The 64,762-nt window shown below is 34.4% G+C and overlaps 3 protein-coding genes and 1 pseudogene across 9 annotated transcripts; all 4 read left to right on the forward strand.

The window, feature by feature from the left end:
• The first annotated feature begins 13,867 nt into the window (after positions 1 to 13,867).
• Positions 13,868 to 18,744, forward strand: LOC121263452 (nicotinamide adenine dinucleotide transporter 1, chloroplastic-like). Of its 2 annotated transcripts, XM_041166352.1 has the most exons (9): positions 13,868 to 14,367; positions 14,601 to 14,696; positions 14,871 to 14,977; positions 15,919 to 15,967; positions 16,129 to 16,238; positions 17,108 to 17,202; positions 17,295 to 17,383; positions 17,507 to 17,601; positions 18,248 to 18,744. In XM_041166352.1, exons 1-9 carry the CDS (start codon positions 14,187 to 14,189, stop codon positions 18,482 to 18,484), a joined length of 1,059 nt encoding a protein of 352 aa, XP_041022286.1. In that variant the 5' UTR covers positions 13,868 to 14,186; the 3' UTR covers positions 18,485 to 18,744. The 2 variants fall into 2 exon arrangements, with proteins under 2 accessions (XP_041022286.1, XP_041022285.1); XM_041166351.1 differs by lacking the exon at positions 14,601 to 14,696 and having other exon boundaries at positions 13,900 to 14,367.
• A 14,228-nt stretch (positions 18,745 to 32,972) lies between these two features.
• LOC121262514 (kinesin-like protein KIN-14I) lies at positions 32,973 to 39,405 on the forward strand. Of its 6 annotated transcripts, none has more exons than XM_041165011.1 (20): positions 32,973 to 33,382; positions 33,555 to 33,559; positions 33,693 to 33,738; positions 33,807 to 33,967; positions 34,276 to 34,512; positions 34,614 to 34,685; positions 35,058 to 35,126; positions 35,345 to 35,416; positions 35,560 to 35,691; positions 35,783 to 35,864; positions 35,967 to 36,062; positions 36,175 to 36,345; positions 36,430 to 36,536; positions 36,643 to 36,821; positions 36,988 to 37,149; positions 37,251 to 37,504; positions 37,707 to 37,870; positions 37,973 to 38,170; positions 38,438 to 38,925; positions 39,030 to 39,405. In XM_041165011.1, the coding sequence occupies exons 1-20, from the start codon at positions 33,250 to 33,252 to the stop codon at positions 39,160 to 39,162; spliced, it is 2,961 nt and encodes a 986-aa protein (XP_041020945.1). In that variant the 5' UTR covers positions 32,973 to 33,249; the 3' UTR covers positions 39,163 to 39,405. The 6 variants fall into 6 exon arrangements, with proteins under 6 accessions (XP_041020945.1, XP_041020947.1, XP_041020944.1 ...); XM_041165013.1 differs by having other exon boundaries at positions 33,693 to 33,736; positions 33,820 to 33,967; XM_041165014.1 differs by having other exon boundaries at positions 33,251 to 33,382; positions 33,532 to 33,559; positions 33,693 to 33,721; positions 33,824 to 33,967.
• Positions 39,406 to 43,896: 4,491 nt separating this feature from the next.
• Positions 43,897 to 49,936, forward strand: LOC121262516 (annotated as a pseudogene).
• Positions 49,937 to 52,946: 3,010 nt separating this feature from the next.
• Positions 52,947 to 54,969, forward strand: LOC121262515 (60S ribosomal protein L19-2). Its single transcript, XM_041165017.1, has 5 exons — positions 52,947 to 53,108; positions 53,603 to 53,725; positions 54,151 to 54,464; positions 54,613 to 54,668; positions 54,757 to 54,969. The coding sequence occupies exons 1-5, from the start codon at positions 52,997 to 52,999 to the stop codon at positions 54,779 to 54,781; spliced, it is 630 nt and encodes a 209-aa protein (XP_041020951.1). The 5' UTR covers positions 52,947 to 52,996; the 3' UTR covers positions 54,782 to 54,969.
• Positions 54,970 to 64,762: the final 9,793 nt, after the last annotated feature.

The following is a 64,762-nucleotide window of genomic DNA, read 5'->3' on the forward strand; positions in this document are numbered from 1 at the left end:
AAACTAAATGAAAATTTTTTTCATTTCAACGTAGCCTCGAGTTTGTGATTTTCTTTAATCTATTGTGGCCTATTTGCATTAACAATTATTTTTATTTTTGAAATTTAGAGTTTATTATTAAAACATTGATACAAAGCTTCTATCAATATCACATATCCACTTCACAATTCCAGTATGCTATTGTTTGAGATTTCTTATACATGGCAGTTTGTTTTATTCTTAAAATGATCTCATATAATATCAACTATCAGTCATGTGTCTTGTTGATATCTGGCATGCATATGCGAATGGTTTATAACACGATTTGGGTATTGAGAATTTTTATTTATGTATGTTGATTTTTTATGCATCATGGTTCTTTACAAATTCTTCTAATGCAAAAATATATTTTTTCATGATTTTTTTATCATTATAGAAGTTGGAAGGTTTTGAAAAATTTGTTGAAAATTTTTCTCAATTCACATATCAATAGATCTCGATGCATTTGGATAATTTTCTTGGCAAGCATGCATCAATATTTGTGAGCAAAATCCTTCAGACTAAATGAAAGATTTTTCATTTCAATGTGGCCTTGGATTTGTGATTTTCTTTCATCTCTTGTGGCCTATTCACAAAACCAATCATCATTTTTTTGAAATTTAGAGTTTATTGTTAAAACACTGATAGATGGGTTCTATCAATTTTATAAATGTATTTCACAATTACAGTATGCTATTGTTGGAGGTTTCTTAAACATAGCAGTTTTGTTTCTTCTTAAAACAGTCTCACATAATATCAATTATCAAGCATGTGTCTTGTTTATAACACAATTTGTGTATGGAGGAATTTTATTTATGTATGTTGATTTTTTATGCAGTACGATTATTTTCTAATGTAAAAAGATACTTTTTCATGGTTGTTTTGATCATTATAGACATTGGAAGGTTTTGAAAAATCTCTTGAAAAATATTTTTCATACATACATCAATATATCTCTATGCATTTGGATAACTTTCTTGGCAAGTATGTATTAATATTTATGAGCTAAATCATTAAGACTAAATGAGAAATTTTTTATTTCAATGTGACATCGGATTTATGATTTTTTTTTTCACCTTTTGTGGCTTATTCACAATACCAATTATTGTTTATTTTTAAAATTTTGGATTTATTGTAAAAACATCGATATTTATATCAATTTTACAAATCCATTCCAAAATTCCAGCATATTATTGTTGGACGTATCTTAAACATAATAGTTTTGTTTCTTCTTAAAACAGTCTCATGTAAAATTAACTATCAAGCATATGTCTTGTTGATATCTGGCTTGCATATGCCAATGGTTTATAACATGATCTGTGTACTGTGAATTTTTGTTTATGTATGTTGATTTTTTATGCAACATAGTTGTTTTCTAACGCAAAAAGATACTTTTTTATAGTTCTTTCGATCAGTGTAGAAGCTGGAAGATTTTAAAAATCTCTTGAAAACTATTTTTCATACACACATCAACAAATCTCTATGCATTTAGATAACTTTCTTGACAAGCATGCATCAATATTTGTGAGCTAAATCCTTAAAACTAAATGAAAAATTTTTCATTTCAATGTGCCGTCGAGTTTGTGATTTCCTTTCATCTCTTGTGACTTATTCATAATATCAATTATTTCTTTTTTAAAATTTATGGTTTATTGTTAAGACATTGATAGAGGGGGTTCTATCAATTTCTCAAATCCGTTTCACAATTTCAGCATGCTATCGTTCGACGTTTTTTAAACATAGCAGTTTTGTTTCTTTTTAAAACAGTCTCATACAATATCAACTATCAAGTATGAGTCTTATTGATATCTGGCCTGCATATGCCAATGGTTTATCACACGATCTGTGTACTGAGAATTTTTATTTATATATGTTGATTTTTTATGCAGCATGGTTTTTTGCAAATTCTTCTAATGCAAAAATATACTTTTTGATGGTTCTTTTGATTATTATAAAAGTAGGAAGGTTTTGAAAATTTTGTTGAAAAACTTTCTTCATACACAAATCAGTAGATCTCTATATATTTGGATAACATTTTTGGCAAACATGCATCAATATTTATGTATTTGTGATCTAAATCTTTAAGGATAAATGAATTTTTTTTTTAATTTCATTGTGGCATCGGATTTATGATTTTCTTTCATCTTTTGTAACCTATTTACAATACTAGTTATTATTATTTTTTTGAAATTTAGGATTTATTGTTAAAACATTGATAGAGATGTTATATTAGCTTCACAAATCTATTTCACAATTCCAGCATTGTAACATCCCCTTCTCTAGAGTTAGGAATGTCATGTACATACGTAATTAAAGTCAGGTAAGAGACTTGCATAATTTTTTTTAAAAAAATAAAATTATTCATTCCAAAAGAAAACTTAAGTTAAACTATTTAAAAAAAACATAGTCATGTCCAAATTTCCAAACCAACTAAATTAAAAGAAATTATAAATATAGTCTAAGGTTCATAGTCCGCTCCTTCTAAACTTGACCCGCCTGCTCATAGTCCTCATTTTCCTCACCTGGTGGTAAAAAAAAATGATATAAAATTAAAATGAATCGAAGACTCAGTAAGAACTCACCACAGCGTAAACATAATAGTTCAAAGACTTTAATAAAATTTTCATGTCATATTATGCTGATGCTCATGCTCATGCTATGCATGACTGCCTTGACTTATCTGAATTACTGACTAATCTGGCTGGCCCACACACTTAACCATGTGTGCAATTTTGTGCACCAGCCACACATCCCGCTGTAGGAAAGGGAGCCGCTGAGTAGTATTCTAACATACTACGGTGGACCACGCTTGAATCCGTGACTTGCACATTCACCCTGAATACTGAGCTGAAAGGTCATTTATTTAACTGATTTTATATTATCTTACTCTTGAATTTAAGATAACTTACATGTCTTATGCAATGTGAGATGCATGACATTCGTATTAATATAAATAACTGCAAAATATTGAACCTCAACGTGATGCGAAAGATTAATATAATCATATGCTATGATGACTGATATGCTTCTACAGAGTGTAACATGCATGGTACATAAAAAGAATGGCTATCAAGAGCTGGCTCTAATAGTAATAGTCTATCTATATGCTAGTCCTAATTTGTGATCAAATTACTTACCTCGAAATAATGATGCCGTATAATCTTCTCATATTCCATTGCCTATAAAAATACTATATGTCTCTAAGAATTCTAAGAATTGTATTTTGACGCTCCATTTAATAATTGAACTCAAACTATAGTAAATAACAACTTTAATATCTATTTTGTTACGTCCAAAACAAATATTATTATTATTTTAAATTCAAATAATTATCTAATCTTTTAAATCATAAACCCGTAGCAATTTATATTAAAATCTATCAAAATAAATAGTGAAGAAAAATCATAAACTTAAACAATTTAAAATGTTTTGTTAAGCTTTAACCTATTATTATCTTATATTGAAATTAATAATAAAATACTTAAGTTTAAATTAAATCCAATAGAAAGCCCAAACTCACGTAAATAGAACAAGTTAAACTCGATTGTTATATACCCTCAAAAGTCGAAAACATAAAAGAATTCTGTAGACCAGCACGTTTTGTTAGCCTAGGCTTCTAGAGACATCTAATATTAATTAAAAAATGTATTGTTTAAAGGGTAAATTTGTAAAATCAGTTTAAAATCATCTACCACTGCGTACATATGAATGGACACCTTTACATACACCTCTTATCTAACGATAGAAAAGAAAAAGCAACTATGAAAGAATAAGTTATACATAAATTGACTTTCTCCAAATAAAAAAACTGCGTATAACTTTAACTACAAGAGATAAGTCCAAAAGAAAGGCAAGGATGTGATAGAATATTATGGAAAAAGGAACAAGGATAAGCCTTCCACTAAAGACACTAACGTAAACTTAGCCATAAGAATAGTATTTTGCACTTATAACTATGAGTTTCATTCAAACAGATTTTTTTTTTTTTTTTCTAAAAGAAAACCAAGACCAGGAAAAGTTTAAAGGCTCACCGTGTATAAAGCGACTTCGTGCGAGAGGAAGGCAGGCGATGAACCGACGGTTGGACAGAGATCTACCCCTTCCAAAGGCACGATGGAGCAAAAACTAAGGTGAGCAAAATACTTATTTGTTAGACTGACGAAAAACAATAGAAGAAAGAAAGAGAAAAGAGCAAACTAAAGAGGCTTACCACCAAAGGAAAAAAAAGCTGAACAAGGACAAAAGATATTACTATTTTTTTATCTGAAGCATGATGAATGAGATCAAGAGAAATTTTGCTTGATGCAAAAGGATGGAAACAGAGGATGAAGGAGGTAGGGTATTTATTGCACTGTTGAAATTACAGAGAATATGGAATATAAATTGAATAATTCAGTTCTTACTATGTAATGTCTGAAAATAGAAGAGATCGCATGAGGAATGGAAACGAAAATAACGGCTGAAAAATCTGAAGATTTTTAAGGAAATAAATTAAGAACTAAAATTAGTAATAATAATGGTATTAATAATATAAACATAAAAAAATAAAATAATTTAAAATCCTTAACTTAAAAATCGTGGCTATTACAAGTATGTTATTATTGGACGTTTCTTAAACATAACAGTTTGTTTCTTCTTAAATCAGTCTCACATAATATTAACTATCAAGCATATGTCTTGTTGATATCTACCCTACATATGCCAGTGGTTTATAACACAATCTGTGTACTGAAAATTTTTATTTATGTATGTTGATTTTTTATGTAACATGGTTCTTTTCTAATGCAAAAAGATGATTTTTATGGTTGTTTTGATCATTATAAAAGCTTGAAGGTTTTGAAAAATCTATTGAAAAATATTTTTCATACACATATTAACAGATCTCTATGCATTTGGATATCTTTCTAGGCAAGCATGCATAAATATTTGTGAGCTAATTAATCCTTAAAACTAAATGAAAAATTTCTCATTTCAATGTGACCTTGAGTTTGTGATTTTCTTTCATTTCTTGTGTCTTATTCACAATATCAATTATTTATTTTTTTTAAGAATTTAGGGTTTACTGTTAAAACATTTATAAAGGGGTTCTATCAATTTCACAAATCTATTTTACAATTCCTGCATGCTATTGTTGGATGTTTCTTAAACGTATCGATTTTGTTTCTTCTTAAAAGAGTTTCATATAACATCAACTATCAAACATGTGTCTTATTAATATTTGGCCTACAAATACCAGTGGTTTATAACATGATTTGTGTATTGATGATTTTTATTTACGTATGTTGATTTTTTATGCAGCATGGTTCTTTGCAAATTCTTTTAATGCAAAAAGATAATTTTCATGATTCTTTTGATCATTATAAAAGTCAGAAAGTTTTGAAAAATTTCTTAAAAACTTTCTTCATACACAAATCAATAAATTTCTATATATTTGAATAACTTTTTTGGCAAACATGCATCAATATTTGTGAGATAAATCTTTAAGGCTAAATGAAAATTTTTTTATTTCAATGTGACATTGGTTTTGTGATTTTCTTTCATCTCTTGTGACCTATTCACAATACCAATTATTGTTTTGTTTTTTCTTGGAATTTAGGACTTATTGTTAAAATATTAATAGAGAGGTTCTATCAATTTCATAAATCCATTTCATAGTTCCAGCATATTATTGTTGGATGTTTCTTAAACATAGCGGTTTTTTTTCTTCTTAAAACAGTCTCATGTAATATTAACTATCAAGCATATGTCTTGTTGATATTTAGTCTGCATATACTAGTGGTTTATAACACGATCTGTGTACTGAGAATTTTTATTTATTTATGTTGATTTTTAATGCAGTATGGTTCTTTGCATATTCTTTTAATGCAAAATGATATTTTTTTTTCATGGTTCTTTTGATTATTATAGAAGCCGGAAGATTTTGAAAATTTTTTAGAAAAAACTTCTTCATACACACATCAATAAATCTCTATGTATTTGGATAACTTTCTTGACAAGCATGCATCAATATTTGTGAGTTAAATCTCTAAAACTAAATAAATAAAAAAATCATTTCAATGTGGTCTCGAGTTTGTGATTTTCTTTAATCTCTTGTGCCCTATTCATAATACCAATTATTATTAGTTTTGAAATTTAGGATTTATTGTTAAAACATTGATAGAGGGAGTCTATCAATTTCACAAATCCATTCCACAATTTCAGCATGCTATTATTGGACGTTTATTAGACATAGCAGTTTTGTTTTTTCTTAAAACAATCTCATATAGCATCAACTATTAAGCATATGTCTTGTTGATATCTAGTCTGCATATGAACAACACAACTTGTGTACTGATGATTTTCATTTATGTATATTGATTTTTGATGCAACATGGTTCTTTGCATATTCTTCTAATGCAAAAATATATTTTTTCTAAGGTTCTTTTTATTATTATAGAAGTTGGAAGGTTTTGAAAAATTTTCTTCCAACACACATCAATTGATCTCTATGCATTTGGATGATTTTTTTAGCAAGCATTCATCAATATTTGTGAGCTAAATTTTTAAGAATAAATGAAAAAAAAATCATTTCAATATAGCCTCAAGTTTGTGATTTTCTTTCATCTCTTGTCGCCTATTCACAATACCAATTATTATTTTTTTGGAATTTAGGGTTTATTATTAAAACATTGATAGAGGGGTTGTATCAATTTCACAAATTCATTTCACAATTCCAGCATTCTATTGTTGGACGTTTCTTAAACATAATAGTTTTGTTTCTTCTTAAAATAGTCTCATATAATATCAACTATCAAGCTTGTGTCTTCTTGATATCTGGCCTGCATATGCTAGTGGTTTATAACACGATTTGTGTATTGAATATTTTATTTATGTATGTTGATTTTTTATGCAACATGCTTCTTTGCAGATTCTTCTAAAGTAAAAATATATTTTTTCATGGTTCTTTTGATCATTATAGAAGGTGAAAGGTTTTGAAGAATTTCTTAAAAATCTTTCTTCGTACTCACATCTACAGATCTCTGTGCATTTGGATAACGTTCTTGGCAAGCATGCATCAATATTTATAAGCTAAATCTTTAAGACTAAATGAAAGATTTTTCATTTTAATGTGGCCTCAAGTTTGTAATTTTCTTTTGTCTCTTGTGGCCCATTCACAATACTATTTTTTTTTTTTTTTTTTTGGGAATTTAGGGTTCTTTTCTAAAACATTGATGGAGGGGTTTTAGCAATTTCACAAATTTATTTCACAATTCCATCATGATATTATTGGACGTTTCATAAACATAGCAGTTTGTTTCTTTTTAAAACAATCTCATATGATATCAATTATCAAGCATGTGTCTTGTTGATATATGTTCTGCATATGCCAGTGGTTTATAACATGATATGTGTACTAAAGATTTTTATTTATGTATGTCATTTTTTTACGCAGCATGGTTCTTTACAAATTCTTCTAATGCAAAAAGATAAGTTTGTATGATTCTTTTGATCATTATAGTAGCTAGAAGGTTTTGAAAAATTTCTTGAAAAACTTTCGTCCTACACACATCAATTGATCTTTATTCATTTGGATAACTTTCTTCGCAAGCATACATCAATATTTGTGAGCTAAATCTTTAACACTAAATGAAAAAAATTTCATTTCAATGTGGTCTCGAGTTTGTGATTTTCTTTCATCTCTTATGGCCTATTCATAATATCAATTATTTTTTTAAAATTTAAGATTTATTGTTAAAACATTGATAGAGGGTTCTATCAATTTCACAAATCAATTTTACAATTCCAACGTACTATTGTTGGACGTTTCTTAGACATAATAGTTTTGTTTCTTCTTAAAACAGTCTCATATAATATCAACTATGTAGCACGTGTCTTGTTGATATCTGGTTTGCATATGCCAGTGGTTTATAACATGATCTGTGTACTGAGGATTTATATTTGAGTCGTGCTATACAGAAGGCTCACACTCTTCACACCACTTAAAAAATATGTAAGTTTACTTTTTAATTCTCATATTTCATTAAATATGATGGTAAAAGGATAAAATCACATGTTTTTAAGTGGTTTGCAAGAGTGTGAGGCTTATATTTAGAATTTTTCTTTGTATTTATTTTTGTTGATTTTTTATGCAGCGTGATTTTTTTCTATTGCGAAAAGACACTTGTTCATGGTTTTTTTTATCATTATAGAAGCTAGAAGGTTTTGAAAATTTTCTTGAAAAACTTTTTTCATACACACATCAATAGATCTCTATGCATTTGGATAACTTTCTTGGCAAGCATGCATCAATCTTTGTGAGCTAAATCTTTAAAATTAAATGAAATATTTTTCATTTCAATGTGGTCTCGAGTTTTTTATCTTCTTTCATCTCTTGTGGCCTATTCACAAAAGCAATTATTATTATTTTGGAATTTAGGGTTTTTTTGTTAAACATTGATAGATTGGTTCTATCAATTTCACAAACCCATTTCACAATTCATGCGTGCTATTGTTAAACATTTCTTAAACATAGTAGTTTTGTTTTTTCTTAAAACAGTCTCATATAATACCAACTATCAAGTATGTGTCTTGTTGATATCTGGTCTGTATATGCCTGTGATTTATAACACGATTTGGACGTTCATTCGTATTCTACATGATTTATATTGCCTTCATACACAAGATCCCAGTGTCCATATTTTCATCTTTTTTTTCGTTGTTTTGGGTTAGGATTGAAACTATACTTAATTTTATAAATCGTAAAATAAAAACAAGAACTCGCTAGGACGCAATTGGAGTATGATAACAGCTAAAACTGGCAACTATAGGAGCAGCTAGGAAAGATGCACAACTTGTCAACTACTGAATAATTCAATAACCCAGATAAATTTCATCATATTCATTTAGGAGAAAGCATGCTGGTATGGGTGTATGCATGATGAAGGGTACTAATTTTCAAAACTTTTATCAATATTGCCAAAAGTTGGTCCAAAACTCAGTGATGGGACAAGCGAATCCCCAATATAAGAATATCAAATAGTTGTGTGCTCCAATTCTCTCTCCTTCCATGAACAGAAGAAAACAAGTTAGGCAAAGTGATTCCAATGTTGTTTGCATCCCAGTTCTTCATGCCCTCTCACAAATTCAATAGAACAGTTGTCTAACCAGCCCCTTTGTGCTCTTATGGACTAGAAGGAAATCTAGTTGCATAACCATCTTCCTTTTGCTTTCTGCGCACGACTCAAGTGACAAGTATATTTTTTGAGTAATGCTAGATGTAATCATGAGTTGTGCAAGCGTTGCGCACTCATTTAGAAAAAATGTAGGGTCTACTATTAAAAAAATAATTTTTTCATGTGGATCTCATATTTACTTACTTTTTTCAAAAGGAGTGGGTGGCGCTTGCGCACTTTATGACTGCAAATGTCATTTCTCATTTTATTTATTTTTCCTCTTCCAACGTGCTATGTACTATTATGCTCTTGACTCCTGACTCCTGAAGAGTAACTTATCTTGTTTTAGGGATGACAACACTGAAAACAAGTTGGTACTTGTGAGGACTTTTAAGTCAAGGCATTCATAATTTATCATATCTCATTCCAGCAATGACAACTTTAATTATATGCCCGCATGGAAGACATTTAAACTCAAGCCCCTATCATCATTGTTGTGAATTGTAGGAAGCGAAGAACCAAAAATCAAGAAGATTAACTTGCAATTGCTGGAGCCAAATCTCAGTAGCCCCCAATAGAAAGTTTACTTGCTGACATTCTTTGGCCCCATTAGGCTTCAAAATAGAACCTCTTAATTTATAGGTAGCAAGGCCGGAAGCAGGCAGAGAAATCGTTGAAGATGCCTCAATCCCAAAGACATTCCTGCCATTTGAAGCATGAAATTTCCATTGATTTTTGCTTGCACCAGTTAGATAAGAAGAACTTAATACAATCATGAACTGACTAATGAAAATGACAAATGACTGATGTGTGTATATGTGAGAGAGAGAGTACTTATAAAGTGTGTCGATAAGGAATGGAAGGTTAGAAAATATGCATCTTGACTTTGCAGTGTTGGACCTACATGTATTCTATATATTGGGTATCTGAAACAGGTTTCAATTCATTAAGTAGGCATACTAGACAACTCAATATTAGGTAATTAAGTGAAAGGGAAAAAAATAATATACCAAGCAACAGACACCCAACTTGAAGGTAGAAGATCACAACTCCTATACAACCACAAATCTGGAAATTGAGATGCAAGATTTGAAACCTGTTGGTCGGAGTGAGGACAGGAGCAAACTAAGATCCCACAAGCTCCTACCCAAGAAAAATAAAATGGATGAATACAAAGACCAATACATGAATCTCAAATAAAATGGACTTGCCTCATCGTATAAAAGTGGGAGATCATATGGTTTTTCTTGTTCAAAATATTCAAATACTAGCAGCTCTCTCGAGTTGCAATCCTCAATTACATTGAATGAACAAATAGGAGGTTGATCTCCCAATGTTAGCCTCCTTAATCTCTGGAAGAAGTTTAAGTTTATGCGATTACGTTGAACCCAAGCTCCATCAACAATATTTTTGGCTAGTCTTTCTGCCTCACAGTCACTGCTGCCAGCACCTCTTGTATCCCTTGAAAACTCAGCATTACCGTCCTCGGCAGGCCTCCTGGTAAAGAATCAAAATTAGCATCTAGAAGATACAACGTCCCACATCTTACAACTCTTGGTTATTTATATAAATACTATTTACTTCCAGATGAAACACAGGAAATGACAGACTAAGTAGCCCTTTAAGTTGGTCTGGAAGGAAGAAATAACTTTGCCCCAAATGCAAAAGTGCTTTAAGAAATGACATCCATGATGCCCCTTTTTCTAACTTATTTTCTCTATATAAATAAACAACACACTGGTCACTCCACCTTTTCTCTTAAGTGAGTGTCTCTGAACAAGAGATTTGTTTAAAATACTAGTTGCAACTTGCAAACTTTCACATCTTGCAATCAATGTTCCAATTAAGTTCGGTGGTTTGGTATAAATTTATTAACATCGGTTTACAATTTCCCCCAATTCCAATCAAGATACTGTTATGGTCCTAATCAAAAGACAAATTGAACCCTTTTAAAGGATGAACAAGGTGCCGGGAAAAAAAAGGGATGAATGGGGCAACTGTAGGAAGAGCAACTGTGTGCATAAAGGGTGGGGTGAGAGAGAGAGAGAAGGAATTTAATCATAGGCTCATTTAAAAAAAAAAACATAGTATAGGCAAAGTCAATGAATAAAAGCTAACATCAGCTTATGTGGATCAATGTACAATTGTATGCCCGACAAAAATGGAACATAATACTGTTTGACGGAGTATCTGCCATTCATTAACAATGGCACTCCCACTCCATAAACACTCCACTCTCTAAAAGATTCCCAAAGATCACCAAGATAAAAAGATAGGAGTCCATCACCTTCACAAGTTCTCAATCTCCTCTGTCTTGCCTGTAGACTCAAAAGATACAAGTTGCTAAGATAATACAGGAAATCTTTTTTACTTATAACCATTATGAATCTTAGATTTTCCATTATTATGCAACCTAAGAAACAAAAAACCCCAACTAAAAGAACCAATTCAACTTATTGGCTTAGTTTTGAAAGTTTAATCCGGAAACATAAACAACAGATGATATAAACCTAAAATGGTATCTAATCAAAGAATTAAACCAATATACTATTGTTCAATCACTTAATATAAGTAGCAAAATGAAAATAGCTCTACATCCAAACCTATAATTGTTCATTAGCTGAAGAACCCCCTCTCCTCCATGTCCCCTGTTACCAAAATAGCAATAGTGACTACTTAAGCCATTAGACCTTCTATAACCCCATTGTCAGTTTTTTTTTTTTTTTTTTTTGGTCTATCAAACACCAAAACAAAATGTAACACTAGATTATCTTCAAAACATTAGTATATGTCACTTCATTCATCGTTTGAACTTTGCGAAACTAATAGAAAATGTATTATATTGCAAAACCCATAGCCTACTTATCTACAACAAATGGAGGATAAGAAATGCAATTACACTAGATATTTCAATATATTAAGTATACGGTGAAAAATAGACATAGACACGTTCTTAACTGTTAGCTATTTGAGGTCAATAGTAGTTGGAGATTGAAGTCAAATTTTAGTGGTTTAAGTGCAAGATAGAAAACACACAAGTTGTTCAAAATGTATTTAAGCCTCTCTTTTTTCTCGAACTTAAAAAAGAATGTTAAATTGGAATCTAAAAGCATCATATTCATACTTTTTTTTAACATACAAACAGACGCGTACACTAGCTCGAGGAGTAACTTAGCAGGGACAACGGGAGTGATCGACTCCAAACGCCGATTCAAATTGCTTAGATCAGCGTTTCTATTGGGGAAGGATGGGTAGGAAGAGTTGTGTCGAGACAATGTCGAGTCGTCCTTGTCGGTTCAGGTCTTTGGCTCCGAGCTCACTGTCCTCTGCTGTTGCAATTGCAACTCCCGATGTGTATGAACTAGTGGCGGGTAGTAGAAATGGTCCAAACCGTGGGTTTGGGTGAGGGTGAAGGTGAAGGTGAAGCCGCCCGAGCTGGACATTACCATAAATCACATGAACTTGAGAGATCAAAAGGATAGTGACCAAAGACAACTACTTGGATTGTGTTTTGAGATGCTTTAAAAAAATGTCCGGAAAGAAAACAAAGACAGTATTTTGAGTAGAGGTTTTGTTGGGGGTTTAAGGAGGAGACTGAGGAAGACAGAAAATAAGAAAATTGACATTCAAGGTTTGTGCAAAAAGAACTTGAATCCTATTCGAGTTCTACCACCCGATAGAAGGAGAGAAAAATTCAAAAACTTATGCTTTTAAGATATTTCTCGATTATTAATTAAAAAAAATATTTCTCGATTATTTATTGAGATTATTTTCAAAGTTTACTAGGACTCTTATATTCTACATATCTAAATTAAATAATTCAAATATTAATAAATACTAAATATAATAGGATCTGCATTATACAAATAGTTTTTTTTATCAGTTACTATTCATTATTTCACACCTACACTCTATGAAAGAAACCTCACATTCTATGATAAAAACCTATCTAATTGGAATGTGGGGGTGAATAATGTCTAATGTATTGCAAAACCTGCATTATATATTCATAGAATAATTATTCTCATCAGTCATTATTTACTCATACACCTCACACTTATGAAAAAAAATTATCAAGTGTAGAGTGTGAAGGTGAATAGTACATGACGTATATCAAATTCTATATTCATATCTCTCCAATTATAAAAATTATTTCTGTTATACCAATAATAATGAGGAGAAGTGATTGATTTTTATATAAATAAAAAGATTAGGGTAGGTTTGATAAGTGGGATGAGACACAAAATTTTCATCACATCTTATTATTATAATTTTTTTCAAATTTTTATATAAAATATAATAAATAATTCTAACTTTTTCAAATCTCAACTCGAACTTTTTTAAATTTTAAAATAATAATAATATTAAAAAATAATATTTTAAAATTTTATTTAAAATTAAAAAATTTCATCTTACTATTCAAATATGTCCCAAAAATTTTGGGACAAGTTTGATTAATCATGATAGGGAAATGTTTGGGATCTTGAAAATGGGTCTCGAACATTTCTCCCCAAAGGTTTATTTATTTTATTTTTATTTTTTTAATTTTTATTTAATGATTAAATAAATATTTTTTAATGATATTGTGAATTTTTTATTTTTTAAAAAATATTTATGATAATTAAAAAAATACATAAAAAAAAAAAAGAAAAGAAAAATAAAAAACTGAATGTACTGCTCGAAACATATTTTGGGACAATTTTTCGGTGGCAGCAGTGCCACTAGGAGGTAGCTGGAGGAATCGGGGATACCTTATTTGTGGCGAACCGTCGTTGTGCCGTGAGTTGTTGTGGGTGGGGTAGGCGGAGAGAGAGAGAGAGAGAGAGCAGAGCGAAGCTGCTGAGCCGCACGTTCCCTCGCGCTGCTGAATGACTCGCATCCCCACCTAATCACTTTCCAGCTAACAAACCAAGTCTCTCTTCTGGTGGATTCAGGAATCCTCGGGCTCATCGAAACCAAGTTTCTCCATGCCCTAACTCGGACCAGTTCCACCCGCATTCCCCCTCTCGCTTGGCCATGCCACTCTGGTTCCCTGCGATCGGCCACCTCTTCCGAGAGGATTGCGTCTTCGTGCCTCGTGCTCAAACCCCGCGAATTCTCGGGACTCACGTACGAATAATACACGCGATGTCTGTCGATCCTCGTGTCCCTAATCCCAGGGATCTCCTCTGCAACGCCGGCGCCGGCGCCGCTGCCGGTACGTATGATTTCTCCTCGTGCCTTTTCTTGTTCCGTTTTTGTTTTTTTTTTTTCCCGAGAAAATTGATGAAAGTAACAATGAAAGAGAGAGGAGTAGAAATACTTGTTTTGGCTTGGTCAAAATGTCTGAGAGCTTGGAGTTTTTACTTTCTTTCCCTGTTATTATCACCACTAAAATCTTGATGTTTTCTTTTTGTACTGAAGTATTTGTTGGTGAAATTTTTGGGGCAGGGGTTATTGCTGCGACATTCGTCTGTCCTTTAGATGTGATAAAGACTAGGTTTCAGGTCCATGGGCTGCCTCAGCTCGGCAATGGAGCTGCTAAAGGTGTGCCCTTCACATCAAGACGTATTTGTTTCTCGTAACTGATAGAATCATAGCCTTTGAGGCTTCAATTGATTGACTTTTTTGGTGTATGAATTTAATTGAGCAACGTGGCAGCTATATAAAATGGAGTTTAATCTGTGAGGTTCTTTTGTTTTCTTTCGTTTGGTGATTCAGGTAGTCTTATAGTTGGTAGTTTGGAACAAATATTTCGCAAGGAGGGGTTGCGAGGCATGTACCGTGGGCTCTCACCTACTGTGCTGGCATTACTTCCTAACTGGGCGGTGAGTGCTCTTTAGCTTTGTTAAGTACTTGTTTATATACTATGTACGTGTTATTATGGGTTTTTTATAAAATAATTTATCTATGGAATGTGATACTGTGTGATCTAATTCAATTTTCTGCATGACAACCTTGAATTTGGGAAGCATTGTACTCTGGTGCTTTTCACTCAGTACCACATGGTACTACTGTTACCTGTTAGTTATGTTTGCCAACTGGTTCAAAACTGAACATATGGCCTTAGCATTTCTGTAGCATATGCAAATCATTGCATATAACTTGATTCTCACAATTTGGTTAAAGTTGCATTTTTTTCCTTTTTTTTTTATAAGCAAGTTAAACTCTATTCATGATCAAAAGGCATTGCATGAGTATATAGGGTGGGTGTGTACATGAGAAACACCACTCCAGTAAATGAGAAAAAAGTTAACAGGTCCTGATAACATGAAAAGAACAACTAAAATGAGCACACATCTATCGATGATGGCCTTTATGGAAGAAATCCTTAAGGTCCTGCCTCGTCTTTTCCTTGTCCTTGTCCTTGAAGATCTGGTTGTATCTTTCTCTTCATATTCGCCAACACAAACAATCAAGGATCTTTTTTTTATAATGCCAGGCTTAGTAGACACATAAACCTCCCTTTGAATTTTTTTACCATTTTAAGTTCATACTAAAGGTAGTTGTAAGCTTAACAATCTCTTATAGTCCAATTTCTATACAACGATGGAACCAAATTCGACAATGGATGGAAAATTATTTGTACGTTTTGAAAAAAGGGGATGACCCATACATAGCTTGTTTTAGTTTTGGGTTTGATAATCTCTTTTGTGGTTTATAGATTATTCAATCTGTCATGTTTGCTACCTGCTTTCTGTACTCACAGAATTATACTGGTTCATTTAACTGTAATTTTTTGCATGACCCGATATTGTACATTTTGCAGGTTTATTTTACACTATATGGGCAGCTGAAAAGCTTTCTTTCTTCTGAAGGTTATTTGGTGGCATATTTCTTCTCTACATAAAATTAAGATTAGTTCATGCTCAAATTTCTCCCTTGGGATCATATTTATATAGTTTAGTCCTTCAACTTATTACCGTGTTGTACCTTCATATTAAGTGTTTACTAATATTTCAGCTTTGTTTCATTGTAGATGAGAATCATCATCTTTCAATTGGTGCAAATATGGTAGCTGCTTCTGTCGCTGGAGCTGCAACAACCATTGCTATAAATCCTCTTTGGGTTGTGAAGACAAGATTTCAAGTGTGTCTCTCAAGTACCACATTCCCTTGCTCAATATGAATTTAATTTATATCTTTATCTGTGATGAAAAAGACAAAAGGATTGGGGATAAAGCAGTTGAACTAATGATAAGGTTTCATATGATCACCTCTAATTTTGTGCTACTACTAGTTTTACCGTATGGAAGTTAACATTTCCCCCTTAGCATCTTTCAAATTGTTAGTGATTTGAGTAGCTGGAACTTTACTATTATCTTTCAATGCTACCGTGCCCTATCACAGTTTTGCTGCATATCAAATAGAAGGAATAATGAACTTTATTTTGTTAGATCATTCTTTGACTTGTTGTACATGTTGGTTGGGAGTATTTATTTGCCTATCTGAATACAAATTGTGGAAGATAACCAACCGCCATGACCCATATTAGAAAAATGAGGAAGAAATGAAGGGTGATGGTGTAAGTATGGATGAATTTTTGCTTCATGGAAGGACCTAGGCCGTACCACCGAAGCGTAATTATACTAGCATTCGAGTCACAGCAGTTTTTGGCATATAAACATCACAACTATGATGCTAATAATTTCCTGTCATGACTGGTTATCTGTTGAAGCCATTACTTTTCACTGAATGAAAAATATAATTTCACATCCAAATTTCCATTTCTTATCATCATCTTCACAGTCTTGCCCTTTTATACTAATAAAAAACTTGTCCTTTCATATTTGTCGTTCTATATGATTCTACCGTGTTCTCATTTTTGGTGCACTCTGCTTCTTTCTTTTTCTTTTTTCTTTTTGGTTAAAGTAAGCATGTGCATAAGGTGATAAAGCTTTGAGCAAAAAAAAAAAAAAAAGTAAAAAAAATCATCATTTTGTCCCATTTTCTCTGCAGACCCAAGGAATGAGGTCAGGCGTGGTACTGTATAGGAGTACACTGTCTGCTTTAAGGAGAATAGCTCATGAGGAAGGCATTCGTGGGTTGTACAGGTTTGTAGCTCAAATCATTGATTTACAAAATTACTTATTTCTTTTTATGCTGAAAAGGATTTAAATGGTGCTTGTTGTATTGTTTTTAACAGTGGCCTTATCCCTGCTTTGGCCGGTATTAGTCACGTTGCAATACAATTCCCTGCATACGAGAAAATAAAATTATACTTGGCCAATCGAGGTAATTGTCTACCTGTTTTTAGCTCTTGAATCTTTAAGGATTTGTTCTCAATCTCATATAAATACCTTACTTTTTATTTAATGTACAAAAAGAACTCATTTATAATCAACATCATTGTATCAGCTAATACTACAATGGACAAACCAAGTGCACGTGATGTTGTGGTTGCTTCATCAGTCTCCAAAATATTTGCATCCACATTGACTTATCCACATGAGGTATGAGATTAAGTAATTTCGCAATGTGAGATATCAATTTTGTGGCGAATATGTAGAAATTCTATTTCCTTGAATATAAACCAGTTATCACACAAAGCAAATACAAAAATGGCTTTTATAAGTGGGGTGAAATGTCACCATTCTTGATTTCTTCAGGAGTTATTTGCCCAATTATTTAACTTTTTCCCCAGGTATCTCCCGAAAAGGAGAGCCTTGGTGTTTCATGATGTTGGTAAAAATGATGGCTCACTCTTCTGTGTTTGTTGTCATCATTGCTTTTTTTTTCCCTTTACCTTGCTGTAAATCTATGCAGACGCTGAATAGAGTGAGTCTTTTATATTCCATATCATCATGAAAAACATTAAGGATTTTTTTACTTTTACCAAATTTATCCCACTATAGGTTAGAGTCCTTTGACCTGATCATGGATGGGTTAACATTTTTCATGCTTTTCAAATTAGTAGCATTATCTAATAATATGAAACCCTATCTCATGCTATCACCTCAAATAGCCTTTACTCAAACTGACTTGCATAGGATACAATACTTCTTTGTCGTTCCATTATCAATTTACAGTTTACAGAAATATTCAGACTAAATGATCGTGGCAGTATAAGAACATAATATATGCTCGTGTATTTTGAAGGTCGTACGCTCTAGGCTTCAAGAGCAGGGCCACCACTCTGAGAAGCGGTACTCTGGTGTAATTGATTGTATTAAGAAAGTATTTCAACAAGAAGGCCTCCCTGGTTTTTACCGTGGGTGTGCTACCAACCTGCTGAGGACGACCCCCGCTGCTGTAATCACATTCACCAGCTTTGAGATGATACACCGTTTTCTTGTCACTCTTTTCCCTTCTGATCCACAGCCCCACAGATTCTAAAGATGGTTCAGGCCGAGTGAAGGATATAGAGAAGAAACTTGTATTTCTACAGGGACTTCTCAACAGCCAACTGTAATTGTCTGACTCATTGTTGATGCAGTTTCTGATTTATGTATTGTAATTGATTTTGGTAGTTCTGAGCAACATTTTAAAAAGATGTTGCTGTTCACGTTCCCAAATTAAATTTATAGATGATCTTCAGTGATAATGATGAAAAATGTTACAATGCAGTTCAATCAATACAATTTTTTTCCTGGGCATTGCTGAATGGTTAGTGTTACTCTTGCACAATCTTACTCAAGTTGAATAAGAGAAATATTGCTATGTTTGGAGTAAGGAGCCCAGGCGAAAAGATGCTGTGACATACGTGCAAGTTTAGGACCTTTCCTTGCTCATGCAGCAATCTTCTTCAGAAATGCATGCAGTAGGTCCAGTATAAAGGATTCCTGGGCAGGTTTTTCTGGTCCGAGGCCCCTTGAGTGGATATTCTTTCAAAGAAGAATGAATCAATTGAGCTGTGCTATATAAGTTATATCGTTGTGTATGAGTTGGGGAGTGTTCCTACATTTTCTCAATCTTCCAGAATTAAGCAATTTGTTTTATCCACAGAGAGAGAGAGAGAGAGTTGCTTTTAGGGCCCAAAACCGAAACCCGACCATATTCTGTTTTGTATAAAACCAGCCGAACTGACCGATCAAGTGGGAGAAAACCAGCCAGAATGGTTCCAATTGGTTCTGATCAATTCGGCGGTTTTCAAATCGGTTTTGCAAATACAAACTCAAATCCAAAAAATGACCAAAGCAATAGCACGATTGCCGATTAGTAACCGAAGCAACAAATCAAAATCATACCAACTGTGTGTGTGTGTGTGTGTGTGTGTGAGAGAGAGAGAGAGAGAGAGAGAGAGAGAGAGAGAGAGAGAGAGAGAGAGAGAGAGAGAGAGAGTGGAGGGAGTTTGGTTTTGTTCAGTTAGAACGGATGCAGCCGGATGGCGGAGGGATAGGCTGCACAGCGTGAGAGAGGAGAGAAGTTGCCGACTAGTGCGGGAGAGAGGCGAGACAAAGACTGAAAGAGAAATAAGAATCGGGAGAAGAAGAGGGAGGGTAGGGGAGTTATTAAACCCTAAATCAAATCCGCATCGTTTTATATAAGAATAAAATAAAATTTTTATATACATTATATCGGTCGATTAAGTGGTTTGAACCAAATTCAAATCGGAACTAAACCGACCGATTAGTTCTCTATTAATTTTGATCGGTTCCGATAGATGACGGTTTGTCCCATCGATTTCTATACATCCATAATTACTTTAGCAAGTTGTGAAAGTTAAAAGGCCACCGAATTGGTTAAAATTTGTCTAATCACTCGTAAGCCTCTTTATTGTTTTTGTGTTCACTCATAAGCCTTTTCTTCTTGATAAGGTAGCCCTTTTCTTAGAGGTGTAAACATTGATAAGATAGCCCATCCAGAGAACTGCCCCTTTGCAAATTAATGCTAAATAATTCATTTTAGGATAGAATTTTCTTATCCCATTATAGAACTGAATTATGCATGATTCTTTTGAAGAACTTACCCCACTCTCAATTGGCTTTGAATACAAAAATCTTCACTCTTTCCATCCCAATGCCAGCCTCAAGTATATGCTAATAAAGGTCATGGTGCCCGTTAGTTGACATCGCATTGGTGTAGAAAAAAGGTTTCCTGAGCTTTATGCTCTGTTTTGAAAGGCAGTGTCTTTGGATCAGCGTAGCCTTTTTTTTAAGAGCTATTTTTTCCTTTTTCTCCGGTTGGACAACGACGTTTGAAATTATTTTAGAAACAGTAGTCCATGGTTGTAATGCTATTCATCATCACAAATCCCATCATCTTTTTATTATCTTATGATATAGCATTTGATGATTAGAAATATTTATTATATTTCACTTGTGAACTTATTATCTAATGTCATATCATGAAATGATAAGAATATGATAAGAAAATAGATGATGAATATATTTTTTCTTTCACGATTGGTTCCAATCCAATATCTCTATGACATCACTCAGACACATGGGACTGAATAAAGCAGTGCAAACCTCAATTTATGATGTTCTGAAACCTTTAATTTCACTTTTCCTTCTTTCTTTCTTTTATTTTTTTGGGTTCAAGCAACTTGACAAACTAGGCGGGGAGGAGCAACTCTAAAGTCTAATGGATTTTCTTTTCTCGTGGGTGATTGAAAGATTACAAACAAAACATTGCAAACAAGTACAGGGTATATAATCTGAACGCATGTGTGGGAGGGGAATGTGAGGAGCAGAAGAACCCTCATGATAGTCATAGACTTGTGTCGGCTCAAAAAAGTATAGAACCCACCAAAACATGTAGGAGTGGAATGCTTTCATGATTTAATGCTAATTCTTTGCCCCACCCATAAATAAACAACAACAAACCTATGATATTATTTCTTCTCTCCAGATTTTTTTTTTTCTCCCATTATGTTGAATTAAAACCAAGAGCCAACTACTGGCAACTTTGGTCTCTTGACAACCATTGACTTGGTTGGTTACGAGGATTTGGTTTTTATTTTTTGGGTAATGCTACCGTGCTGCCCAGCTTTGACTGTTGGGCATGCCCATTAGTACAAATTTTACTTTCTATTTATTTTTTGTTTATATTTTTTTAACATATTTAAATATTTTTAAAAAATAAAAAAAATATATCAATACAATAATAGTCACTTCTTTAATAAGTAAATAAAAGAAAAAAATTAAAAAAAAAAATTAAATGCATGAACGGTCAAAATGAGGCGATATAATAACATTATTCTTATTTTTTATGTACCAAATTTTGTTGGATTTGCCTCGGAACAATATGACTTTGTTACTTGTATGTGTGATTAGAGCTGGGTGGTGAGGTGGGGAGGGGCTCTCATGATCTGTATGTGCTGGTGAGAGTTTAGTGCCATTGATCTGGACCTCCAAAATAATTACCTTTTTTTCTCTTTTTGCTAGAATAATAATGATTACAATGATGAACTTTAACTTTGTTAACATAATCGGGACTTCTACTGACCAAAAAAAATATACCTTGCCCCCACCGTAATTATCGCACTCTTCCAATTTTTAGGCCTAGTTTGAACTGCGCGTGAGACTCACGTATCACCGCAATACAGTAGATTGTTAGTTACAAATTATTTTGGAAAAAGCTTCTTTGTCTACTTGATTTGTCCTCTTGTTTTGACCGCTGGTCATTTTTTATTTTTTTATTATTATTATTTTTTACTTAATGATTAAAGAAGTGATTTTAAATGTATTGGTGTATTTTTTTTATTTTTTTAAAAAAATAAAAATGTATTAAAAAAATGTGAAAAGAAAAAAGCAAAAAAATAAAAAATAAAACAGACTGGGCCGCACGCCCAGCAGTAAATTCTAGGCAGCAGAGTAGCATTGCCCAATTGTTTTTTAGGCTAGTCCCGCCTTTATTTGATGATTTAAGCTATAACATATTAACAATGATCGAAATACTCGATTAATCTAAATTGCAGCTTTCAATACTGTATTGCGTAATCTTTTGCTCTCTTCAATAACAGTATTAACCACATACTATTTATATGATATAATTTAATTCAAAAAATAAATTTTAAAATTTAAATATTACAAATCAAATTATGACATGCGAATTTTGTGCAGCATGATCTTACAAGAAAAAAGATAAGAAGTGAAAATCGAAAATTGATGTTGTTCGCTTGAACGTGATGATAGCATGATCTTACATGTAGAAAATTCGCTGATTAGGTGTGTCTAAACTCAGATGTTTGAAAATCATGAGTGCTATATATATAACTGCATATGGAAACAATTGCATTGAATCGTATGTGCTCAAATGATATACATTTTACCGGGAAACCACCTTATTTTTTCAAAGTTTTTATCTAAAAATTTTTTAATTGGATTTTAATTTGTATTTTTAACATTATAAGAATTTTCACTTTTTTATGTAAGAGAACGACACATTTGCTTTGACCTATGACATGAGTCACCATATTCGAGATACTTTATTTTTTATTTAAAATAAGATATAGTCCTGATGAAAAATGTTAGTTAAACCGATAAAAATGATCGATTAAATTTTTAATTTTTAATTTTTTATTTAATAATTAAAGAAATAAATATTAGTGAATGTATTTTTTTTTGTTTTTTAAAAATATTTAAAACTGTGTAAAAAATTATTAAAAAAAAAAAAATGCATTCGTAATCATTGGTACACTTCCTTCAGTTAAATATCGGTCCAGACTCCAGTAGCACTGTCCTAGTCATAATATATAGACCTCGTAACATTAAACATGAAAAGGTTTTAGATAAATACTTCCAAAGAATCTCCATTGGATCGTATTATGGGCAGCGTCACCTCCTAGACTTGGATAAAGAATGGATTTACCAACTTATAACTTTAGGCACCGAAAACAATTAATTACCATGAAACATAAGTTTGCGTGAATTGGTATGGGCAGTCATAATCCAACAGTCAACTGTCTTCATTTGCACTTTTTTTTTTTAACAAACACCGCTTAAAGTAAAAAATTGCACAACGAGCCATAATAAATGAAAGAGTCATCCCAATCCCATAATAGTGATTCAGGCTTGGATTCAGTATTTTTCACGTTCGTCTATGAAAATAAATAGTAAATAAATAAATAAAAATAAATAAAAAAAGACAGAGATTTATGTGGTTTGACGTAATACCTACATTCACGGATTGTTTAGGGATAAAATCTACTATAATAAGTGATTTTATAATCATATGCCCTCACATATCTCACAATACAATAGATGAATTTAAGATTTAGAGAGGTTGAAGACGATGCCTCCCTTGAGAAAAAATCATTTCTAGTCATTGTGCATGGTGGAGTCTGTACGTAGAGAGCCCCTATAGACTTGGAGACTCCTCCTTATATAGAGGTTTCTTTCCTTCCTTAAAGTGATTAAGTCCTACTTGTCTTATGAAACTCTTTCCTTCTATGAGTCTGAGTCAACTTGCCTTATTATTAATGATAGATTTTCAATAGGCTAGACTCAGTCAACTTTATCCTAACAATTACCCGCGATTCTTAAGGTCGATTTGCTCAACAAAAAGACATTGAGAATCTTTAAGTCAATAATCTAAAGAAAAAATAAATTTTGAAAATTGGTTCCTGATTTTCTATTTGTTTTGTGCTAAGTAGTGAAGAGCTCAGCTTGGAGAGATAGACAGGAGATGTGGTCGACTGCAGAGCTCAACTTGGGCAAGAGATGTGCTCGACTGCACTAGGTGCGAGTACGGAACTCGGCTTTGAGTTTGTTTGTGTGAAAGTTTGCCCGATTGCCTGCATAAGACTGTTTATTGTCAGCGAAGAGTGCATATTTTCATGATTATTTTTTATTATATTTGTTTGTAGTAGTGGACTTTTTACTCCTAGGTGTAAATTATTGTTTGATGTTCCCATTTTGGGGTTGATGTTAGAGTTTATTTGCAGTAACCCATGCTTAAGTGGTCAAGAAGCCCGTCAATCCCCCGGGTCCTTCTTAGACAGTTGTCGCGCCAGTCGACTTGTTCTTGAAGGAAAACCGCATGCGGTGATTGTGGAGCTCAGAGGCTCGTTCCCATGGGTAACCCATTGGCTGTAGTTGTGGTTCAAGTTTCGCGTAGTTTGAGAACTCTACATTAGTGGGCGAGGTCGCGTAGTCTGAGGACTTGCGCGCCCTATTCCTCATAGCGATTTTAAGAACTCGACATTAGTGGGCAAGGGTTGCACAGTCTGAGGACTTGCGCTCCCTATTCCTCACAGCGAGTTTAAGGACTCGACATTAGTGAAGGAGATGCTCGACTACACTATTTTGGTGAGAGGCTGAGTTCAACCGTCTTAAAATGTTTTCACCAAAAACCAAATAGGTTAATCTAATACAAATTACCAATTTGAGATTTATAAACTTGAGCCATTTCACTAGAGCGTGATGAAGGTCCGAGTTGCCCGCCATATTGAGCAATTTATTTTGATACAAATAGATTAAGAAGCCCCAGCGCTTGAGAGGGGCTTCATAGTCGGTGTTCCATGCCACGTGGAAAATTTCCACAAAGTATATTTTCGGAGCGTGTGGCCACTCGGGCTCTCATGGAACCTCAAGGAGTTTCGGCAGGAAAAATTCCAAAATCAAATTTGTTAGTAAAAATAATATTAAAATAGCAAGTTTGAGAGAGACAAATCATAGCGATTTAGCCGCTACTTTCAATTCTCCCTTGAATGATTTTTGCACAAGAAATTTGCTTATCTTTGAGCTCTTTTGTAGCAATGACGATTGTCCATCTCAAAATGATTTCTTTTCTTTTTTCTATTGAATCTGAGCGAGTCGTTAAGTGTGGAGAGAGAGATTTATTGTGGGCAAGTAAAATATTTTGGGTGAGAGAGAGAGAAACTTATAGTGGGTGAGCAAAGGCAATTAAGTTGACCCCCTCCATGGCGAGAAAGTTTTTGTGGGAAAGCAACATGAACTGTGGTGAGTAAACTCAACAGGAGCTCGACCTGAAGCAACAACCTAGCAGTGAAGTAGTGACTCAAATTTCACCATTGTTGGTGTGTTGATGGCTTGAAGTAGTGACTTTGCATGTTGCAAGATCACATTAACAATACCAATGTTGTCAGTTTCTCAACATTGTGGCATTTCTCAAAGGTGGAGTGTGGCTTCTTGGCGATGACCATACTTGCGATAAACACGTGAGGCATAGTGGAGAACCCGCTTGGACTGTACGAAATAGACGGCGACGACCTGCTTTGGTAGTGAAGAGACTGCTTTCATTGCCTGCCAAGAAGTGTTGCCCACCATGTGGCTTACAGCCAGGAGATGTTGCCTGCACCAATTTGAGGTTGGCAATATGTTGGTTGCCATTGGGGTGGTGAGATGTTGCCTCGATTGAAGCTAGCAAGACGTGCCATGGTGGTGAGGAGCACGACGATGGTGACAGAAAATGCCGCCAGAGGTTTCTAAGTTCCCTGCTAGTGGGCTCTGCACTTATGACACTGCCGGTATGCTTGTAGGGGCTGGTGGTGTGGAGGATTCTTTACAACTACATCTAGTGGCATGCTGCAGTGATGGTTTTGAGGAGCTTTACGACAGACTCAATTAGTGAGCAAGGATCACCGTGACGGTGACAGAGAGCATCGAAGGTTCACAGCGTGGCAGTGGGTGGCTCCACGAGCTCACGGTTGGGCTGGTCCTGGGCACGTCGCGAGTGGGAAGTGTCATGGCAGATGGAGCTATGGAGGTAAAGGACCACTATACTGGTGATAGAGGCCACTGGTGAACCGCGGCCTTGTTGGCTAGCTAATTGTCAATGGGTGGCGTTGCCTGCAGTGTGTATTGCGTGAAGTGAAGCACTTTGCCTGCGATAGACAACACTGGCAAGCCTTGTCATGGCCACCTGGCCTTAATTGTGCCTGAGCAGCTAATGGATCAGTGGGAATGCTCTGCATGCTACCTCGCTTGGGAAGCCATGAAGCGTCATATGAGCCCTGAAAGTTTTCAGGTGCTCAAGAAGGTCCCTTCCTCTGTGGTATATTTCCATAGCAGGGACCCTGAATTTTGGTGGTAAAGACACAACCATTACCTCATTCATGTAGGGTAGACCAGTGCTCGTGAGTAATTGATCCATTGTCGACGACGTACCCACCTTCCTTGCTATCTCCTCATATTTTCTTTTAAGATTACGTAGTCCATCCTACATGTTCTTCTGCTCCTCCTCCTTATTTGGTCCAGTTTGTGTGTTTCGGGACCCCACATGCTCACTATCGCTGGACTCTACTCCCCCATCTCGTTCCTGCTGAGGTTTTTTGAGTTCCTCGCTTTCTTTACAAAGCGTTTGCACCTTATCAGTTAACTTTGTCACCCACTTCTCCATGTTTTTCAACCTTACTTCCATGGCTTCTCCCATACCTCTCTTGAGTTGTCTAGAATGGGTTGTCGCAGGCATGAGAAGTACACATAAAATCTACAAAGATCCCACAGACGGTGCTATTGTTAACGTCATGTTTCGCACACAGGGACAGGATCCGACAACTCAGGTCTTCTGAAATGGGCTTACAAAAGATATACGGGAAGGCAATTAGGAGAGGGCAGCCTTGGGTCGAGGAGTCTCCAATGCCAAAGTTAGTAAATATTTTTGAAAGTTTGTAAATAAATGAGGGAGTTTAGGGATAAGAAAGTCTTTTCTCATACCTAAGACTTGTTATTCATAAGCCTAGGGGACAGATCGGGTCTGTCCTTATGGAGTCTGCATCTTTCGTACTATTCCCTAATGTTGCATGGTTCTATGACAACATCATTAATGTGGTGTGACTTTAGGACAACATCATTAATGTGGCGTGTAGCTTGGGTAGTGGTGTCATTAATATGGCATGGTTTTTCAATTTCTTTCTCCCAAACAATATCCTTGGTGGTCATTCGATATCCTTCCTGTTAGAAGATTGAGGGTTCCCTGCACATTACGCCCACTACGTAGACGAGCACTCGAGAACTGGACACTACTCGAGGGCCTCCAGATCGACGAGTCACATTCCCTGCAGTACACTCCATCATGTAGGTTGAGTCCAAAGAACCCTATCCATGGGCCGGGTTGGAGACTTTGTTCGTTTTGGGCTGGATCTTTGGTCTTAATTCTCTTAGTTGCTATTCACAGGCTCGCTAGGTTCTAAGGAGGAGGAAAATCTCCTTACAGTGTTGAAAAGTAACTAATTAAATTTTAAATTTTAAATTTTCTAGTCAAAATTTGGCCAAAGAATAACGAGGTCTATTTGTTTTCATAATACTTCTCAACTCATCTCATCATTACAACTTTTCTAAATTTTTATGCAAAATAAAATAAACAATTCAATTTTTTTAAATCTCAAAATAATAATAATATCAAAAAAATATTTTATAATAATATTTTATTTAATTTTTAACTTTTATGTCAACTGATCTATTTTCATCTAAGAAGACATCTAAATACTCTTTCAATGTAAGATATTCTATTAGTCTCCACGGCAATAGGTTAGGGCACGCGCTTCAGGTGCCAGTGGTTCTGTGCAAGACTAATTGAGCGGCTCTTCACAAGCCTTTCGAGGTTGTAAACCACGTGGACAGATTCGATCCCTGTACGCTACGTGGGCATTTTTTATTGGTGGTCACTGGCATTCAGTGCCAGGAGTGGTGTTCTCGGTGTTGTAATATGCCTGCCAAAAGTGCCCATGACGTGGGGGCCAGTAAAGACGCTCTACGTGGGCCTTTAGTTAGTATCCAAATCTCGTAGCTCTGGTTCCTAACCAGCGATTTGAATTTTTTGAACGTTGAAGCCAACCAACATTCGAATTGACGGACTTGCCCTCATATATGTGACCGTTCCAGTGGCTTCTACATATTCCACTGAATCCACACCATTCTCTATCTCTTATCGTGTTAGGTTCCAATTATTATTAAAAAAAAAAAAAAAAAAGGGGATATAATCATTTTATTTATCAATTATTTTTCGAGAGAAATCCGTCAAAAATAAAAATGATTTATAGAGTTCTAAGTTACGTAACCTTTATTTTAAAAAATAATAAATTTAAGACTCACATAAAAAAATTTATTTTTAATAATAAAAAAGTACGCGTTTCTAATAAAAATAGTATGATCTTTTTATGATGAAGGTTGATAAAGAGAATCAATCGGTTAATAAATTGGAATCTTATTTATTTTTGACGTTATATTTTAAAGCATTAATCAGTGATCACTGCGGAATCAATTTTATAATTGGAAAAACAAAATATATATATATATATTTATATATATATGAAACTCTTTAACTAGTTGTTTCTCTTGTTTAGCTATAGTACTCTTTAAGTTGTATACAAATCTTGAATAGAAAGTCTCTCAAATTCTAATTATGTAATTTGAAGACAGATAAATTCACTTTGTAGGCCTTTAATATTATTCTTATAAGATTTTCGCCACAATGTAAAACTCCGCAGCATCTCATCTATTCAATTTTGACTATCCAATTCAGATAGATAATTAAAAAAAAAAAAAAAAATCTCATTCTCCATCTACTATATATGTGTGTGTTAAAAAACAAATATCATTTGCAAAGTGTCTTAATTCCCAATATGCTTGGATTCCCGTTTGGATTTAGAGATGAGTTGAATAAAATATTATTAGAATATTAATTTTTAATATTATTATTGTTTTGGTATTTAAAAAAGTTGAATTGTTTATTATATTTTGTATGAGAATTTGAGAAAATTGTAAAAAAGTTGATTGTCACTTGTCTATGTTACAAGAAAACTGCTTATTTGTAGTCTCTAGTTATTTTTTACGAAAATGACTATTTCTTATTAAAATAAGTATGTTTTTATCGTAAATAGTCATTCTTATAGTAAATAATCTGTCATACATGTACATTTTTCTTGTAGATATATATATATGTCATTAATTATGATGACTATAATTTATAGGGCAAGTTCTTCCATTCATCATTGTTCTTCACATCTAATTAGCAATATTTCTGGTTGCTCCCTAGTAATATGGTATGGTCATGATCTGTTGGATAACTTTAGTCATCTGAAAGGATATAGTTTTACCCTCTAAATAAGTTTGAAAGAGGGAAAAGAAAAGAAAAAGCCCCAAACGAGGGAAGAGATTCAAAGCATCTCTTAATTCCATTGCAATCAGCTTAGTCGGTAACTATTTCCAACAACCACATTACCATTAGCTGAGATGGACATATTGCCTAACATCTGGTGGGACATTCTCTAATAACAATTGGATGTATTAGATGATTAAAACAAGCAGCTTGCTTTCAAACTTTCGTGGCTTTGAAACTTTTACCCGTCTTTTTCTGCTGGTGCAAAGAAAATTTATCACGTAGAGTTTTATTACATACAAATCGGTGCGTTAACATATCACTTTTTATAAAAGTACTTTACTACAATTTTAAAAAAGAGAAAACAATAATAATTTGAGTCGGGCTACTCTGTCGTTCAGAATAGCCCACTCCACTTTACCGCTTATTGCTTTTCAATTTTTTTTTATTTTTTTATTTATATTTTTTAATAGATTTAAATATTTTTAAAAATATAAAAAAAATACATCAATATATTTAAAATTATTTTTTTAATCACTAAATAAAAAAAAGAAATTTACCAAGTGGTACATTTGAGCGGTATGTTACGGGCGACAAAGTAGCCTTTTTCTAATAATTTTCTAGCATACATAACCTCGTGATTTAATTTTACACGCTATACACATTGCTAATATAGAAAACTTCGACGTCAACTACGTTAAAAAATTGATAGTGTTTTGATTTTTTTAAAGTAGTAATGCGTCCTACTATAAATGATGCATTTATATGCTGCCTTGATATGTTCCATAACAACAGTGTATTGGGTGTATAAAAAAAGGGTAAGGCTATTATGCCGTCGGCCTTTTTTTTTTTTTTTGTTTTTTTTTCATATTGTTTTAATATATTTAAAAATATATATATTAATACACTTAATATCATTTCTTTAATTATTAAGAAAAAAAAAATTGACCAACGGTCAATTAGAGCTGCCAAACTAGATAGGCAAAGAAGGTTTTTCCTTAAAAAAAAAAAAAAAAATGAAGTTACAAATAGATTCTTTCATTTATGTATGGATCATATGCGTACAAGTTCACTGCTCATCTTATTTTAAATATATATCCGTCACCATTCAAAGTATTACTAAATTCATCATAAAATATGATGCTACAAAAAGCTGGTAGCTAGCTAGTTATATAATATTTTGTGGGCATTATGTTTTATTTTTTTCTTTTTTAATTCTTCAATGGTAATCATATATATATATATATAAAAAATTTTATTTGTAATTTTCACTTAAGAACTATATGTGCAGACCTTTTATTAAATGAAAAAAAAAATTTAAAGAGAAATATTTTTATAATTTTAAAAAAAATTTAAAAATAAAATTATCTAAATTTATATTATAATTTTTAAAATAGAGATTGTACATACTATTGCACGGAGTTTAGGTGAGAAATTTACGCCTAATGATTCTTAGTGCTAATGCACAGACATTAGTGGAGATTAAAATATTCTTCCAATCGTATATATGCCCATGCCATTCATGAATGTAGTACTAAAATATAGGATTAAGGTTTGATGATTAGACATCGAAGAGCTACGTACCCTACAATCTAATTATTAGTAGATGCATATATGGCTTTAGGGTACTTATAATAAACCCTACTAATTAGAGACTCTCTAGTAGTTTGTCGTTAGTGTAATTGAATTCGATTCTCGTGGTGTAAATCATCATGATGAGCTCATCATGACCAAGTTTGACGTACTTAATGATGTATGAAGAGAGCATAAACTAAACAGACAAACCCTCCAACTTCCAAGCTATATGAAGGATCTTATCTTTGTTTGGATGGAAAATGAGGGCCAGAGGCTAGTGATTGTGCATCGTCAGTACGTACGTACTACTCATTTAGGCTTCATTTAGTTCTGCAATTCAGATAAGATAAGAAGATATATTTTATTAAGAATTGAATAAAATATTATTATAATATTATTTTTATTTTGAGATTTGAAAAAATTAAATTACTTATTATATTTTATATGTGAATTTAAAAAAATTATAAAGATTATATGAGATAAGATAGTTTGATTTTGTGTAATCAAACCAACCTTACTCTTAGACAAAAGTGGGTTTGTTTCTTGTAGCTAACTAAGGTGCATTTTGATGGAACATGGGAAGGTTATATATGCCTCACGACAGTTTATAAAGAACAATGGGTAAATTTTATTTAGGTTAGAACTTAATTAATCCATATAACTTTAATCTATCATTTGAATATAATTAATTTTATTTTCTCAAATATTTTTAAAAAATAAGAGTTGGTGATCATGATAATGGTAATAATAAGCAATGTTTTAAATATCGTACCGAATGTCGTATCGATCAAGGCACTGGAATGAAATATTTCGATACCGGTACTGTTTCGTGTACCGTTTCGAGATAATCGATATCTGAATAAATTATATATATAAATTATATTTCAAAATAATAGTCTATATATAAATAAATTATATATAAATACATATATATATATATAAATTATAAATAGCTTAGTCTGAATTAGGAGTAAAAAAATAAGCTTGTAGTTTGAAAAAATGAAAAAAAAAATTAAAGGCCGAAATACATGCCTGTACAGGCTAAAAGATAGGCTGGTACCGGCCTGTATTTAGACAGGTACGAAATATACATGATACGTGTACCAGCCTAGTAGCCGGTACGACAGATACCAGCCATACCAGCTGGTACAATATGAAATTAAAAACAATGATAATAACCATGACCTAGTAATGTCGGTGGTATGCTAATATCATATATAATGTCAATGGCTGTAGATACAATAACAATAATGTTAATAACAATGATGACAACAACAGTGAGCATGACTTGAAAAGTAATCATGATAGCAATATGATAATCACAACATTGATTTGAGTTTATAAATCACAAACTTTGAATAAGAAATGTACATGCTTTACAATGTCATCATTAATCGACTTTTATATTTGAAATAATTCTCTTGAAAAGAAATTATAAACTCTTTGGAATCCAATGTGGTAACTGCATGGTCCTCCAAATCTATTACAATATAGTATGATATTAAAATTATTTTTACAGACATTAATTTTTAATTACATGACATTCCATGATAGATGAAGAATATCACGTATCTGTATTCCAAAACTGCTTAATAATTATTCTATCATTCTTTCATACAAAAACTAAACAAATGTTTCAAGTTCTTTTTTTACACTTGAACTTTTAAGATATTAGTTTTGAATAAACTAGAAAAAGTTTGTTTTCGACGCAAGTAATATGACATTTATGCATTAACATATAGAGAATCTCATTATTTGATATTGAGATTTACCATGTCTATACAGACTATTTAATATCACGAGATTCGCATGTACATCTTTCTCATTTTAGATTATAAAAAAAATTTTACTATTCATCATCTCCACACACCACATACTATATTTAAAAAAAAAATTAATTAATTTTATTTTTCTTAAATTTATTGAATTATTCTATTCATCATCCATATGCTACACATTTGGTAAGAGAGAAAAAAAGTATAATATGTGGTGTATAAAAATAATGAATAAAATTTTTCTTATAAAAAATATTTTTATAATAAAAATTACAGAGTAGGGTAATCCACTTTCCACCTACATACAAATCTCAAGCTGAAAATGCCGACTCCTGCCCACTCTTCTGATGGCTGTTAACGTAACCTTCCTTAACCACCTCTGGTCCTCTTCCATGACTGCGCGTAGCTTCACGCGTATGTCTCGATTCCTTTTCAGAATCCAAAAAAGAAAAGAAAAAAGAAAAGAAGAAATAGGTTCGGAGAGTAGCTTTGGGTAAAGATAAGCGAATATAAAGGCAAAGACTAAAGACTGAAAGCGAAATGGAAAGACAGAGGAGTCTAATGGAGAATGTGACTCTGTAACTCTCTGTGTGTGCGTGTAACTGTATGTTCTGCGTATTGTGTTGGTGATAAAAGAAGCCTTCAAAGGCAAACACCACCCACCCACCTGCAAATAGCATATCTGAGACTCTGAAAAACCCAATCCTCCATTAATCTTCTACATCTTCAAACAAGCCTCCAGAAGATCTTTTCATCGTATATAGTTAATGCTAGCTGCTGGTTTTTCTCTTGGATTTTGATGTGATGGCAGCGAAGACGACGACGATGGAGGGTGCATTGTCATTTTCGGTGGCGGATGTGGTCGAGGATGTACTCCAGCAGCACGGGAACCGCCACAGCGGTCTTGATCTCGAGTCTAGAAAAGCTAAGGAAGCAGGTAATTCTTTTTTTTTTTTTTCCTCTTTTTTGCTTCTTCATCTTTCATTTTTTTGTCTCCACGTACAAACGGTGAAAGAAAGATCGTTCATTTTGAAACTCTAGTTTCGATGCGGTGTTCTATAAGATGATTTCGGTGAGATTGTTTAGTTGTTTTGTTTGGGAATTGGCAGCGTCGAGAAGAAAAGAAGCGGCGGGGTGGCTGAGAAAGATGGTAGGAGTAGTCGCGGCGAAGGATTTGCCAGCGGAGCCTTCGGAGGAAGAGTTCAGGCTTGGATTGAGAAGTGGGATTATTCTGTGCAATGCTCTCAATAAGGTTCACTCTGGAGCTGTACCCAAGGTGTCAACTTCATCCTCATACTCGTCTCAATTTTGGGTCCCTTAGTTTTTTTTTTTTTTTTTTTTCTGAATATGGAAAACTTATGGATGTAATTGGTTTCAGGTGGTGGAGAGTCCATGTGATTCTGCTCTGGTTCCTGATGGAGCGGCATTGTCGGCTTTTCAGTACTTCGAGAATGTGAGAAATTTCCTCGTGGCTGTGCAGGAAATGGGAATTCCTACTTTCGAGGCATCTGATCTGGAACAAGTATGTATTCAGGAATTAGGATCATCTTGATTTCCTAGGATATTCAACGTAGAATTTTTAAAATGTTTTCTATTGTTTTAACTTAACCGATTTAGGATTTCCTATTTAATTCTACAATTCGGTAACATAAGATGTATTTAAGAAATTTATAAGTACCATTGTTTTTCATGAATTTGGAAATTATGTTACTTTCAATCTAGTTTTCACATGCACCAGATGCTTAGGATTGAATGACTATGGTGCTAGTGTAGAACTTTGTAGAAGAGAGTATCTTGATGAAGTTTTTAAATAAATTTGTTAAATTTCAGGGAGGAAAATCTGCAAGAGTAGTGAATTGTGTTCTGGCGCTTCAATCATACAGCGAATGGAAACAGACTGGGGGAAATGGAGTATGGAAATTTGGTGGAAGTGTGAAACCCACCGTGTCAGCCAAATCTTTTGTTAGGAAAAATTCGGAGCCTTTCACAAATTCCTTGTCAAGGAACTTCTCAATGGGTGAGAAATCTTTGAATGCGCTGTCCTTCGACATTGAGTCTAATAAAATGGTCGGTAAGCTTAACTCCGCTTTTTATTTATTATTTGATTTGTCTAATTAATCCAAAAAGGCATAATTTTGTTACTAATTTATTCATGTTCTTTCTTGCAGCCTACTAATTGTTCATTGAGTATGCTTGTTCGTGCGGTTCTGCTGGATAAGAAGCCTGAAGAAGTTCCAATGGTGAGGATTAATGTACTCACTGCTGTTAAAACTTGTTGAAATTAGCTAAGAAAAGTTCGCTGATCAAGCTGGGCTAGTAGGATCTGTATCCGTACCAGTGTGCAAGTATGCGATATTAGAAGCCTAGCATGGATAGATTTTAGGCGATTTCGCCCATCATGTTTATTCCATTCGATTCCACTACCATGAAAAATGGATAGCTTCATGAATGGACTGAACTTAATCAAGCCAACTGCCCTTTTCAACCTGTGAGAGGAATGAATACAAATACCATTACAACTGCTACATTCACAACTTTGGGAGTGCTATAATTGCTACTTATCCTGCTCTACTACTTGTTTGTGAATTGTATTGCTCCTCTGTGTGAAACAGTTGGTGGAATCTGTGCTAAGTAAAGTTGTGGAGGAGTTTGAGCATCGTATTGCAAGCCAATTGGAGCTGGTATGTTAATGTGAATTAAGGACCAATTATGCATTCGAATGCGCTTTAAAATTCCATGTAATGTTAAGAATTAATGCGCATTCTAAATCACCAAAACTTGGTCTCTTGGGTTGTCACTGAATTTTTGTCCTTTCCTATTTTCCATTATAACTTAATCGTTTCTACCAGTGTATGTGTTTGACTAGTTATTTTTTTATTGATTTCTTGGCAATCCCTAGATGAAAACAACTCCAAAAGATATGGCCTTTTCTCATGGCAACAGATTGAAATTTGCTTCAGGTGATAAGAAGGTATTCTGTTGCTTCTTCCCCTCTGAACAGGTAGCTAAAGGTTAAAGAATCAATAAAATAGGCACAAATTTGATGTCAGAGCCCATGATCAGAATATTACTTGGATTTCTGACATTTTATTTTGTGTTGCTGTGATATTTCAGACTGAAGACAAAAATGAAAAGGTGAGAAAGGAAGAGGAATTCATCCAAAAAACATATGTTTCTGATGAGAAATCAAAAGGGCGACTCTTGAAACAAAAAATGGCCTTTGATCAACAGCATAGAGACCTTCAAGTATGAGCAATGCCGATGTTTCCTCCATCATTCTTGCTTTTCCTCTTTTGTAACTGCATAGTGCATTAATGCTAATTTTATTTTTTCATAGGAACTAAAGCATACTCTTCACACTACAAAAGCTGGTATGCAGTTTATGCAGATGAAGTTTCACGAAGAGCTGAACAATCTTGGTATGATTCAGCAAATGAATTGTTCTTTTCTGTCCATTCTGGATGGGTGTTTGAGAATAAAAAGGAACTTTGTTTTATTTGAGCTTGCACATTTCTTTGTAGGTATGCACATTCATGGTCTAGCTCATGCTGCTTCTGGGTTCCATAGAGTTCTTGAGGAAAATCGCAAGCTATACAATCAAGTGCAGGATCTCAAGGGTAAGAAGATCAATGGTAGCCTGCTTGGGGTAAAGGAAAGAAGGAAAACCACTGAATGCCTAAAGCTTGAGTACTCAAAATGGATTAATAGTTACTTTTTTTGTTTGATCAGGAAGTATTAGGGTTTACTGTCGAGTGAGACCCTTCTTGTCAGGACAATCCAATCATTTCAGCATTGTAGATTATACAGAAGATGAAATTATCACCATCAGTACTCCATTGAAGCATGGGAAAGGCCGGTCTTTCAGCTTCAATAAGGTCTTTGGGCCATCTGCAACTCAAGGTTGATAGAATTTTCATTTGTATGCTTTTGAGATTCTATGATCTTAGCATTACTTTTACACTTGTTTTTCCTGATGTATTGCAGCGGAGGTCTTCTCTGATATGCAGCCTTTGATTCGGTCTGTTCTTGATGGTTTTAATGTTTGCATATTTGCATATGGCCAAACGGGATCTGGAAAAACTTACACCATGGTAGGACACAGTTAGATTCAACTCTGGAGATATGAAACATATGTGCAATGATGTCTGTTTGACAAACTATGCAAATGTGGGTAACTTTCGTTGTTTACATGTCCAGACTGGACCCAGAGAGCTTACAGACAAAAGCCAAGGAGTAAATTATAGGGCTTTGAGTGATTTGTTTCATTTAGCAAAGCAAAGAGAGGAAACTTTCTGCTATGATGTTTCTGTTCAGATGATTGAGATTTATAATGAGCAAGTCAGGGATCTCCTCATTACTGATGGAACAAACAAAAGATATCCTTTATAATTTATTTGTGTCTGTTACTGACAAGGTTATGCAATCAACATGCCTTGATCTTTCAAAAGGTTTTCCAAATCTCATTCAAATTTATGGACTTTGATTCTCTGGCACTCTTCCTCCCACCCCTCCCATCAAAAGACTTTCCTTAATGGTTGATACATTAGAAATTCGTAATAATTCTCATAACGGACTTAATGTACCAGATGCAAACCTTATGCCAGTGTCATCAACGTCTGATGTTATTGATCTGATGAACCTTGGACAAAGGAATCGTGCAGTGGGTGCAACAGCCCTAAATGATCGTAGTAGTCGCTCTCACAGGTAAGAACACAATTCTTTGCATACTTAAATCTATGGATGGTTCTATGACAATGCTTCTTACAGCCTGATTTTTTTTGTTCATTTGAATTTTCAATTTGCAGTTGTTTAACTGTTCATGTCCAAGGAAGAGACTTGACATCCGGAACTATTCTCCGTGGTTGTATGCATCTGGTTGATCTGGCAGGAAGTGAGAGGGTAAACAAATCTGAAGTGACAGGAGATAGGCTCAAAGAAGCACAGCATATAAACAGATCTCTGTCAGCTTTGGGTGATGTAATATCTTCCCTTGCCCAAAAGAATCCGCATGTTCCTTACAGAAATAGCAAACTCACACAACTGCTCCAAGATTCACTCGGTAAGGTTAAACTAACATTTCTCCCAAGAGTTAGTGTGGAAATGTACTCCCTTTTTTTTTTTTTTTCTCGGAAAGATAGGAGGTATGATTTTGGTGTAACATTTCTCCCAAGAGTTAGTGTGGAAATGTACTCCCCTTTTTTTTTTTTTTTTTTCTTGGAAAGATAGGAGGTATGATTTTGGTGTTGTAACTACATTTTTAGGAGGGCAGGCCAAGACACTGATGTTTGTTCACATAAGCCCTGAGCCTGATGCTCTTGGAGAAACAATCAGTACACTTAAATTTGCAGAGAGAGTTGCCACTGTCGAGCTTGGTGCTGCCAGAGTAAACAAAGATAACGCAGACGTCAAGGAGCTCAAAGAACAGGTTCTAATATTTTCTTTCACCTGTGTATTTCTCATAATAGCATGTAAAAGGGCCTTGTCCATTTGTATTAGTTTTCGATAAATATTTTGAATTCTTCTTCAGATTGCCAGTCTTAAGGCAGCACTGGCCAGGAAAGGGGAGCCGGAGTACATGCAAACTTCTGTTTCTCGAAGCTCTGAAAAATACAGGATGAAACCTAGTGGGTTATCTCCATTTCAATCTAAAAAGCAGGATGCAGGTTTTTTGGGAGATCGAAGTAGCTGTCGGCAACCAATGGGTGATGTTGGCAACAATATTGAGGTAAGTAATTTTCTCTGATCATGACTTGATAGATTCTTGTCTCTTGTCATTTCCATGAAAGTAATTTCTAGTATGCACCCTGAATTTTTGAATTGACTTTTTCAAAGTTATGTAAATTATATTAACGATTGAAGTGATCCCAATAGATTAGGATAGAAGGATTTATCAACAAGACCGGCAGATTTGCATCTTTTCCTTTTACCTATATAAAGTTGTCCAGTTAGTATTGCGAACCTAAACTTAAAACCACACGAAATGACTCTGCAGGTCCTTAAGAAATCTGCCTCGAGGCAAAAGACGCAAAGTTTTGATCTTGATGAGCTATTAGTGAATTCTCCTCCCTGGCATCCGGTGGGTGGTAATGGCCGGAACTATGGAGAAGATGACAGAGAAATGGGATCGGGTGAGTGGGTTGATAAAGTCATGGTAAATAAGCATGATGTAGGCAAAGTTGAAAACCCTTTTGGAAGTTGGGCAGAAGATAATGGGGACTTGGCTGATGTATTTTACCAGAAATATCTCCCAGATTCTTCCCAAAGTTACCCACATCAATCCAATAATATGTTTATGGGAGGCAACCAGTTCAATGTCACTAGCACTGATGAAATGGATGAACATGATGCCACCACCAGTGATTCTTCAGACCCAGACTTGCTTTGGCAATTCAATCATACAAAACTTACCAGCATGACGCATGGAATTGGGGCAAAACCCAAGAAATCCAATCCAAAGCCAGAAAATAGCCCAGAACTAAGGTAACCACTTTTGATCTTTCGTTAGCATATACCATATAGTCCTTTTTTAATACTGTCCGCCAGGTAAAATTAACATTTTTCTGACAAGTTGTCAACTTCTGCAGCAAGAATACCAAGGCTTCTCTAGGCCCTTCACCTTTAGGGAAACTATCAAAAGGGGCGGGGGCTCATCTGCAGTGGAGTGGGAGGCAGCAATCTTCAATGGAGACGAAACGCAAAGCTGGGAACAGAAAATAGAAACTTGACACTGGTTATTTCCGATGCTTTTCTTTCTTTCTTTCTTTCTTTCTTCCTTCCTTTTTTTTTTTTTTTTTTTTTTCATTTCTTTGAATTTGTTGTGGAGAGAGAGAGAGAGGTCTTATCATATAGTCTTGATTTTTATTTTTATTTTGTTATAATCGTAAATAGTTAAATGCAGCAATAATTCCAGATGTTTGTAATTCTTCACAGACGAGTTTATTAATTACTGATGTTTTTGTATATACTTCCCAGAATATTATTTGTAATTAATGGAACATAAACCCAAAAACCATTGGCTAATTGAAACAACACAAAAATATGGCTCCATTGTTCTGCTAGTCAAGTTTTGAGGCTCATCAAGGTCGTCTTTCTGGACTGACTTCTATTTATGGTGCAAAAGATTTCAATTAAAACGCTCAGGAATCAATCTGCACATCAAACAACTACAAAAATTATTCTAGAAGACTAGGATCTAACCCCACGAATGATCTACCAATGTAATACATTATTTATCATAAATTTTAATGAGAATGACACAATCACAAAAAGATTTCGTAAAAATAAACTAACAAATTTATATAATTTCATATAACACGTTAGATTTATTTTATAATAAAAGTAATTTTATAATTTGACGTACCATATTTAGCTATGTCAGTTTGTAGAGTTTTTTTTTTGTGATTTTTTTTTTTTTTTAACTAAAGCATTTCTTAATTTTAAATTAATAAAAAAAAATATAACACTGCAAGTTTTTAAAGAAAATGAGACCCGTTCGTACAAGTTGGAATTTCCTCTTTACATATTTCAAATGCAGGCCACAATGTGGAAAACCAACCACCTCAGTTAGGCTTGATAAGGTCAGTCATCTCATCTAGAAGGCTGAAAGCAACATTCTCTAAAGGAGTGTGGTGTTGGCCATTGAACTTCGACCCACGACCCTCACATGTATTAATCTACTCAGTCATGACTCTCAGTACTCTATATAAACCAATACCACTCTTCTTTGTTTTCACATATCCACAGCTTTCAATTCTAGACCCAATTGATATCTTCTTCCTGTGTAAACCCTATTTTTAGGACAACATGGGTGTATCCACATTTACCCAGGAGTTCACCACTTCAATCGCCCCAGCCAAGTTGTTCAAGTCCTTGATTCTTGACTCTCACAACCTTGTCCCCAAGCTCGTGCCCCAGTCCATCAAGAGCATTGAGTTTGTTGAAGGCGATGGCAGTGTCGGTAGCATCAAGCAAACCAGCTTCCCTGTGGGTTTGTTACTTTAGCGCACACTTATAATTGGTACCCAAAATCGAAAAATGTTATATACACTCTCGTCTTACTCCAATCCTACTAGTATAATGACTTGGTGTAGATGCAAGACATTCCTCAAGTTGACTTTACCACCAATCTATCAAAGAGAGAGATTGTAGATGTAAAGTTTGGCTAGGACTAGGTAACTAAGTTGATGAGTTTGTATAGGATTAGGTGACTAAAATGATAGAGTTTATCTTATCAATAAGTTTGAATTTGAATGAATATAAAATAATTGTTGACTTTATTTTAAACAACATTAAGTTTATGTAAGAGTATTTAAGGTTGGTTAGATAAGTCAGCAATATGAAATTCGAATTCAAAAAGATCTGCAATTATCCAGAACAGAAGTTGAATACAGTTTAGTAACTACAGAGAAGAGTTATCGCGACATGTCAGCAATCCGTCGGGAAACGTCTTCGCGACAGATTCTGCTCGTCAGCAGAATTCTACTTCAACTGGGACTTTTTTCAGATTGTTTATTTAAATGATCCTACTGATTAGGATCGATAGTGATTAAAATCGACATATTTTCTAGAGTACTTTCTAGTGCATTGTTTGGTGAGAAAATTCCTTAGTGAATTTTCATATTTGTGATCTCTCTTTGAGTGTGATTGTGCTTCGTGTGTTGAGGATCGTGTGATTGGATTTCAGCCCTTAGAGTTCTAGGAGGAAAGACAATATTGAAGATCGTCAGAGGTTCTGGCTGCTACCGCAGTAGAAGACAAATGGGTCGTTTGTCTGGGCAAGTAAGAGAGTCAAGTTACAAAGGTTTTGTAATTGATGAATACTTGTAATTGATTTTCAAATAATAAGATTGACTTTCTTGGGTTTGGTTGTCCCGTAGGGTTTTACCTTTAAAGAACTCTTTAAAGGGTTTCCCTTCGATACCAATCTTAGTGTTATGCAATTTATTTATTTTATGTTATTGATTAATTATTAAATTAATTGCATGCTTGAAAACTAACCAATTTGTTGAGTAAATTGATAGATATTTTTGCTACATTACAGGGATACTTGGGTAATTTCACTTGGCAATATAACACATTACAAGAAAAATGAATATTTATGATCAATTATTTATAACGAGAAGAATTATTTACAACGAAAACAGACTTATTTTGATAAGAAATAGTCATTTTGTTAGAAGTAACTGATCACAAATAAATATTTTTCTTACAATAATTTTACTAATATTCATAAATTATTTATTATTATTTATAAACTATTTCATTATTATTTATAAATAATCTGAAATATTCTCAACACCTAAGTGTTATTTTTTTCTCATTAAAATTGAAACGCGTCCAAAAAAGTACTGGCCTGCCCCCCTCTAATTGTAATGGGTCAATTCTATCAATTATAATCGTACTAGCAGATATATTACTCTCCCAAAACCCATTTTTCTACAAATATATAGCAAGCTTGTTCTTCCTAATTTTCACAACTGAAGGACATGCGTTGGGTGACAAGCTTGAGTCAATTTCTTACCCTATTAAGTTCGAAGCTTCATCAAGATGACTAGCCATTATCACACAAAGCTGTGACATCGACCTTAAAGAAAATACTTCATTTGAATATTACTTATTAACATTTAATAATGCTTTATACTACACCATTATTTATGGTTCATTCAAAAAATTAATAGCAAGATGATCGGATTTCAGATGACTTGGGACCATAAAATACCAGTTACTTATATGATCGTTTTAGGTTCATCACGTACTTGGATAATAGGGATGCTTGGAAATGAGATGATGATTTTATAAATAATTATAAAATAATTTGTAAATATTAGTGAGATAGTTTGAATTAAGTATTTATTAAATTTTATAAAATAAGATAAAAAAGTTGAATAATAATATTAAAATAGTATTTTTATTTTAAAATTTTTTTGTTTGTTCTTTCCTTCCTCCCGCGGGTGAGTCGCTAGAAAACGAAAAGTTTGGTTTTATACGAGGGTAAAATCAACATTTCAGTCTGCTGACGTGGAGGGCGTGTGCTGGGTGCTGCTGAACAAGGCTTCATAGGGGTGCACTGGGATGTTAAAGTGATGAATAAATCTTCACAATTTTTTCACATTCCACATTTTTTTTTTAATTTTTATTTTTTTTTCTTTCATCAAATATTTATTATATAAATAATAAATAGAAAATTTAAAATAATTTAAAAAGAATAAACTAAAAGAAAAATTCAAAAAAAATTTTAAAAAATATAGAGTGTAGAGTGTGGTGAAAGTTATGTAATAAAACTCTAAGTGATAGCCTTTCATCAAATATTTTTAGGCTCTACTCAGCGTCCAAATGCACAAAACATTTAGGTGTGATTTAGATAGTGAATTGAGATAAATAAAATAAAATTTAAATAAAGTATTGGTAAAATATTTTTTTAATATTATTCTTATTTTTAGATTTGAAAAAATTAAATTATTTATTATATTTTATGTGAGAATTTAAGAAAATTATAATGATGTGATGATATGAGAAGAAGTGAGATGAAACGGTTCTTGTATCCAAACGAGCCGAATGATCAATAATTTAAAAATATTCATAATAAAATTTTCAATTTAATCGGAAAATTTTGAATTAAATAATTTTGAAAAAAAAAAAACTAAACTTAGGCAATTTGATATTTTTGAAAAATTCAACTCAAATAAATTTGGCAACAAAGAATGTGTGAAATTAAATTTTTAATACATCAGAGGAATTTCCTCATAGTATTTGTGTTTTATTACTAAAACGTATAATTAAAATAATTATTTCATCACTACAACAACAAATCAATAATTGATAGATTCACTACTTTTCCAATTTCGCATAAAAGGTTAAGCATATCTCAACTTAATTTATACATCCAAACATATCTCAATATATACAAAATCTACTCAAAGATCTTAATTCACAATTACTACTATTCACAGATTAACTCAAATTAATTGAGTTAGTATCTAAACGGAGCCTTGGACAAATTCTACATGAAAATCTTATACTACACACTTCCATCTAATCTATGTAATTTGTCATTTTTACTCTTTTATCTTAATACTTAAATATGTGTGTGTTTAAATAGAAGGAAAAAAAAATAAAAAATTACATTTTAGTTAGGTGGATATGTGTGGTATAAAGCTTCCTTGTAGTATTTCTAGGCTTCTTAATAGCATTTTTCTAAATTATATTCAAGTGTTATAAGCCTATTTCTAAAGAAACTCTTAAGATTATGACTATTAGAAGATGAGAAATAATATTTATAATTATAGAGTGTACAAATATCACACATTTTAAAAAAAAAAATCAGTAAATATGAGATTTATATAAAAAGTTTAATTCTTTTATAATAGGCTTTACTCTTTTGCAAAATGAGGGAACGGCACTTACAATTCATAATTATATTTAACATTATTTTAAAGGATATTGAGTTGAGATTTATTAAGGCGAATATCTTTTCTCGCCGGTTTTGTTCGAAATTTCTTTAGCGTAGCCTCACGAGTCGCGACGCTACGTCCTGTGTACCCCACCTTTCGCCGCAATATCTTTTTTCAATTTCGATCTAACTTCCTTCCAGTTCTCTGTAATCTTCGACACCATCACCACCTTCCCCATCTTCGTCTCAGCTCCTACGCTCCTTAGGTTCCCTTTTCTATCTCTCTTCCTCTCTCTCTCTCTCTCTCTCTCTCTTTCTGTTATATATACATATATGCGCGTATGTTGATGATTTGGCAGGTCAGGTAGACCGAGAAATGGCGGTGTATATTGTGTCGCGGCGATTACTCGGCGGGTCTGCGGTCGGGGCGTGGCATTATGCTACGCTATGGAGACCCTATTCGAAGTCTTTCAGAGAGGAGAGAGACACTTTTGGGCCAATCCTCGTCCCCGCAGACAAGTTCGACTCTCTTTTTCATCCCCTTTCGATTCTTCAAAATTCTTTGCTTTCCGGAAGCACTTTAAAGTTTAAACTATTTTTTTGAAAGCAACGCTTATTCCGTTTTCTTTATCTTACTAGTAGTGGCTCAACGTGCGAGACACGTTTGCCCATTTGGAAGGAAAAAAAATAAGAACACAAAAGTCCTCTGTTCTACAAGCAGAAAATAGCACAAATTGATTAAAAAATGTATTCATTACATACAACATAAATGTATTGGTTTTAAAGCTGTAATAGCTTAGAACATAGGAAATTAATTCATTTCAGTATTCTGTGCAGGTAGATTTCCATGCCTATTATGCAACAGTTATCAGTCATCTTCAACTATAACAGACAGCATCTAGTTCTTCTCTTTCGGGTTCTTCAAGTTTTCAACTCTTTTCCCTTGATTTCTTACAATTTTATAGCTATACAACATCCAAAAATGATTGCTAATGGATGTGAATTTTACATCATGAATGGAAGATACAGCATTCATGCACTCAAAAATCTATTTTAATTTGCTAAAAGAAATATCGGAGGTATTACAAGCCTTCTCAAAGTCTTCAACCAAATGAACTAAAAACATTTAGGATAGAAACCCATAGAACCTCATGACCATGCATCAGGAGAGAATTTTTCACCAGCCGTAGAGCTAAATTTGGAGCCGCTCTTACCATATTGGATAAGGTACTTGATGGGGTACCCTTTCAGCTTATGAGGTGCAATCCCAAGATCATTGAAAGTTAAAAGTTGTAGATCCAATCGTAGAAATCAAGAGATGATAGAATAAGGCAACCAAATGGGAAGACTACTCAACTTATCAAAAAAAAGGGAAGAATGATTAACCCAGGAAAAAAGGAGAGGTCATAAGACAACAAGCATAGAAAGAAGAATGAAAGGTCATGGGATAACATTTATTTGAAAACATTGTTTGAACTCACCATTCTCCAACAGGACTGTATTTGCAGTTAATGCAAGGGTCTGATCTAGGTTGAAAATTTTAGGATTGGTTAATGGAAAGGGAACTTTTTTAAGAAGTATTTCTTAAAAAATATGTAAATCACACACATGGTAAAACCACTCCAGCATCCAGACAAAGGAGAAAGATGCTAAAAACATTTATGCACATAAAGTAATTAAGAAAGTTAGCATATAAAACACAAGGTAAAACCACTCCAGCATCTAAGACCAAATGAAAAGCACACACAATCAGAGACACAAACATTGCCCATGGCCCAAAATATATGGCAACAAAAAAGGTTGATCATGGCTGATCGGCAAATAGCACTAATGAAGGGTTACTGGTACATCATGATATGTTAAGATGCTCAGCATAAACTTTTCATGTTTGATAACTTAATCACTTATAGATATTCTGAATAAGGGCTGCTAAAGGCCAACAAACCCACTCATATAAAGCAATAAAAACTAAAAATGAGTTAGTCGATGTCACTGAATGATAGTATTCAAAAGATTCATTCCCGAATCATGTCATACATAAGTTCTGCCAACAGCGTGCCAAGATCTTGGTAAAAATCATATCATACCAATGCAACAGGCAGAACAATTTATTTTTTTAATAAAACTTTATTTTACCTATAAAAAAAAGCTAGAACATTGAGGAAGAGAATTTTTACCAATTCATGTATAGTAGTAAAGACCCCTGGTGCACCAAGCCCATAAAACTTTCTCATGCTCGTGCCATCATCTTTTAAGGTTGCAATTGCACCAGGGTTGGATTCTGCAAAAAAACATTGCCAGGAAATTGTCAATAACTAATTTAAAAATAACATACAGCCACCATGAGTGGTAATGATTAGTTTTAAACTTCAACTAAAATAATTTATCACCAGATTGTAAATGATAGATTCAAGACATATTTGGTATACCCATTCCCAATGTGCGGAAGAAAGCCATATTGTTTTACAAAGTGTGCCCATTGATTCAAAATCCTATCCTCAGTACCAATCGTTGCAGCAGGTCTCATAATTGTGGCATGTAGAGGAACTACATTCATTATTATCCATGTGACATGCCATGTGAGCATATTTCCGTTCAATTGCTCAACAAAAATCTAATGGAATGATCTTATTGAAAGAATTATCAAACCCAAGGAATAAAGATTCAACCTAATGAGTAAAAATATGAATGTGTAATTTAATATTTAACCTTAAATAATACATGAGTAGTAGGAAAGCCATAATTTTGGTGTTCTCTTCCAGTCAAACATTCTCTCGTATCTTTTTCTTTCTCTCTTTCAACTATCTATGCAAGTAATAATATACATATAGATTCTACAACCAACTGCCACCATTAAACCAGAAATACATTATTGAACAACATGAACAAACTTTGATTTTTAATTAGAAGCCACAAACAATATTAATCTGACTCTTTGTTCTAAATCTGGTTAATTCTACTACTCTAGTACTATCTAAAGATGAATATATATAGATATATATATATATATATATATTGATTAAATGGCCGTCTCCAGGATCCGGAAGGTATTTCACTCCCAATTTTACTAAGAGTTGCACAAAGTATACAGAAAGAAACTGCATTTTTGGTAACGGATCAAGAGAGGAAAATCTTGTAGTACTGTATGATCCATTGAAGAGACCAGAGTTCAACAATTAGCGAGCATGACATCATTAATTTGTACAATTTACAACAAAAAAATGATCTAAAACAAATGATCTATCATGCATGCTAGCGGCATGATCATGTATTACACATGTATATATATTGATTGATTCTTCGACCACTAAAAGAGAACAAAAAAACCTAGCTAGCTACCATATCATAGAAACTAATTACCCCTTAATTACTTTCTCTTTCTGTTTCAACGCCAACCTTATAAATCTGCAGGGTGAGAACCTAACCTTGTACTCTGATATGGTTTCAAGCTTAGGTGACCAAAGTTGTACCTTAGACACAACAAGCTCTTCGTAGTGCTTCTGCAACTCAGGCGTGACCACATAAATATTTAACCTCGATCAATTATTGTCTATATATAGCAGTAAAAAGAATTACTCTTGAAGTATTTTTAACAAAAAAAAAAAAAAAAAAAAACAAATGCCCAAGACCCATGTACCTCCGAAAGAGCAGTGATATTCAGTTTTCCCGAGCCAGAAATAACGAACGCACACTTTTTGTGTCCTTGAGTGACTGAAAAAAAAAGAAGAAAATAAAGAAAATAAGAGAAGCAAGTTAGCGCCTCAGAAAAATCATAGCAGAGAGAGCCGAGAGGTAGAGCTGAGAGAAAGAGAGAGGAACTTGAAACGAAGGTGGCTGGAAATACAGTATCGGAAACAAACAAACACCACCAAACAACACCAAATAGAATTGAAAAAACAAAATGAAAATGCCACACTGGAAAGGAGCCATTCGACCGGTCAAGGCGTTGCCGGAGTCGTTGGGCCCTGAGTTGCCGCGCATGGCGTCGACGGAAGATGAATAGCGGTGGTTTGAGAACCTCACGCGTTTCCTTTAAAACGCGCGTCGGCGCAACGCGCGTCGGCGCAACGCGCCGCTCCGATTGGCTCCCAATCCGGTCGACCGTAAGATCGACAGGTGAGGCTTCTCCCGGTGGTGCGCGTGTCGGACGGTGGTCATCGGAGGAGCTCGAAACGGCTACCCCCTTTATTCGGCCAAAAACCTGAAAAAACAAAAAAAAACAAAAAAACCAAACCAAAACAACCGGACACGAAGCACCGGCGAGGAAAGGGAGGAGAGGAAGAGGAAGAAGGAGCCGAAGCTCCCCTTCCTCCCAGCTTGATTCAGACGAGCGAGTTTCTATCGAGAGAGGGCCTGTTTCTATCGAGAGAGAGCGTCTGGTTTCTATCGAGAGAGAGAAAGGCTGTGGTTTAATTGAGAGAGAGGCTTTCAGACGGAAGCTTAACGGAAATTACTGTAGCTTCTTTAAAACAAGAATTTCCGTTTTATTCCGTTAAATAGCCACTTATATAATAGTAATAGATATATATATATATATATATATATATATATATATATTATGAAAGGTTGTGGGGGGCACAGACTCAAAGATCGTTGCAGAACTTTGAGATTGGCGGCGAGCGTGAACGAATGCCTGAACCAATCACTCGTGCGTTTGGCATCCTAAAGAAATGCGCAGCCAAGGTTGGTTATTTTCAGCTTTACTGTTTTGATCCTTCGGATTTAGGGCCATTTCTTCCTAAATTATTTGAAATTAAACTTATGTCTGGATATATATAATTTTTCCTTTACCATTACAGCAATTATAGTACATCGTGTTCTTCTTTCGAAAAAATAAAAAATTATATCAAACAAGAATGTTAAATGTACTTATAGTTGCAGTGCTGCAGTCATTGGTCTCTAGCATGCTTTTTGAGATGTAGTTAACGTGTTGCTTTGCAGGTGAACATGGAGTACGGACTTGACCCATCAATAGCGAAGGCGATAATGTAAGCAGCCCAAGAAGTAGCAGAAGGAAAGCTAAACGATCATTTTCCCCTTGTTGTGTGGCAAACTGGCAGCGGTACTCAGACTAACATGAATGCTAATGAGGTTAGTGCTGGTTTATGTGTGTGCTTATGGGTTTTCTGATCTGTTATTGGTTCTCTATGGTTGCCGTACGCACCCTATTTACATGGCTTGTTTAATTTGTTTAAGTACTTTCATTGAGTGAAAAAAGAAGTGTGGTTGAGTCTGATTGTCTAAGGGTTCATCGGGAACTGAGTACTGGTAACAAAATTTCAGATGGATGGCCTAAGTCAACAATCATTGTGATAGTGCTTTTGATAGTCCATTAGATATTGCTGTTTAAGAGACACGTCACAACAATGAAGAAACTTATGTTTCTAGTTTGAAGCATCCAACCAAGTGCTCATAGGGAGGTGACGAGATGTGGTGTCTTCTACTGATGTAGCGTATGGTTATTAGTCTTTCCCTTGGTATTGAGTCATAATTCTGACTTTTTGTGATTGATTATGAATATAATTTTAGTTTCTAACTTCTAGTTTAGTTATGTACTATTTCTAGGTCATTGCAAACAAAGCAGTTGAGATCCTTGGTCATAAGCGTGGCGAAAAGTTTGTGCACCCTAATGATCACGTGAACAGATCACAATCTTCTAATGACACTTTCCCTACTGTAAGCTTTTTGAAAATTTTTTATGGACTGGCTTATATCTAAAGCTGAAGTGTAGTTGATTTTAGTTTTAACTGATTCATTTTTATTGCTTGAGATCAATCACTAGCAATTCCTCCCCATGGCTTTTAATCCATGTCTGGTCTGATCAACCTGGTTTCTTGCTGTCTTTTTGTTTAAGTAATGTGGTTTTCTTGTTCTCCAGGCAATGCATATTGTAGCTGCAATGGAAATCAATTCAAGATTACTTCCGAATTTGAAACAGTCGCATATTTCACTTAATTCAAAGGTTTGAAAGTTATTTTGTCGTTCTCAAGCAGAGTGAAACATGATAGTCAAATTATACTTTATATAGCTGTTCTAGGTTTTATGTGTCATGTCGTATGTTTCATCTTTGGAAATCCCTTATAAATTTGAGACATTCATGTGGATTTGTCCCTCTGACATACATGTGATTCAACTTTATATTTACTTTTGTGCCATATTGAGAATTTATGATGTCACCCACCTGTGCTTTTTGGTCTTTTCACATTAAGACCTTAATTTACACTTTTGGAAAGTTGAGAACAAAGTTTCTCGCCAGTGGAAAATCGATACCTGAGTCACATTTTCCGTTGAGACGTGGCCCTATAATGCTCTGTCATAAATATGATAATAATAATAATAATAATAATAATAAGATACAAATACAATAAAAAAAATGAAGTAGCAGTTTTTTTCTATTTATCTGTCTTATATAGATTTATAATATTGTAACAATTAGAAAAAGAAAATAAAGCCAAAAACAATTTTAAAAATAAAGCAAGAGTTTAATAACAAAACACAAAAAAGCCAAGAGAAATAAACAAACGTTTAAACATAAAAATTAAACATGCATAAATCTTATGAAAAAAGATTGAGGGAGGACATCCCCTTCTTTTCACTTCGTAACCCCATGGAAGAGGTGCCTCCCCCACCAGGCCGGGGTGGTGAGAGTCATTCCGACACTTAGGAAGGGAAGGATGGGTTTGTCTTTAGGTCGAATATAATGTCTACTGTGGAGTGTTTTATGTTGGTATCTAGTAATGTTGTTTTTGGTGCCCTTTGGATGGGTGAAATACGAGATCTAACCAATATTTATCTCTGCAGGAAGCTGCATTGAAACTGGCAGTGCTAAGTGGCGATGAATTTGATAATCTTGTCGTGCCTGAGAAAATGATTGGCCCATCTGACTGACAAGCTTATCAAGATTTTGAAGCTCCTGATAATTGATTTCAGCAGTAAGTGCCTGATGTTTCATTTTCGCATTATATCTTTCAAACAGATGTATTAGGAATCTAACATACAACAGATACAGTTTTGAGTTACAAACACAAGAGTATTGCTTCTTGTAATACCACCAACTATAACACCCAATTAACACTACAGATATAGCAGGTATGCATTTGCAAAATTAGAACTCAAAAATCAAACCAGGCCTCATTCAATACATGCCTGTCACATTTGTTGTGTTATGTGGATATTTCGCCAGTGATGTTATTAGTAAGAATTACTCTGAAAGCAAATATTCTTGAGGTTGTCTCCGTAGCTGGTCTTGGTCATTGACTCATTAGGGTATTGATGATGCCGGTTGATTTGGTAAACAAGGGGGAAGCCTCTCCGGTGCATTGCAATTTGGTTTAAGATGTTCACAAAAGAGACTAATATCCCCATCTCAAGATTATCTGTTAAGGGCAGCAAAAACATAGTAGGATGACCGTCATTGATTAGCCCGAACCGCTGGTGGCCAAATTTCTTCACACTCGTCTGTGATAGCGTGTGGAGTCGATGCGTCGGTGATAATGAGATGGGGTGGGTCAGAGCGTGCAGCTGTTGGATGTGTTTTGACGCGACGATGCATGGTGGTCACAGGTGAGGTTACACGCCGATATTTATAAATTTCTAAGTTAATTTCCTTTGAATATTGCCAGATATATATATAAAGTGGATTTTACAGTATTTAAAGATGTTCGAGTGAATTTTCAATAAATATTGTGATGTCTACTTTATGAATTTATCACTATCTTATTGAAGCCCTAGAATTTTAATGCGAGATTCAAATCATAGTCTACCATTATATGTGGCATTTGATAAAGAAAAGCTAAATGTGTTTAAAACTTTATTGCATTTTTTATTGAAACTAATCTGCCATTATATATGACATTTACTAGTAAGCTACAACGCCACTATAGTCAGATGACTTGTCCAAAGTGCCTAGTGAGCCTAACAATAACAATCTTAAAAAATATAACTATCACAGTTTTTCTAAAAATAAAAAGTTAAAATAGGAACATAAGTTGTGAAGAATCTATTCGAGACGAACAATATCATTTTAAGGAAAGCTTTTAAATAAATGGTATAGAGCCTATAGACAACCATTTTATAAATTTTTATACAACTCTTCAACAAATATTAGTAGTTTTTTTTTTTTAAACTTTATTTGGTTTTGCTAGGTTTGATTTAAAAAAGAATAATATTTTCCTAAAAATTTTATAAAATAATTGTGTTTGTATCATTCTAAATATTTTAATAAAGATGATTTATTGATTCGTCGGTAAACTTGAACCACGGTTAGCCCAGTATCAGATATTCTTTTCAGGTCAGCTCAGCTTTAACCCAAACGAAAAATGTTTAGAAAGAAAAACTTTGGAAATTTTTGTATTTTTGTGTTTGTAAAAGTAGTGAAATTCATTTAAAATAAAAAATTGTTATAGTGTTCTTCTAGTTTCAATAAAAATAGTGAAATCTTCTTATGGTTTAATGAAAGAATAATGATATATACAATCTCTAAATGTATAAGAATCGCACAACTCTTTTATAAAAATTTGGATCACAGTATGAAAAAGTGTGAAAACTCACTTTTCTTGATGAGGTCTAATTTTTTACAAAAAACTTGTGCATTTGGAGCTTATCCTAGCATTTGAAAATTATGTTAGAAAAATTGAGAAATTATTTTGGAGTTTAAAAGCATATGTATTGAAAGTTATAAACTTGACCAAAAAAAAAAAAAAAAAAAACTATTGGCAAGAGAAGTGTTATTCTAAAGACTTTACATAACATATCGTCTATATGATATAATTTATAAAATTAAAATTTTAAAATTTATATTTTAAATTAAATTATGTCACATAAATATATGCAGAAGTCTAGAAACATAATTATTACAAGCTTTTAGTTTGGAAGATTAGCCCAGTTTCTATTTCTATATTCTTTTGGGTTCAATATTAAAAAAGCCCAAGTCGATTATCAGAGGCACATGTCTAAGAAAGTATGACACGTGTAAGCATATGCACCGTTTACATCCAGCCCAAAATGGCCCAATAATGCCGAACCCTGTCCCAAACCCTAGGGTAATGGCCGAGAAAAAAAAAAAACCCTAGGGTAATCGCATTTCTGTGGCCATATATAAACCTCAGCTTTCACAAACCCTCATCCTCTCTGCCATAGCAGCTACCACTGAAAGAGAGAGAGATGGTTTCGCTAAAACTCCAGAAGCGGCTTGCCGCCAGCGTTCTCAAGTGCGGTCGAGGAAAGGTCTGGATCGACCCAAATGAAGTCAACGAAATCTCCATGGCCAACTCTCGTAGGCTCTCTCTCTCTTTAATTTCTCATACCGGAAAATCAATCAAGAAGAGAAATCCCTTTTTACTTTTATAATTTAGTTCTTGATGGTTGAGATACGTTTGTTATTGGATCGATGTGATTAGGTTTAAATCTTCGAACTTTGTTTGGTTGCCAATTTTTCTGGTAGGTTATTTGTTTGCTATAAGTCGTACGCAAAAGAAAAGAAATGGAAAGCGTTTTAGAGTACTGTGGCCTACAGCTGCAGTAGTCGCTAATGAAAATTCTAAATTTTTTCTCTCTTTATTGTCGTATCGTCTCTCTCAGCAGCCAAACGAGGTATTAAAATCTGAATTTGTGTGTTGGGTTTTCTGCTGTCGCTAAAACTGGTATGAGCTGGGGTTTTGGTTCTGTGCTGTTAGGGTGATTTGGGACTGTTTAATTTATATTTTTAAGCTTGTTTTGCTGTATGGACTTTTTATTTGGTAGATGATGATTGTTGATTGCTAAGTGCAGGCCAAAACATAAGAAAGCTGGTTAAGGATGGTTTCATCATCAGGAAGCCAACCAAGATTCACTCGCGTTCTCGTGCACGCCGCATGAAGGAGGCCAAGAGGAAGGGACGCCATTCTGGATATGGTATTCTTTCACCCCTGTGAAATGTTTAATTTTTGTTTCAAATTAAATGAATATTGAGTTCAGAACTTAGATCAATCCTCACCCATGATGACAAAAATGTCCTCTAGTTATTTGCTGAAGACATTGACACCAGAAAATTTGCATGCCCTTGCTGAACAGGCCTATTTGTACATGCTAGTTAGTCAAGGAGTTGTCTAGTTTCTAATCATTTATTGAGATGCATCTGTAAAAGATCTTTATACCATATTTAGAAAACTAAAGAACTAGAAGTGATGCATCTCGGGTAGAACATTATGATTTATTACAACTTGCCAAGCAGGCTTTCATTTAAATGAAACACGCAATATATATTTGGGGTTTGGTTGCTGATGTAAGAGCTGAAGTTAGGGGACATTTTGTAAAATTGATTTATGAATTGCTTTCAGGTAAGCGTAGGGGTACAAGGGAAGCAAGGTTGCCCACCAAAGTGCTATGGATGAGGAGAATGCGCGTACTCAGGCGTTTGCTCCGAAAGTATAGGGAATCAAAGAAGATTGACAAGCACATGTATCACGACATGTACATGAAGGTGAAGGGTAACGTTTTCAAGAACAAGCGAGTCCTAATGGAGAGCATCCACAAGTCCAAGGCTGAGAAGGCAAGAGAGAAGACTTTGTCTGATCAATTTGAGGCGAAGCGGGCGAAGAACAAGGCCAGCAGGGAGAGGAAATTTGCAAGAAGGGAGGAGCGATTGGCCCAGGTAAGTTTTTCTGTATTCTTTTGTATGTTATCCTGCAAGTGCTTGTAGGGATGCATAAATATTAGACTGTGTTAACGGATGATTATAGAATTGGTTACCTTAGATTGTGAATTTATTGGTGATTTCTTCTTTTTGGCAAAATTTGTAGGGACCGGGAGAAAAACCAGTGGCAGCTCCACCCGTTGCTGCTTCTCAACCTACTCAGTAAGTAACATAGTTATGTTCTGCACCTATTTGAATTCAGCATGTATGTCATTGCCCATCTAAATAAGTAAATTTCTATCACTTACAGGACAGCTAAAAAATCCAAGAAGTGAGACCTCATTGAAGAACACTGAAGGATGCATGACTTTTGATGGTCCATGCATCCTCGGTTGTGCTGGAGTAATTTTGACGAGTATGTGTTATTTGATGGTTTTGGAACTTGTTATTAAGTTTATTATATCCTGGATAAAAGGAGTCCTAATGTTTTGGTGCTTCGTTCAATTAATGTTTTCTTTTGTTATATTATTGATTATTCCAGTTTGAATCTGACTTAGTTTGAAGTGTCTTTATAATTTTATTTTTTTTTTGGTCTACCGAATGAGCTCTGCTACATGCACGGAGCAGAACACAAATCTGACTTACTCTTCATGCATGTTCAAATCTTAAATCAATCACGGTTAAGAAGCCATTTCTCTTCTCCAAGTACATGGTACAAATTTTCAACAAATATGAATTTCCGCAATGGGGATAGTTTTGTTAGGGATGTAGTTTGACGTGTGCATCGATCGAATTTAGCTGTTGAAGTCGAGATCATCAATTGGTTGAAAATCTTGGAGTTGGTTTTCTACTAGGAGTTTCCTTTAGATTATTCAACAATCTCGGACACCTGATGTTAATAAAAAAAAGATATTATTCGAGAAAGTAGTAAGGTTGGTTCGTAAATGGTTGAATCTAATCCTCCTATGTGTATTATTCGAGAAAGTAGAAGGTTTTAGGGTTTTAACGGACGTTCCGGGCTCTTCCCAGATTTAGCAGAAGCTACTGTATTTAGGTTGATTGAAGTGTGGTTGGTACTGAATCATGTAATGATGTAATATTTAGGATGTTATGGTGGGAATGGCGATGCGTCTATGCAACAAGAACTATGTCAATTAAAGATTTGATGTAATAATGACTCACGAGGAGTAAAAGATGAACTAATTTATAGTTCTTGACGAGGAGCAATGTATGGTTAAGATTTTTTTCCCTTGTAAATTTCAGAATTTAAAATATTTTGTTATTAAACATAGAGGGAAGGAAAATGATCTATACTGGGTGATGTGCAGACCATTTGAATAAAATGAGACCCACTTAAAAAAAAAAAAAAGACATTTTTACAGTGGGTTCCACTCTTTTATAGGACTTGTATCATGTATGCTCTAGGAAATAGGAATTAGGCTTGTATAGCATTACACAAAAAATGATTAAAATGCTACTCCATTTGAACTTACCGCTCAAATGGACAGCTTAGCTAGGCAATGCCATGTGGCACTACCATGTTATATTAAGAAATAGAATGTAATAATCCATTATTCATTATTCTTTCTCAATTGTAAGACACCTTCCCTCTGGATTCATTTCTTGTTCTATTTTTTTTATTTTCCTTTTTATTAATATCAATGACTGTAAAATAAAGGTCTATCAACTTCAATAAAATAGAAATAAAATTATGACTTTGGAAACAAGAGAGATTGATCGAAACTTGCAAGATTTTTCCTTAGGACCGAGAAAACTGACCGGAATGGTTTTTCCTCGGTCGCTGCACTTCGTACTGATTAAGGAACCGGTTGGCCTCGGTCTAAGAATGTAAAGAAATTAAATTTTTGGTCCGGTCTCGAGGTAGAGTTTTTCACCCCTGACCGTCCAAGTTTAATATATACAAGTTTTTAAATAACTTTTATATGCTATTTTATAGTTTTATAATTATTTATATAAATTGAAGGCAAGTAATATGTAATTTTCTTCCAACTAATTATAAATAACTATTTAATTCTCTTCTAACCTAGATGCTTAGATTATACAAAAATTAAAGGTTAAGAACTTTAAGACAAGTTATTAACTATTAATTATTGGTAGTACCCATACTATTAACATTATTAATTTATTATATTTAATTAAAATACTTAGTTTATTTAAGTATATACTTAGTTAGACAACTTAAATTATATCATTCACTTAATTTTTCTATTACTATTTTATAGAATTTTTTTGTCAAAAACTTGAAAAAAGAAGGAAGAAAAAATGGTCCAGACCGAAACACCTCAATTAGAGGTGTAACTAGTCCGGTTCAATTCAATTTTAGATAAATTTTAGAATCAAACCGGTATACATCGGTTTTAAAAAATTAAAAATCGATACTGTACCGATTCATTACCAAAACCAGAACTTTTGATTTTTTTCGATTTTAGTTCGGTTATATTTTTCTGGTTCTCAGATTAATAACTTAATATTAATGTTTATATTTAAGATTAAAATTTCATATTATTTTAATTTTATGTTATAAAATTAAAATTTATATGTTATATCATAATTCAAAAGTTATTTTAAAAATTATAAGATTACTTTATGTTATAGCATAATCAGATGTTATATTAATTAGTAATTTAGTATATAATATATATAATACAACATAAAAAATTATATATCATATAAAAATCATATAAAAAATTATTTATATATAATATTGGAAATTAAATATATATATATATATATAAATCTGCCGACCCAATCTGGTTTATTAAATATCAAAGTTGGAACTAGACCGGTTTCTATCTAGCTTTGATTATTGTGAACTATAACCAGACCGAATCGGTTACAAACTGGAACTGGAACTGGACTAGTTACGAATCAGACTGGACACACCGGTTTGGTCTCGTTTGGTCGATTTTATCGTTTTATAGATTTCTTTAACACCCCTAACCTCAATAAGACTGACCGGACTAAACTAAAGCGAATTAGCTGGACCTTTGGTGGACTGAAAAAATCGGTCTGATCCAAAATTTCCCTCCAAGATCAAACATACCAGATTGATCACATCCCTACATGCAACATTATTGTTTTTTTTTTTGAAAATGATAACTTTCATATCATAACTCAACTGATACAAGACTTATCAAAAGCAACACTAGGAAAGATCACATTCGGTCCTGCCTCCATCCAAACTGACTCATTAACTAGAGACAAAACAAATTTCGCAACAATATGAGCAACTTTGTTTCCTTCCCTTCGAATGAAAGAAAGTTTCCAAGTTGGATGCCAAGCCATAAAATGCCTTATGTCTTCAATAATCTGTCCTGACCATGAGAAATCTGAGTTATATGCATTGACTGCTTCTACAACAATCTTAGCATCGCTTTCATATTCAATAGATTCGAATCCTAGTTCATGACACAAAGTTACAGCCCTTAATAATGCATAGCACTCAGCAAGGTATGCAGAGGGAACACAGGATCTAGGAGCAGCAAGCACCACTTGTACATCACCTAGGAAATCTCTAATGACAATACCAATGCCCATAATCTGCTATATCTTGTCAAAACCAGTATCTATATTAACTTTCATCCACCCTGGGGCAGGAGCCTTCCATACTCTTCCAGCACCACTTGTATAGCTTGCAGTAGAAGTAGAAACATAACTACCAATCTCTTCCCTTCCACCTGCATTAGTACTTACAGCTTTGAACAACTCTATATCAGAAGCAGCTAACTTGAGTACCAATGATGGGCTAATGAACTGATTCTCAAAAATAAAATGATTCCTTCTAGTCCAAAGTCTATAACAAATTTCAGAAATCAAATCCACTCTGTCACCATCTAATCTTTCAAGAAAATCAAACCACAAGCTTGCAAAATCAGCATACCTCCCGCTCCATTTCTTGACAGGACTATCACCCTCCCCCACACATCTCCTGCTTGCTGTGCATTCCCATAAAACATATAAAATAGTCTCTTCCTCAAGGTTACAAATAGGACAAAGAGAATATTTTAAAATTTGTTTCTTAGCAAGATTTACTCTAGTAGGTAACAGATCATTCAGAACTTTCCACATAAACTGTTTTACCTTCTTAGTAACTCCAAGTTTCCAAATTCTATGCCATTGAAACTGGTCCTGATGTGCACCTGAGGACTCACCATAATTCTATCTTTTTGTACCTAAATCAGAGAAATAGGCACTCTTTACAGAAAAGACCCCTTTATTTGAAAAGCCCCAAATAATTTTGTCCTCTGCATTTCTTGAACTGATAGGAATACTACAAATAAACCTTGCTTCATCTCGATTAAACACCTCCTCAATCAACTCCTTCTTCCATCCATGTCTCTCTTCATCTATGAGAATAGAAACTGTGGCTTCAATACCAATCTTATTAGGCACAGTCTGGACTTGAAAAGTAGAAGGACAATGTAGCCATTTATCTTTCCAAACCTTAATACTTTTCCCATTTCCCACTCTCCAAACCATACCTCTCTTTACTAGATCCAAAACTGACCATAAACCTCTCTAAATTTGGGAAGGACACCCTCCTAATTTAGCATTAACCAGCTGACCATCCACAAAGTATTTAGCTTTAAAAATACGAGCCACTAAAGAAAATGGGTCATTGATGATCCTCCAAACCTGTTTTGCAAGCATAGCTCTATTGAAGCAATGGAGGTCCCGAAACCCTAACCCACCATTTGTTTTGGAATCACCAAGTCTGGTCCAACTTCTCCAGTGAATTCCTCTTCCATCCCTTTTGTGGCTCCACCAAAATTTAGCAAACATAGACTCAATCTCCTTTAACAAGGTCCCCGGAAGTCTAAACACACTCATTGTGTAGGCAGGAATTGCTTGTAAAACACTTTTAATTAAAATCTCCTTACCTGCTATGGATAGAAAGGAAGTCTTCCAAATATTTATCCGCTTCCATATTTTCTCCTTTAGGCTCCTAAAGGTCTTATATTTTGACCTCTCCACCACTGTGGGATGACCCAAATATTGGTTATAGTTCTCACAAAAAACACCATGAGCATGTTGAATAATGAAAGCCTTTGTTGCAGTACCAGTGTTTGAACTGAAAAAGACAGAAGTCTTCTGTTTGTTTATGGTTTGACCAGATGTCATCTCATAAAGATGTAAGATACGCATAAGATTAAACCATTCCTCAATTCTTGCTCTGCAAAAAACCACACAGTCGTCAGCAAATAAAAGGTGATTTATCCTTATGCCTCCCCTAGTTACTGCTACACCTTTAATAACCCCATTCAATTCAGCTTGTTGCAGCAAAGAAGAAAGCCCCTCAGCACATAACAAAAATAAATAAGGGGATAGAGGATCCCCTTGTCTCAATCCTCTAGATGGTAATATGGTAACCCCCGGAGACCCATTAACCAAGATTGAATAGCTGACATAATTTACGCAGACCATTACTAATCTGATCCACCTCTCACTGAACCCCAATTTCGATAGCACAGCCTCTAAGAAACCCCATTCGACCCTATCATATGCTTTCGACATATCAAGCTTTATGGCCATACTGCCTAATTTTCCTTTCTGTCTAGATTTCATAGAGTGAAGCATTTCATAATCGATCATAATATTATCAGAAATCAATCTACCTGGGATAAATGCACTTTGATTCCAAAAAATTATTTTTGTTAACACCACCTTTAACCTATTAGCAAGAACTTTTGAGATCAACTTATATAGGACATTACATAAGCTGATTGGTCTAAATTGATGTATATAGATGGGAGAATTAACCTTAGGCACAAGAACAATGAAAGTATGATTTAAATCTTGAGGCAAAATACCAGTTTTGAAAAACTCCAAAACTGCTTCACTTACCTCAGCTCCCACTTTATCCCAATGATCTTTAAAGAAACCTGCACTAAATCCATCAGGCCCCGGAGATTTAACCGGGGACATATGACTAATAGCCTCTTCAACTTCAGCTCGAGTAAATGCCTTATCAAGTAGCTGCTGCATATCACTTGTGATTCTGTAATCTACACCTTGTAAACACTGAGAAATAGAACTTTGAGAGGGGTTAGAGGTTGTAAAAACTTTTGAGAAGTGATACCAAAAACCTGTTGAGATTTCCTCTTGACCAACCAACTCCCTCTCTTCATTAGTTATCACATTTTTTATGAAATTCTTTTTTTTTTCTTTGGTTAACACAAGCATAATAGAATTTTGTATTTCTATCTCCTTTTGCTAACCAATGTCTTTTCGCCCTTTGCTTCCACCTTATGTCCTCATGATCTAATAAAAAGCCCAACTCAGATTGTACCCTTTTTAAGCAGCACATATTTACAGCACACTCATCTTTTTGCAACAAAATAAGCTCATTAGTCTTTTCTTTAATGGCTCTATTTCTGTCCCTCAACAAATTTTTACTCCACTGCTTCAATCCTTTACTGCAGGCCTCTAACTTCCATTGTACCGACTTCAAACAACTCCCACAATCAGCCCTTTTCTGCCATTCATTTGCAGTTAGCTCAGTATACCCTTCTTCTTTACTCTAGCTAGCATCATATTTGAACTGATTATACAACCTTCTGTTTTCAAATCCTTTCCAGCTATTACATTAAAAAAGAATAGGACTATGATCTGAGCACAAAGCTATCAAGGTTTCCATACTAGCAACTGTGAAAACTTCCTTCCATTCTTTGTTTGCTAGAGCCCTATCCAACCTTTCCTTAGTGAAAGTTAAATCCTCATGCCGATTACTCCAAGTAAATTTCACCCCCTTCCAACCAAGATAAAAAAGCTGACCATCCTCAACAACCCTTCTAAACAACCCCATTTCGTTCTCTTCCCTCAACCTTCCACCCACCTTCTCATCATTTGATAATACTTCATTAAAATCACCAATGATACACCACCCCATATTCACAGGCTTGAAAGAACTTAACAGCTGCCAAGACTCTCTTTGTTGGCTAACAACAGGATCACCGTAAAAACATGAGAGCATCCACTTTGGACCATTCTTTTCATTATAAATAAATCCATTAATATGGCACTTAGAGTAATTAAACAACTCAAAATGCATTTCTTGCTTCCAAAGGAGTAATAATCCTCCACTTCTTCCTACTGCATCAACAACTATACATCCCTCATATTTAAATCTTCTAACAATATTTCTAGCACGATCACCAAAAAACTTCGTTTCCATTAAGAACACCACATCAGGATCTTTTTCCTTGATCTGTAGACCAAGGCTTTGAACTATGTGGGGGTTCCCAAGCCCCCGACAGTTCCAACTTAAGAGTTTCATAATATTCGGTGGGTCTGACTACCAGCCACCACCGATCCATTGGTAGTACCCTCTGTATTGTCCACCACTCTTTGACTCTTCTTTATACCCTCCATTGGCTTAGACAAAACATCCAGATTATCTAAAGGGCGTTTATTACCAAGATTTAAAACAGTTTCAGAGTTTAACATACCTTGGCCTCGAGCTAAGCGTTTCCATCTTCCTCCTCCTTTCGAAAATTTACACTCTTGAATTGAAGCGTTGTTTGCCTTCAACAGATTAAATCTCTCTTTGTCTGCATGACACCCCAATTCATTCTCAACTACAACACTGTCTATTATAGGAAGTCCCAAGTTAGACCCTTCATACACATTTTCACTTGGCCCCTCAGAACCCCTCGAGTGATGTTCACAAATTCCAATTTTCTCTCCTCTAACCAAGCCGTCAGCAGTTATACCTTCCACATCCTCTTTTGAGTTGAACCCATCAGCACATTGGGTGCCTGAATTTTCACTGTTATCATAACTACCCCTATCGTCCCAACTCTTCCTCTGTTCCTGGCCTGAATTCTGCCGTGTCCCGCCCTTTTCAGAGTTTCCACCCGTAGATTGAAACTAAGATCTCCTCTGTAAGCTATCATCAGCCCTCAACCATGAACCAAACTGAGCCACCTCAGTCCTCACATCAGTAGCACCCTTCGAACAACCTTTAGGCCCATGCACTAACCAACCACATGAAAGGCAAAATCTAGGAAGTTTCTCATATTTAAAACTAATCCAAATCTTCTTTCCCAGAGCACTTATAAATCTTCCCCTAACAATAGTCTTTTGTATTTGTACCTCCACTCTAACCCTAAAAAACTTACCCCACCCTATTCCATCTTCGGCAACATCAACCTCCAATACTTGCCCCACCAAAGACCCAATCTGGATGCCCCAATCTCTAGTCATCATACCCAGTGGCAAGTTGATGTAACATTATTGTTTGATAATGAATTGAATGATACATTTTAGATATTTATTAAGGGATTTAATAATCTTTTGTATTCGGTGAATCAAACTGTAGATACTTGTAATTATGATAACAAATTAATATTGGTAATAATAATAAAAAAAAAGAATTTTATGTCCAATTTTTGTTTTTTAATATAACGTGGCACTGCCAAGTCAAGCGGTCAATCTAAATGATAAAAGCCGAGTAGAAGAGTCCCTTTTCAAAGTGATATTTCTGGTTCAAAAAGTTTCAACTGGTGCATGGTTTAGGTACCTATAAAAAATGATATTTATGTGAGAATGTTTAATCTTTTTAATAAATATTCACGGTGAATATGCTATGTTAGCGAAAACTATTAAAAATAGAAAATACAATAAAATATAAATAAATAAAATTATAAAATTTAAAATCACATAGAATCTCACAAAAATAAATTTCAGAAATAAGAAAAAGAATTTATAAACTAATGTGTATTACAAAATAAATAGATATAACTGCTAGAAAAATATAAAAATATGTGAACATAAGAATAAAGCAAAATGTTAGCTTGTCCCTAGATTTGCCTTTAGGTTTGACTGCTATAATAGTTTATTTTATTTTTTAAATTATTTTCTAAAATATTTAAACAAATTACCACTAGTGATTTTTGTATTTTTTTTAAAAAAATGATTGAAAAATTTTAAAAATATTTTTTTGAAAAAAAAAAAAGACTAACTGCATTGTTGATGCGTGTTGTAGCTGCTAGGGAATGACAACAATTCTCATGTATCTGCGAGGGCGGAAAAAAGGGTGGCTGGGGGTGGTTGTGTCACCTCCAACGCCAAAGTCAAATCTTTGCTCCAGGACAAAGGATCACACGAGAAATCGGCTATAAATAGAGGAAGACTAACAACGAGAAAAGGGTTACACGCGTCGGTATCCCTCTCTAACTTTCCATAGCTTCTTGCTTTCTGACTGGAGGAATGCCAATTGCCTTTCCCCTTTCTTGGGCCCTTAGTTCACTTGGGCCTTCCCTTCCATTCCTTGGTTTCCTTGTCAGGGGTCGTGGGCCTTGGCGCGAGGGACCTGGACCTAACTCGGATGAGTATGATAATCTCCATTTCCAGTTACCCCGCAAATTCCTATCATGTGGGCGTGGCAGGAATTTAATTCTCCCACACGCTCCCTCTTCATCTTAATTTTTTTCTACCATTATTTGGCATTAGAATGATGGCATTTGAATCGCGCGAGACGATATCGGGGATGAGAATGAAAGTTGCAAATGGTGCCTTCCAACACCCTCAAGTAGTCAAATCAGGATACTCCTCTCGAGCCGGTTCCAAAATACTTTCTAGGCAACACAACAACACATTAGAATTCTCCAAGCATTTAAGTGAAGCTAAGTCGGTGCTAAGTTCAAATAGTCGAGAACGTCATGCACTGGCTGACAAAATGGGAGCTTTAACCCATGAGAAAGGGTAGAGGTAGTGAGGGCCACCTTTCCAACAAAGCCCTCGGAATCGACGACCCTATGGGGAGGAACCTCAAGAACCATTGAATCGGGGATTCCATACGAATCCCTAAACTTCTTGAGGTTGGCTGTGATGAGGATAGATGACCAATCATAACCTTCGTAATAAGGCACATCGCCCGCAGAGGAGGACTCTGGTGTTGTGGAGAATCCTGTCGGAGGGGGAGGAGGAGATCCATGAGAAGGAAGTCGAGAAACGTTCTGGTAAGCCATTGACACAAACAAGTGATACGAAGGAGGAAAAACTAGGGTTTCGTTAGAAAGCACAAACAATGAGGAAGATGAGACAGTAGAAGTGAAAGAGGTGACAGGAGGGAGGAGAAAGTTATTTATAAAAGGAGACGTGACGGTTGAAGTACCCCAGGGAGAATACGAGCGGTCTAAAAGTGTGATTACTGCAAATAGACCCCACGATCTGGTGAAGTGACTAGGTGTAGACGCAGAGCTATTACAATCCCTAAGCCACGACAGCACGAACAACCAATCAAAACAAATGACGGGATGGACAAAAAGTGTTCATAATTATTAATTTCCTTC

This window comes from Juglans microcarpa x Juglans regia, chromosome 4S (assembly GCF_004785595.1).
Source record: "Juglans microcarpa x Juglans regia isolate MS1-56 chromosome 4S, Jm3101_v1.0, whole genome shotgun sequence".
NCBI classification, from domain to species: Eukaryota; Viridiplantae; Streptophyta; class Magnoliopsida; order Fagales; family Juglandaceae; genus Juglans; species Juglans microcarpa x Juglans regia.

Bases quoted from the DNA above. Each gene is read 5' to 3' on its own strand.
- LOC121263452 (XM_041166352.1), top strand. From the start codon at position 14,187: ATGCCACTCTGGTTCCCTGCGATCGGCCACCTCTTCCGAGAGGATTGC. The intron at 14,368-14,600 runs GTACGTATGATT...TTTTTGGGGCAG, and splicing joins CGGCGCCGGCGCCGCTGCCG to GGGTTATTGCTGCGACATTC. The intron at 16,239-17,107 runs GTGTGTCTCTCA...TTTTCTCTGCAG, and splicing joins TTGTGAAGACAAGATTTCAA to ACCCAAGGAATGAGGTCAGG.
- LOC121262514 (XM_041165010.1), top strand. From the start codon at position 33,250: ATGGCAGCGAAGACGACGACGATGGAGGGTGCATTGTCATTTTCGGTG. The intron at 35,127-35,344 runs GTATGTTAATGT...GGCAATCCCTAG, and splicing joins TTGCAAGCCAATTGGAGCTG to ATGAAAACAACTCCAAAAGA. The intron at 36,537-36,642 runs GTAGGACACAGT...TTACATGTCCAG, and splicing joins CTGGAAAAACTTACACCATG to ACTGGACCCAGAGAGCTTAC.
- LOC121262515 (XM_041165017.1), top strand. From the start codon at position 52,997: ATGGTTTCGCTAAAACTCCAGAAGCGGCTTGCCGCCAGCGTTCTCAAG. The intron at 53,726-54,150 runs GTATTCTTTCAC...AATTGCTTTCAG, and splicing joins GGGACGCCATTCTGGATATG to GTAAGCGTAGGGGTACAAGG. The intron at 54,465-54,612 runs GTAAGTTTTTCT...CAAAATTTGTAG, and splicing joins GGGAGGAGCGATTGGCCCAG to GGACCGGGAGAAAAACCAGT.